Here is a 72,089-nt window from a genome sequence, read left to right as displayed (position 1 = left end):
AATTTCATCGTCGTTAATGTTAATTTTTTCTCCAATCAGTGTTAAACCCTTAATATTATATATAATGGGAAAAACAGAAGGGGTTTTAATAGCTTTCTTTATATTTTGGGAGTTTAATAAAGCTGTTTTCATAGTATCGATGTCATATAGGTGTTGTGAAAAATATAGGTTTAATTGAATAGAAGGCATAAGAATTTTATCGTTTATTACCATAACAAGATTTTTATAGAACTGGGCGCAGAATATAAATTTAGAAATATGATTCGAAAGAGAATAGAATAATTGTTTCATTTCATTTTTGGCAACACTATTCCTACAAAATATTTCTTTTACTTTAATCTGATCGAATGCTAATAACAAATACTTTTTTCGGCACTTCTCTGATAGGTAAGCATCGAGTTCATTAATAATAGTTCTGATAATAGAATTGAACTTTTCTACTAGAGTTTCATCATAGTCTGAAGAAACGTCAATTGTATTAATCATCGACAAATGTATTTTCGATTCTTTTAATTCAGAAGTCATGACTAACATTTTAGAATTCATTTCTTTATTTGTTTGTTTTAATATCGAATTTTCTGATTCCTGCATTTGTTGAATGGCTAATATTTTAGAAGTATCACCATATGATTTGTGAATCACTTGCAAGATAATTACATAAAAGTGTTTTATATTTCGTATGCTAAAATCTTTTTTAAGTTCGTTCTGATAAATTGTATATATAATTGTAATAAAAGTATATACCTTTATAACTTCATAATTTGTTTCTTTGGTATATTTGTATAAATCCGCAAGTTGTTCTATTATCTTTTCTTTAACCAAATCCATAGATGCAAGTTCATCTACTAACATTTTAGCCAAATAATTTGGTTCTTGTAACTGACGCTTTAAAACAACATTTAAATCAACATAAGGCATTAATTCTGTTTTGTGTATTTCTACTATTTCATCAGTAATATTAGTTTTGAAACTATTTAGTATATGATTAAATAACCCTCTTTCTTCCTTGTTAGTAAATAATATATTTGCTATATTTTCAGGTTGTAGATCATTATTATTATAATTACTATTGTTAATAATGTCATTTAACTTAGCCATTCTATTTGTGTGTTCTTGTTGAATATAATTCTTGTGTTCTGTATTAAAATGATCAATAATCTTTATTATTATTTCTTCAATTAGTTTATTTTTTTCACTTGAATAACTATTATTTATAAACAATATATTTAAAAAACATTCAGTTATATCATTATTTGATAATATAGATTTTTTTTTAAATTATTAAATAATGTATTATTAAAATTATTTATTGTGTTTATATTCACCAATAATTCCTTATATTTATTTAGCATTTGGTCCTGAAGTTGTTTATAAGTTTCTTCTTCTTGTCGATGTTTCTCAAGTTCTTTTGTTTTGAGTGATAATAACTCCTCATATTGCCGTTGATGGGCTTGTTTTTGTTTCATATAGGTTTTTTCTAGTTCATGTTTTTCATAGTTACATTTCTCAAGTTCATTTTTGTAAGTTTCTTCTAGTTGATGTTTTTCATTAATATGTCTATGACTTTGAGTTAATTCTTCATTTATTCTATTTATTTCTTGTTTTTGTTCAGATAATTGTGTGGTACATAGTTGTAGGTTTTTATTGAGTTCAACGTTTTTAGATTTTATTTCAGTATTATTTGAATTAATTAGAATATTTAACTGTTTAATTTGATTACCTAATTCTGTTATTTGTTTGTCTTTTTCTGTTAGTTGTTTGTCTTTTTCTATATTTCTATTATCTAATTCTTTTATTTGTTTGTCTTTTTCCTCTATTTTATCTTCACATTATTTTAATTGACCTAAATACAATACTTGGGTTTTCAATTCTTCTTCATATTCATTGTTGTCAATTTCTATTTTGTTTATTATATTTTTTTGTTTTTCTATTTCAGTTGTAAACTTGTCAACTTGTTTATTTAAATCGAGTATTTCGCGTTCTTTTTCTGCTATCGCAGTCTCTAGGAATTTTTTTTCCATATTACACTCATCATATTGTTTATTTAATAAAGCTATGGTTTCCTTTTGTTGATATTGACTTTTAATAAGAGGATATGTTTTAGTTATTAATTTTATGTATCGATCAGATAGATCAAATAAATGAAACAATTTATTTAGTAATATGATTGTTCTTGTTTCATCATCATCTTTAGCAGAAACATTGTTTAAATAAGTTTTTATATTTATACATTCTCTTAAACCTGAGGTCCCATCCTCAGGGAAATGTACCATACTCAAGATTGTTTTAACAATTTCACTCATTTTTTATGGGGTGAGAAAAAAATACCTATTTTGAAGTCCTATGTTAATTTTATCTTATTGAAATGAAATGAAACGCACATTATTTTGAATAGGACATTCAATGTTGATTTTTCAGCATTCAAAATAATTATTTCTTGCATTGAATACAGGATACCATAATTTTACATTCTCTCGAATATTACGTTTCTGGACTCATAATCGGAAACTATATCAGGGAGGAGTCCTGATCTTCCTCCTGTTTCTTGTTCTTCTTCCGAGATTTCCACATAGATATTAAATTTAATGCTAGCAAAGGTTTCTGAGGAATTAATGTTCTTAGCCACCATTTTACATTCCACCTCATTATTACCATCTTGAAGTTCAAGTTTCATTACCACAAATGGTGGTAATGAATTTTCTTTAATTGGAAAATCATACTTAGAGAATCCCTGAATAAATATATCTTGACTTGCCGCATGCGTACATGATATCCACAATTTGTCCATGTCGAATTTTTTTCTTTTATTATGTGATTTGGTCCGTACTGCATTTATATGGTTTTGTAATTTAACATCTTGTATTTCACTTTGATCTGTATAAACATTAGGTTTCAAATCATTAATATTCCAAGGAAATATTAAAATAATTGGATTTTTGGTATAATATCCCTTGTCGTAACTAGAATTTTGCCATACAAAATTTGTGTTATTTGAGACAATATTATTATCTAAATATCTGTGGATTTTATTGTAATTTAAAAGGAAGCTATTGAAAGGCTTAATGATTGTATTCTCACTTTTGATTCTATTCTTAGGATTATACGAAATTGGTGGTTTAGGAATAATTACGAGACCTTTATAGGTATTTATATCTCTGATAATAAACGGGGAGAATAATGATTCCAACTTTGAAATGATTATATTAGATTCTTCAGATGACTCTGTTGTTGTTGTTGTTGTTGAACTGATGGTGGATGGTAATGTTGTTTCTTGAAGTACTTCAGAGGACGTTGTTGTTGTTGTTGGACTGATGGTGGTTTGTAATGTTTCAGAGAATTTTGTTATTGTTGGACTGATGGTGGATTGTAATGTTGTTTCATGAATCGGATCATGTCTGATAGCCTTACTGACATTGATACGTTTTCCGCGTAAATAAATAATTATTATAACGACTATAATTAGGATTATAGCAACTAAAATTCTTATTATCCCCATTGCTACTTTTTTCTTTTTTTCCTATTGTTTTTAAGTTATAATAAATTCATAAAAAAATTTATTTTAACAGAATATCAAACATATGCTGTACATTTGTTTCTTTAAAAAATAGAGGTTTAATAATAATGAAAAATTGCTTTTTATTAGCTTTTAATTATATACAAACTTTTTCTGAATCGAATGGATATGTCCATAAACGACATATCCTATACGAAGCCTCTGCTTCAGTAGTAAATATGGCTAATGGTTATTGTTATGTAGATAAATCGGTCTTTCATTTCCCCTTCAAATGCATTAATAGGTATCTAGATATAAATACAAAAACGAACAAAGATGAAATAACAGATGTAGAATTAAACCAAAATCAAGAAGAATTAAATAACTTAAGCGAATGTCTAGAAACTCTGGTGTCAGAATATGATATAAAATATGTCTGGGTCTATGGAAATAATCAAATCTTATTCCAATTACCTGTTTTACAAAATCTGGCAGTCTTCGATATCCGAAATAAGAACATCCACACATTTAGAGACAAAATAACAATAAATAAATCTTTTAATGAATCTCGAAATGTATTATACCGTCAGGGTAATATTTATACATTTCCACCAGTTTTACATAGTATTACAAATCTTTGTCATTTACTCGCCCAAAATTTGATTAATGGATACCATGATTCCACAAAGAGTATTACCTTCTATAACACAAATAAAAACAGCAATAATGATCTACAGTGTAATTTTCATTTAGAAGGTGAGAGTAGTTCAACTTGTGCTTGTCTGTTGAATGAAATAAACCGCCTTACTCTTATGTTCATATCGGCTAGTCAAGAGCTATATACGACAGAATATAAAGAATACATTAATAGTAATCATAGGGATAAGGAACGAATGTGCCAATATATGGCTGAACGTGAAGTCGAATACAAACTGCAAGCGCTGTTGCTCAGTATGGTTTGGCCCGAGAAAATACATTGGCAATGTAGGAGAAACATAAATGGAATGGATGTAGGCGTAACAATTCGAAACTCTCTTGTTAAAAATAAATATAACTGGATTCAATGGGAGGTTAGGAATTTTAACAAACACATAATGAAGCAAACAAGGGTGAATCATCAAGATTCATATATCATAGCAAATATTCTGATCTTTTTAGGGTATGAAGAAACACATAATATATGTAAACTACCATAACAACAATCCTAAAACATTTCATGCTAAGAAGATAATAAAACTAAATTATTTTCAAATGCATGACTTAGGAAAGAACCTGGGACATTGTTTAGCTTAACAATATGAAAGATGCAAGAATAAGGATTTTTTGTTTTCAATGGTCAAAAAGGGTTGACATGTTTCATTCCATATTAATTCCACTGCAATTTTCATTAAATAAAAGTGTGCATGTTTTTATTTGTTAAAATTTTGCCTTGGTAATTATTATTCAGTGTATTCAGTGTAGGTTATCGAAAGGGCAGGACTGTATGGGACATATGTTGTTTTCGTTGTGTTTGTGAATTGCCTAGATAAGCTAGATAGTAATAAGTACCACATAAAAGTCCCGGTTCTGACTAATAGCTGGTTGCCGGAAGCACTGTGTTAGCTGAGCCACATATATAAATATCCGTGGCCACTCACTACATCCACTAACGGATGGCCATCCAGCCAGCCCACCACACACGCTTTGCTGCCCTTCCAAGAAAAAGTTGTATGAAGATGCTTTCCCAGATTAACCCTAGGCAGAGACAAGTTGAATAAAAACTTGAAAAGAATGGAAACACTCTTGAAGAAGAAAAAGAAAGAGTTGATTTACCTCAAGAACGAGAATAAGATGTTAACACAGAAGAATGTTGTTATCTACCAGAAGTTTCCACCAAACAAGAGAGTGAACTAGAAAATAGAATATATAAGGGAGGAAGAAAAAGAAAGAGTTGTTTTACCTCAAGAACGAGAATAAGATGTTAACACAGAAGAATGAAGTTTCCACCAACCAACAAGAGAGTGAACTAGTACCTCAAGAACGAGCGTAAGATGTTAACACAGAAGATGCCACCAACCAACAAGAGAGTGAACTAGAAAATAGAATATCCACTATTATTAAAGTGTTTATAATAAATAAACATTGTTTATTTGAATGACTTAATGTTTGTTTGTTTGTGTGTGTGTGTGTGTGCCAAATTTAACCTTGTTTGTGTTAATATGCTATAAAGTTTGTGTGAAGATGCTCTGGGAAAATGAAGGAAATCAACCATTCCAATAAATATATTTTTCTAACTACATACATAAATACAATAATTATATTATAAAAAAAAACAGTACCACCCAATTTAATATCATAAAATTGTGTAGTGAGTACAATAGGGCATGAATGATAGATACTACTACTAACCTTAAATATGGCACAAGCCAAATTTAATTAATAAAGCTTAGGTAGGGGAAAATCAACAGAGGTGGTCACAGCAATAATAACAATTGAGTTGGCCCACCCACATCGGGTGGCCCTGGATGAATTATTAAATAATTAATCATCAGTAGGGGGCCATTTCTTGATATATATTTAGTAAAAATGTAAGGTCCTCAATGAAAGCATTATCTAATTGAGACTTACTAATAGACTCTTGGTAGAAGATAGCATCTGCTATGTCTTCATGCCAGCAAAAATAGGCTGCCGAGTGCAAATGATGAGGATAATTTGAAGAATAATGACGTGCTAAATGTAAGTGTTGATTATACCTTTTACTGGGTATCAGGTAAAAAGGACCATTTCGACATTGACAAGCATTACCCAACAGCCCTACATTTGGTCGGTATTTCTTATACACTTCTTCAAAAGTATCATTTGTTACCTGAACTCCTCGTCCAGAAGCCTCTATTAGGATTTGTGACCTTGTCATGGGGCGCACAATTTCTCTGTGTGTTGATAAATATTCCTGCAACCACAAATCCTTTTTATGTTGAACAATTATATTTTCAAACTCCTTGTAAATATTGAGACAATTCTCCTGGTGAACCCGCTGAGTCACTAAAGCTTGGACGTTATCACTAACATTTGAAGTTAGCCGTTCACGAGAGTCTCTATACTGTAGGGCATGTGCAGTATAAATAAACACTTGTGTTCATTAAACATATTGTCAATAACGTCTTCCTTTAGACCAACTTCTTTAGCAAAAATTCGCAATGAAAACCAAGATATATCTCCAGCCAGAAAAACATCCCGTAGCTTCTCTACCTTTTTCATATCCACAGCTATGGGGATCTGTTCAATTAACTTTTCCTTAATATTTTGCATGTCCTCGTCTTTAAAATGTTTTCTGGCTGTCTTCTCAACCTCTTCTAAGGTATAAAAATCCTTAAGGGTTAGGTTTTCTGAGGTCGCAATGTAGTTCTTCACCCATTCTTCTTTAAGCTTTTCATCAACAAGTGTTTTGGCAAAGAAATCAGTGAAGGGTGTGGAATTCTTTTCCTGTTTCTTATATTTAGAAAAGCAATGACCAATGTATTCTAAGAGAATCATCCTCACAACTTTGATAACAACTTTATCCTCTAGAGGAGTCTCATCACTTCGTTGATGTAAGTAAAGTATAAACATAGGTTTAATTAGTGACTCACATTTTATGAGTTTTTCCGACAAATTTCTTTCAAAACTCTCTGTCATGAGTGCTTGGGCCGTGTCATTGATAAGCACTTGCCAATATTTCTTAAAACTTGGTCGGTGGAGATACCCCGATGTTGCTGTTGCTTCTATGTGTGCAATACGCAATCGCACAAACTCGGGCCTAGGCTGAGTTGGGTTTTCAAACAGAATCCTCATCCAGGTCACTCCTAAAGCTGCCATGTGAATGTCAAAATCAATAATGTATGGATTTTTTGTGATTGCATAAGTCGCACACATCGCATAGAGTCTTGTACCCATTAATGGGGCCATAACTTGGGAAGCATCTTGAGAAAAGATCGGGATTATGGCATTAAAGTTATTATCAGATACCAACTCCACTACTTTGCTCTTTTCTATGGCAACCTGGCTCATGATAGTATATGGCCATTTCAGTATACTTCTAACACTATATGACCATGGATTGATTGTTACAGAGTCACTATGTGGAGCATACACGGGAATGCAAGAGATCGTAAACAGTTTTAAAAACTCATATTTATTATTACTATTCAACATCGTGGGGAAATCTCGATCTTGCAAGTCAGATATAGTGGAGGTCATTGTTACTTGACAATAATCATCTGGATCATTTTTAATGCGCATTATCAACTTTTTTTGTTCTTCATAAATCTCCATGAACATTTTACAATCATTTCTATAATCTTCATCTGAATGACCTTTCATCTGAAGACATTTAGTTTCATATTTTCCACCTCTTACTGTTGTACTCAGAATAGTTTCAGCCAGGTCTTTTTCATTTTGGAATTTTTCAGTGGTTAATATTACTCTTATTTTATTAAGCAAGGATCTTAACTCTAATTCATATTTGTTAAATTCTTTTTGTTCTAACCGATCTCGAATAGATCTACTACTGAGTTCCTCACTAGCTTGAATTGATTTCAAAATTCTTTCCATTAAAGGTAATACATCTGAAGGAACTGGTTCTTTCTTATTATTAATTTGAATAATAACAGAATTCCATTGTCGAAATACTTCATTCAACTCAAATAATGATATACGACGAAACTGGGGTGAAATGTGACATCCATTATTACCATATATTAATCTAAGTTGTTTCACTTGTTCTTGTTCACAGGGAAAATATACCCACTCATTCAGGTAGAATTTGTCCTTAGCTATACCCCCTGGCAGTAAGAAACCTTTCACTGACAACTTCAGGATCGGTGAAGTTCCATGAGATATGTATCCACCAATTTTCTTCATCTCTTCCTCTAATTCATCTGACGTTTTTGCCCAGAAAAGTGAAGGCATATTGGTACTACCATTGTGCAAACGCGACCTTATATCCAGACTATACTGAACGGGAAAGTCACATCCCACACCTAACACAAAAACCTCACAAATCTTATTCTCAACCTCATTCATTTTGTCAATAACATGACTTGGCTGAATCAATGTTGTATTATGATGGCCGTCAGTAATAAGAAACACTTTGATATACCTCTCCTTACATTGGTAAACTTCATGTACAATAGTTTGTAGGGCACCAGTCAAATCTGTTTGACCATTAGCAAAATCACTATTTATTAGGTTTGTTTCTGATCGTTTTAATTTAACTTTACTGCCAAACACGAACAGATTCGTTCTCCCTACCAAATGAGGTGCCACATATTCGTTCCACCCTGTCATTACACCATTCCAGTAAATAAACATGGATCCTGACACATCTGCCATGAGAATATTGTAGGTACTTGCTTGATGAGACACATTATTCTTTGGATCCCTCCTGTTAATAATAAATCTGGTACTTTAGCTGGCATCTGGAACACTATGTGAGTCTTCTCTTCACCTTCGACATTCTTCTCTTTAATAATACAGAGTTCCATTTCCAATATCCCAAAATCATTCGTCTCTTGTTCATCATCTTCCTCTATTATAACCATTTCAGGCGGGAGGGGGGGCAACATTAACTGCTGTGTAGATTGTTCTAAAAAAAAAAAAAAAAAAAAAAAAAAACATAAACATATATTAAAATAAGAAAAAAAAGGTATATTGTAAAAAATGTATATAAACATCTATATATTCGTATTATTACCTACCATCCATTGTTTCCTCTTCTAAAAAGGGACTTGGACTTCTAGATTTGGGGTTCGTTTCAGCTTTCTCCAAGTAATTTCCCATTATGTCAGTTTGTCTTTAAGGAGAGGATGCGGAGGGCATCCTGACTGCTAATAAACTGAAGGCTCAGATGATATTCAACTCCTTTTATATAATCATACAACATGCACTTCACTTCTGTTTCATTGTCACTGATGTATCCAAGATGGACTGTATAGTAGGCATAATGTATTGTAAGATTTTTCTAAGGTACCTGATGTTTGAACACATATGATGTTTAAATATTTTTTTTTATGAAGAAGGTTTGAATCTTTTTCTTATTGGATTATCATCATTGTCTTCAACATTTTCCATTAATTCTTCATCATGTTCTTTTAAATTAAAGAATTGATTGGCATCGTATTCTGCCTGAACCTTACCCCGATTATTAATAAATTCTATTATACCACACATAATTAAACTTATTCCAGTTTGAACCAAGGCATGTATTATTATTGTACTAGAAGAAGTTGGTTGATAGTGTTTCATATCTTTCATGTCTAATGAAAGAAGCATTAATAATTTGTCAACATGTTCATTCTTGTTATTTTCAATGCGTTGTAAACTAATTATAATCTGCTTAAAAATCAGGTTTATTGACGATAAATACTGAGGATATTTCTGGAGAGCAATGTCTTTAATTTGTTCAGAAACATTTTTAAATAATTGAAAGAAGTCTTTAACATAAGAGTGATCTGATAATATATTTTGTACCAAAGTTATCATATTTATAATATTTCTCAATTCTTCATCGTCCATATCCTCTAGATTTTGATTACGAAATTCATAAATAAATTTAGACATTTCATCATCATTGTTTTTAGGAGAACATTTTTGTTGAATGTATATTTTCAATAGATATCGTCGTAATTCTTTATTATTCTTTTTCACTTTATAATCAAATACATGACTATATAAACTGCCTCTATCTTTTTTTGGGAAATGTGGTCTAGGAGATGGCAAATCTGTTAGTTCTGGTTGTTTTTGTTGTTCTAGTTTTGATTCTGGTTCCATTTTAGGTTTAGGTCTTGGTTCAAGTTCAAGTATGGGTTCAGGTTCAAGTATGGGTTCGGGTTCAAGTTCAAGTATGGGTTCAGGTTCAAGTATGGGTTCGGGTTCGGGTTGTAAAGAAATTTGTGAAAATAAAGGTAATGACGATATTGAATCTGAAGATAGTATTCTTGAGTAATCATCAGATGATGTAGGTAAATATAAATTACTATTAATAATAGATTCCATTTTTATTTACTAAGGTAATAAATGTACATTATATATTTCATCAAACCCCAAAAATATCATAATATTTTGAATGAAATTAGAATCTCGATGGTTGATTGATTTTTCCGTCATAATAAGCTTAGAAAATTGACTAGTTTGCCATTTAATTAATTTATATTTATCTATATTTTTCCTTGGATAATCTATTAGTTTTACTGACACATAAATCCCATTTTCATTTCTATAACAGTCCCAATGAAATTTTTCGGGATAAATCATACTGAGTAGTAGCGTTTGTAGTTTGAATTCAACTTCACATCCAGCCATGAATTGACAGAAGCGTTCATTGTGATTTGGATTGCATTTAATATATTCTTTGTATTCGGTTAAATATAGATATTGACTGGCGGATAAAAACATGAGAATGAGGCGATTTATTTCATTTAATAAACATGCACACGTTGAATTGCTCTTGGTGGCTTTGAAATGTAAAGAACAATGTAAATGTCCACAATCTGGGTTCTTTTTACTATCTGCATAAAAATTAATAGTCTTCAAAGAATCTTGATATCCTCTAATTAAATTTTTGGAGCGCATTTGACAAAGATTAGTTATACTATGTGAAGGTCGTGGAAAATTATTACGTTTATTATAAACTTGTATAGGTCTTGGTATGGAATACTCATCTAATTTAATTTCTTCTCCAAATTTATAGATAGTTGAACTCCTTATATTAAAGACAGTAAGATACTGCAATACCGGTAATTTAAAAAGGATTTGATTAATTCCATAAACCCAAGCATATTTTACATTAAACTTGGTTACTAACAATTCTAGGCACTTATTCAAATCATCATCGTCATCATCACTAATCATTTCATCTTCATCTGCCTTTAAATGTAGAGATGTATAAATATTTTTAAGAGGGAAATGAAAAGCTGATTTATCTACATTACAAAAACCATTAGACATATTTACTACTAAAACAGAAGCTTCATAAAGAATATGATTTTTATAAAGACGGGGATTATAGTAACTATCATTTGGTTCATAAGATGTTTTTTGAATGTAGTTGAAAGCTAACAATAAACAATTATTGTCCATTTTATATATATATATATATATATATATATATATATATATATATATATATATATATATATATATATATATATATATATATATATATATATATATATATATATATATATTATAAATGTTAGAAGATTGCATGTTATATATAGTATAATATATATTTAATTATTTATTTACATATTTTTTTTATTTATATATAAACGATTCGATTATTATTATTATTATTATCATCATTATTATTATTATTAATAATATTATTATTAATATTATTAACTGCAGCATTAGTCGTAGCAGTATCAATAGTAATAGTTGTACCAATATTATCAATAGGGTTATTTGTAATTGTATTAGTAAGTATATTATTATTATTATTATTATTATTAGATATTGATGGAGAATTATTATTTATGGTTGGTGAAGCTTCTTTAGATGCCAATGGGTAAATGTGATCTTCCAAATTAGAGATTGTATTTACATTCATATGACGATAACGGTGTCGTAGGGCCATTCGTGCATTGCTACCCCAGTGAATACTTTCATCATTTGTAAGCAATTGGTTAACTTCACCAACGCCACCCTCAGCACTAAATTCTTCATCTTCTTCATTTCCACCTTCCATTATTATTTCACCTTGATTAATATAACTTTTTAAAAATTCCTTAACGTTTGAATGTCCTAAAATTTCACTAATAATTTTAAAAGGTAAAATATGATTCTTACCTAATTGTCTTGAAAGACTGTTAAAAGTACGTGTAGCAAAATCAGCTCGGAGTGAATGGAGACCTGCCCCTTTTATATCTTCTTGAACACTATATTCTTCATTAGGAGATAATTTCTGATTTCTTTCTTTAGCAACTTTCCAAAGATAACTTTTAAAAACTTTATGTGTACTCTGGTAACTAGAATCAAAAATAGGTTTATCCAAATGATCAGCTATATTTGTCCCAGGATATTTCAGTAGAGTTAATCGTAACATCTTCTTATTTGCATAGGGAATGAGGTATTGAATAAAAAAAGTGGAAGCCCCTCCTTTTAATAAGGGAATGTTGCGATCCTTACCGTGTTTACTGTATACTACTGGCAAAACGACAGTCTGAGTGGCTGGGTAATATGCATCTACAACGTTACGATAAGTTACATTGTTGGCTTCTTTGGCTCGAAGACCTGTATGGTATATAAGTAAAATTTTGTAAGCATGTTCAGACTGAGAAAAATTCCATATTCTAGCAACCGTCTGAGAGATCAAACGGCTATCTAAAATAGGCTTATTGTTACGGCGTAAATTAACCGATGTACGAGGAAGACGCATTTCTTGTCCAAGAATGGGACCTACGATGTACTTGTTTAGTGTTCGAACGTTGGTTAGACGCGTCATATATTTTAAATTGGCATCCCGATTTAAATATACATTATATATATTTATCAAATCTGGTGTAACCGGTGACTTGCTGAAGCTTAAAACGGCCAAATTTTTCAAACATACACTTGTAATTCTTCAAACTAGATGGGTTAAGTAATAAACGTTTTTTGCGCCTTTGTAGTGTGGATATAGGAGGAGAAGATTGTTGTTTATTGGTTTCTTCATCTTCATTTTCGACATATGTTATAATTTCTCATTGCGTACGTGGATTAAAAATAGGACGATTGAATTCCTGTTTTATACATTCCAAATCACTTTGGTTTAGGTATTTACTAAATATTTGATCAATAACATGTTCATCCATTTTTTTATATATTTACCAAAAATTTTATATTAGAGGGGATAAGTATATGTGTATTAGAGGAATAGTAATGAATAGGAATATATATGTGCTGAAGCACAATATAATACTTGTATAATTTACATAAGTTAAGCTTACAGGCACAGAAAACATTTCACCCATATATTTTGTATAATTATTTGTTATAATTTCTTTCATTTGAGCAATTTTATCTAAACAAGAAAGACTAGGATTATTATTATTATTATTATTATTATTATTGTTAATATTACTAATTTTGTTATTAATGTTCCCTGCAGTTATCTCATGTTGAAAATTCCGAATTTGTCGTATATCTTTGCTTATATTATCATAAATAAACTTTTCTAAATCAGGAATAATATAGAGATAATATACAGATACAATTTGTTGAAGTTTTTCTTTACGCAAATCAATACTAAACATGCTATTTAATGATATACCGACTAAACTAAAAATTAAACTATAATTTTGTGATGGTAATAAAATAGATAAAAATATAGAGGCTATATTAAATATATTCATAATTTTAGAACATAACGAATATAATCGAGATATTGAACAAAAATTTTCATAATTTTTATAAATTTTATCAATTTCATCAATATATTGTTCAATTATTAAATTATCTAATTCTAAAAGTATGTTATTTTCATGTTGTAAGCCGTTATTACTATTCATTGTAGTTATTTTTTGTATTATTTAAAAAATATAATGTTGGATATATCTAATACAAAAATTTACTATTGTTTACAATGTTCAGGATTTTTCTGTTGGATTCTTAATATTTCCATTGAGTATAAATATTGCCCCAAGTGTTTTTCAACAACCACAATTAATGTCTACATTCAAGATGCCAAGTTCATATTGGATGCGTCAATTACTAATGAAATTTGCGAGCTAGGAAATACTAATAAAGAATTCAAACTTCATGAATGTACTAAACACTCAGATTATACCTCATTTATGGAAAAAAGTTCCCAATCTGGAAGAAGAATGTTTTCTCTTATTCTCATTCCCCCCTGTAGCACCTGAGGGTAGATTAAAATTTCAACAGAATGTGGTAACACAACCAAATTTATCCTCATTACAAACAATATCTGTAATCTATTTAAATAAAAGTGATACAAATATATTGAGTATCACCAGTAACGGTATTTTAAAAATAAATGTTTCTCAGGAAATTGGAGAAATTTTATTAGTAGCTATACTATTTATTAAATCAATTGGAAAAACATATGTTTTTATATCGGTCGAAGATAATAGTATTAGTGTAGTATGTATTTTAAAAAATCATATTAAAAGAGGAAAATTTTTTAATCAACAACTTTCCCAATTTCGTAAAAGCTATATCTATACCAACTTTTCAGTATACAGCCACTTGGAAATATTTAAACAATTATTGAGAGGAACCAATACCCTTTAAAACTTGTGGATTATTACATCGACATATGGCACAAAATAACTTGTCAAAGTTATCCATCTGGTAACAAGAAATACATATAACATGCCCACAATGTAACATTATAAGATTTTTATCGCTATTTTCATTTAAACAAATTGGACAAGTAAAGCGGACATATTTGGAATATATGGCTAAAGCTTCTGGAAGATTTTGCTGTTGGAGATAACAGTCTTCCTGGTCTTCATTTTTTATAGTGATGTGATCATAATTCCATAAAATATATACTTCAGCTTCTACGAAGTTTTTATTATCAACATAACAATTATTGATGTTAGATAATTCATGGAATTTACTGTACATTTGTAATGATCTTTTTTTATCCTTATTACGTTTTTTTCTTTTTCGTTTTCGTTTAAGATAATGTTGATTTCTTTTGGGATCTTGTAAATAAAGTAAATAAATATTTTCTCCTTTAGTTATCATTTTTTATTAATTTTATACGTCCTGTGAGTGCGAGATGATGGAGAAGTTTTAGTGGATTTTTTAAATGGTGTGTCTGTAAACGATGTCATTAGTGTATATATGTTACTTTTTAAATACTCAAGAGGTCGGCGACACATTTTGTTTTTTTGGGGAATAGTTAAAGAAGTAGTTGACTCTTCCACAGAAAAAACATATGCTATTTCAGGAAATTCTGATAATGTACAACATATATTAATCTTTGGGGGGGAAGTAGGATGGTAGATGAGTTGGCCTTGTTCTACGAAAAAATGATAATTTTGAGGCATAATATGAACAAAAACATTTTCACGTTCATTTTTAGTATTTTTATTATTATGTTTATATACAGCCATAGAGTATGGTATGAGTGGTAAAGATTCTTTTTCTATTGTCTTTCTTTTATTGTTTAGTATCAGATTTTTACTTACTTCAATCTGATTTGGTGAAAAATATATAATTAAATAAAACCAAATAATAATACTAAGAATAACGAAAAATAAAATATCATAATACATACACATCTTTTGTATAATTAAATATTTAGTCTAGTGACTATTCTTCGCGATGGTAAATCTGGAGAGGTAAGACTTTTTAAAAATAATTAATAAAATATATTATCATTATCATTAGCATTACATGATGATATATCTGATAATACCATTTGAGCTTCTTGTGGAGTTAACTGTAATCCCTCTTTTTTTTCTCCATTCTCTCTCTCATGTGTAGGACAATTGTTTTTATTCATAGCACATCTCACACTCTCTATATCCCATTGCACTGTACTAGGTGACTAATAATACGGACGTGTTCCAACGAAGTTTGAATCATAGTTGTAGATAAATGTTCAATACCCTCCTTTATTTTCAATTCATTATCTTGGAAAAGTTTTTCAAATATTTTAGTTATATTTTCATCATGTTTTGTAATTTTTTAAAACTTCTTTGGATTCCCTAATATCGACTGTGAGGTGGTGAGATTAGATGACCCAAAGGCTGGAGGAGGTGGTAACATTTTCATATTTCAAATATAAAAATAATAAGATCAAATAAGACAATGATCAGTTTATCAAAGTGTGATATTTTAAAATTACATGAGGCACAGAAACATCAAAATGTCAATACCCATTTGTTACATTTATACAATCCCCAAAATATTGGAAATAAAAAAAATAGGGATTTGGAAGAATTTCCGTTAGTTTATGATTCAAAGTTATATAAGTTTATCACATATGTATAAGAATACAAATCTAAATTAGGAAGTAATGTAGCTATTATTGAAAAATTTGATAATAATTTTTTATCTTGCTCGCCTCAGTATGTATTAGGACATTACCTCATGGGTGATACAGGTGTTAACAGATATTATCAAGAGTTTCCAAAAAAATTAGGTGATATTAGCCATATATCGGGAAGTTTTGCCCTAGGTAACATGTTAACTCCAAATTTGGATTATACAATGTGGATTAGGTCTGAAGATTTACAGCTCAATCGTATATTTGTTGGTCAAGTATTTCTGACAGTTTCACAAATGCGTCAACTAATAAGTCAGTCTCCATACAGAAAACATCAAATACTAGGTTTCAGTGATGTTACTACACCTTCGAATTTTGAAAAATTGGTTAACGAAGAAAATGCTGCTCAGTTCTTTGATTTTATTCCATTTCTTCGTAACCATTCAAAAACAGTTCTTGAAAAAGATATGGTATATATTACTGAAAAAATTGTATATTGTAAAACTTAAAGTAATGTAATTTCAAATAAAAAATGAATAAACAGGAAGCAACTAAAATTATTAATACCTTGGATCAATTATTATTGCTTCCTATAGGTAAATTATATGGACAAATTCAAGATATAAATGATACAGCTATTATAAAGAAGATTTTAGATGATTTTAATGATATTATTATTAAAGGAGATGAAAATATTCAAAAAATCATTGATCCAAATCTCTTAGCATTTTCTAACAAAACTAATATTCAAAATTTCAAAGCAAATATAGAAGCACTTCTTTGTGGTGACCTTTATTTTTTAAGAAAATTAACATTTATATATGGAACAAAAGTACGAGAAATGTTCCGGATACATATTCAGACTAAATATACATATTATATTTATTGTAATTATTTACAAGATGTAAATATGTTGCTTACGTGTCTTAATGATTGTGAAATATATGATGAAAAATCTCTATGTACAATATTTAATGATGATAATATATATAATAATATCCAGGCAATTCTAATTTGGACAAGATTTAAAGAGTGGTTTAAAATTTATCCATACTGTTCCATTCTAAAACAAATTTCCAAATTAGAAACAAGTGAGAGTTTTATAGAATTTATGCGTTTACATAATAAAATTAATACTGGATGTTTTCGATATAGTCTTGTAAATTTTGGAGATCGAATTTTTCTCATAAGAGACAAATATAAACAAAGATTTTGTAATGAAAGTTTAGTAGACAATGAAAAAAAAAATATTATAGAAGATGCTTCCCATCCTTTAGCTACCGTTCCAGATGAGCAGTTATATTGGAACTGTAGTAATTCAATGGATATTGAAAGTTTATTGGAAACTTCATCTTTTGAGAAAGCAGTTTTTAATAAAGGATGTAAAGCTCTATGTAATCCACATAATTATAATTTAGCTAAAACCTACTTATATCCTAATTCAAAAATACATCCCATTGACCCAAATTTTAATAAAAAATTTATTTATGTTTGTGAAACTGGCTCGATTTTGAGGTTAATATCATTGGAACTTCAAGAACATTCTCTTAGACTTTACACCGTTATACATCCCACAAATATATTTAATTACCATAATACTATTATACTTTTGTTATTTATCATAATAATAATATTAATTGTTTACTTTTATTTATACATATATAAAAATATATAATGACTATAGTTATTATAGAAACTATTACCCCCAGCAACGACCCTAACCCCAGCAACACCCCTAATCCTAACCCCAACAACACCCCTAACCCTAACCTCAGCAACACCCCTAACCCTAACCCCAGCAACACCCCTAACCCTAACCTCAGCAACAACCCTAACCCCAGCAACAACCCTAACCCTAACCTCAGCAACATCCCTAACCCCAGCAACAACCCTAACCCTAACCCCAGCAACAACCCTAACCCTAACCTCAGCAACAACCCTAACCCTAACCCCAGCAACGACCCTAACCCCAGCAACGACCCTAACCCCAACAACACCCCTAACCCTAATTCTAGCAACAACCCTAATAATTCAAGTGACAACCCTAATAATTCCAGCAACAACTCTAATCCCAGCAACACCAACCCGATCTCAAGTCCTACCTCCAACTCCACCAACCTTAACCAACCTAATAATCAAAATTCAAATAACATTATAAATAATCGCCAAACAAAAGTTATATTAAAACTAATTACAATTACACTTATGACATCTGTTTTTGGTACAGTTTTATATATTCTTGGAGATAATATGGTAAATAGAAAAATTTATGAATGCATAACCCCTTATTTGTTATCTCATATACAAAATAATTTGAATAATTATTCGATAATTTCTAATTAAAAACATACAGAGTCAGTACCTGATGTGAATTCAATTTTAATATTTAAAATAATTTTAAACACTTATAATTTCTAATAAAAAAAAAAAAAAACGTGTGTCATACTTCTCAAATTTAGGTAGGCTATGATATAAAAACAGCATTTATTACACATTTTTACACATCCAAAGTATAATAACAGCATTAAACTTCTAGTTAAAAACTAATCCTTAATAATATAGTCTATTAGAACAGTTTGATCAATTTGTTGGTTTCCTGATATAGAAGTGAATTTTGGATAATGTAATTCCACTATTCACCTTTTCAAAATTTTCCTCTAGATAATGGGAAAAAAGAGCATTACACTCACAACAAAACATTTTATCTCCAACATAAGTGAACTTGTTTCCCTTAAACTCTTTAATAGCATATAAGGCATCACTATAATATTCATACTTTAAAGGTTCTCTTTCACTTAGGTTGAGTTCATCTATCATTTCATAATATCCTGAAGTGCTCATATAAAAACTACCCTCAGCCATTGCACTTGGGATTGAACTCTTTTTTTCTAGTGGCCACGTCATTAAAAGAACATCTGGATGATATTTATTATTAATTGCCTCAGAGATATTTATATTATCAACCTCCATCCATGATATAGAATTTATGTTTGAGTAATTATCAGTAGCTTTCACGTCCACATTTCTTAATCTCAATAGATTTTCAATGAATGCAGTGCCAGCAAAAACACTTACAAGAGAACCTTCACCTGTGAATTTAATAATTGCATCTATTTCTATTTCTAGTGGCAAATAATGATCAAATACTCCTCGTAGCATTCTACACAAATCAGGAAAAATATGAAGACAGTTAATTATATACAAAATTTCTCCTTCCAATGGGTAAATTGAAGAAAACTTCTTGGATATTTTATTCCTTTTTACATCTAGTGAGAAATCCATCTGTTTCTCCAACTGCCTTTTTTCTTCATCTGGTTTTATTATTGTGTATATCTTCTTTTCATCTGCATTCAAGATAAAATTCCACCACTCTGCAGCGTTCGAAGATGATATTTTATCTTTGAATTTTCTTATAAATAACTTTGGTAACTTTCCACCACGAGTGGGAATTTCATCAAATTCTGAAAAAAAACTATCAAAAAGGACTTTTCGACAGCCTCTGTTCAATAAAACTGTCCCACACACATGGCACGGTATTTCATATGCATGTTGTGTGTTGAAATGTATTACTAAGTAGTACATTGCAAAGAACTTTTTCTGGCAAATATCACAGGCAAAACATTTTCTTGTCAAAATTTTGGACAGATAATTACCATTGCAGATTTCTCTCTCACACCGATCACATTTTGTATGGGTCAGGTAAGACTGATGATAAAAAAAAAAAATAACTTTATCACCCTTGTATGTTGAAATATTCTTAAAAAAACTTTTAGGAGATGTCATTATCAGCACTTGATTATAACAGTCAGTTCCACCACTAGTAATCTCTTCACCATTCACAAAGGCTTCACCTCTCCATTCCAATTGACGTAGTTCTTGTTCAAGTTGAGTCCAACCAATAGAGGGTGATGATATGAGTAGTCGAACATTTTGATCCATAATAAATTTTTGAATGGTTGAACCCATCTCATATTCTGGTTTTGTGTCTGGTCTCACTATATATTTTTTTTGTTCATAAGTCAGATTTCGCCACATAATCTTTGCAACCGGACTTTCCCATATTTTGCTAGTGTCTGTTATTTGGGTTATAATACCATTGCCTAGTGGCCTAAACTGATGATTTTCATTTTCAATAAACTTGTTAAAAACAGAAATTACTTTTCTCCATATGTTGGTGCCAGTCATAATGTTCAATCCAATCTACCACCTGTAAAATCAAATGTATGATAGGGTAAATTTTTACAGACATATTGTGCAAATTAATGTTTATATATATTTCATATTTCAATCAGAGGAAAAAAAAATGATAAGCCTTATCATTTTGTGCTGAAGGTCGGTTATTTTAATAGTTTATTTACATTGTTTATGTATCAACTTTTGTGGTAAGATATGATTAATTCCAAAAGATTTCATTCCTACCACATTAGAAAACATTTTCACTGATTATGACCATTATTGTAATTTTTTATTAAAAAAAAATTGTTAATTATTAGTAAAAAATCATATGATTACAACAAGATTCAGAACAGAATAATTAATTAAAAAAAAAATAATAATGTATTTCTTGGACCAATCTTCTGAAGGCTTTGTTGTACTGTTGTAGCTAGTTAATATAAAGCTTCCATATAGAAGTCATCGTCCAATGTTCATTTTCTCCATCTTCATCTTGTTTTACCTCAGTGCAACATCCTTTATAATCAGGGTTGTAGAGAGCTGTAAACTCATTCTGTAAATAAACTTTCTGATTGAGAAATCTCAAATGTTCAGGTAAGCTTAAATCCACTCCTGCATATTTTTTGGCAATCTCTGCCATTACCTTAACCCATTCTATAACACTTTGAATTTTACTGTAGCATACTTCTATTCTTCCCAAACCGAGGTGAACAGGCGTTATGATCTGTGACTCCAAACGGAAGTTATCATATAACATTTCTACTGCTCGTATTTTCATCATTCTTTCAACTAAATTATTGCAGTTTCTTTTTTTTGGATTTGTAGCCTCATACTGCTGCTTTTCAATCTCCACTAAGCTCCTTATGCGTGCAATAAAGTTGGGGATATCTTCATAATCCACTACACAATGCCCAATGGCGATAGTCACAATCACATCATTAACAGAGGCTGGATAAAAAGAGTCATCCAGCACCTGTGGCCGGTATATCCTGTCCTCACTTGATGGCGCCACTGTCCATTTGGAGGGGGGGGTTTCGGGAGAATCCTTACTTGATGGCGCCGCTGTCCATTTGGAGGGAGGGGGGGGGGGGTTCATGAGAATCCTTACTTGATGGAGCTGCTGTCAATTTGGAGGGGGGTGGGTTTCAGGAGAATCCTTACTTGATGGCGCCGCTGTCCATTTGGAGGTGGGGGGTTCAGGAGAATCCTTACTTGATGGCGCCGCTTTCCATTTGGAGGGGGGGGGGGGGGGTTCAAGAGAATCCTTACTTGATGGAGCCGCTGTCCATTTGGAGGGGGGGGGGTTTCGGGAGAATCCTTACTTGATGGCGCCGCTGTCCATTTGGAGGGGGGTGGGTTTCGGGAGAATCCTTACTTGATGGCGCCGCTGCTGTCCACTTGGAGGGGGAAGTTTCGGGATAATCCTCACTTGATGGTGGTGCTGCTGCTGCTGTCCATTTGGAGGGGGAAGTTTCGGGAGAATCCTCACTTGATGGTGGTGCTGCTGCTGTCCATTTGGAGGGGGAAGTTTCGGGAGAATCCTCACTTGATGGTGGTGGTGCTGCTGTCCATTTGGAGGGGGAAGTTTCGGGAGAATCCTCACTTGATGGTGGTGGTGCTGCTGTCCATTTGGAGGGGGGGTGGGTTTCGGGAGAATCCTCACTTGATGGTGGTGGTGCTGCTGCTGTCCATTTGGAGGGGGAAGTTTCGGGAGAATCCTAACTTGATGGTGGTGCTGCTGCTGCTGTCCATTTGGAGGGGGATGTTTCGGGAGAATCCTCACTTGATGGTAGTGCTGCTGCTGTCCATTTGGAGGGGGAAGTTTCGGGAGAATCCTCACTTGATGGTGGTGGTGCTGCTGTCCATTTGGAGGGGGAGGGTTCGGGAGCAGACTCACAGATAGTGTTGTCATCACTAATCTGTGCCATTCCTGACTGAAGAAGGAGTGATTTACAATTACACTGTTTATTATTATTATTATTATTATTATTATTTTATTTATTTTATCTCACAATGCTACCCACCATCCATCTGTCCTCGTTTAGTTCCATAGTGAGAATGAGCTTAGAGTTTTTTTTATCCCACTTAAGTACACATTCGAGAGTTGCGCCAGCATGTTTCTCTACACTTTGGTGGCCAATTTAAATCTGGTCCCCCCCCCCCCAACAAAAAAAGCAGCTCCCAACCACCTCGGTGAGATCACTCTAATTTATCATTGTGGGTCGGTTGTTTAATCTAGGAAAGTCTCTTAAGAAAGCAACTGGTGAAAGTGGCAAGTATCACTAATTTCCCATTCTTCAGACATCAGTTGTTCTTTGGGAGACTATTTCCATTATGAACTTATAATTATTTAAATACATAATGCTTTTAAATCTTCCACAGCTCTCTTCCAGAATCCAATCATTAGATGTTCTAGACCTTCATTAAGTATGAATTGTTTAAGGTGTAAATGGGAAATTTGGATGGTGGTATCTATCTTTTCATGCAATGTGGCTACATTCCAACATTCTGTTTCAGTATCCGAAACCAAACTTTTTACAATCTTCCGAGTGCATTGGGCTACTAAACTACAATTTTTCCTCATCTGAGATGATAATAAACCCTCATCTTTCAAGATAAAACTACAAATTTTATCTTTTTCCCCAGTTTGAATTATATTTATAAAGAGTTTGGGATTACGGGTTACAAAAATTATACATTCTCTCTTATAATAAGAGTAATAGATGATAATCATTTCGATAAAAAATGATCCATATTCTTTCACCCCTAAGCGAGCAATTAGTGCATTATATTTTTTAGTTTTTTCCACATGATAAACTCTGTCAATGCTTTTGAAGTCATTACAAAATTTTAAGTCAATGATGTATATATTGTCACAGTCTTCATCACCATCACTAAAAATGCGACAAGAATAGTTTTCATACTTAAACCATCTGTCATTAATTTCATTAACCAAAGTTTCATATAAATTTTTCATGTATGGTTCCATATATTTTATGGTCTGACATTTTTTGGTTTTACATAAACTATATTGGTTGATTTGATACCAGGAATTATCAACCTCTTTTTCAAAACATTTCACCCATTTTTCATAAACATCATATTGTCCAGTTGATTTCCAATTAATGTGTTCAAACATCAGGTACCTAAAATAAAAATCACGCTTGAAATAGTTTTTTGTTAACAGAATTTCTTCTTCATCACATTTGTAGTATGTTGACCAAAGTGGAATTGATATTCCATCGATTCGCATCATCTCTCTTAAAGTTGCTTTTTCCTCTTCTGAAGCTTGAACCATCTTTAGAAATGTAAGAGGGTCCTTGGCAAAGGATTTATATCCATTGTTATTGCTTCTTATATTAAAATTTTCGTCATAAACACATAATATTGTATATCTTTCATCTATATTTGAAATAAGTTCGATGAAGAATCCTTCGTTTTCTATTTGACATCGTAGTATAAATTGAAATTGTGATGCTAGTGGTTTCCCTTCCTCGTTAGATCCCATCCATATTTTCAAGGAATAAAGAGTTTGTATTTCTGTTTCAAACAAAAAATTTGATGGTAATTTTAAATCTCGTTCTAATGTAATATTTAGTCCACAATTATAAAAGTATTGAATATAGTTAGACAATTGTAAACTTGATGTAATTGAAGGTACAAGATTTGATATTCTCACATTCCGTAGTAAACATCATCTTGTCGAAAGGATTCATTATGCAAAAAAAAAAAAAAAAAAAAAAAATCTCTAATAAAATGTCAATTTACCCCTAAATGGCCTCTCTGGCAAAAGAATGTTGAAAATTATCTCAAATTTTTTTGGTTAAAGCTGTGTATGTGGATATTGGTATCCCAGATGGTTTTTCTCCTCCTCTATTACTTTTGATTCTTTCCCGCAACATCCTGGATTGCTATGGGAGAGTGTTACGAACCCGGATCCAGCATCCGAGCAAGGAGCAGTAACAACTACGCCATCTGTGGGTCGGCTCCCGAAACCCCCGCCAAACGAACGACGACACCGGATGAGGACGCCGAATATCGGCCACAAGGGCCAGTTTCCAGTCCAGTGCAGCTCACAACACAGCCGCTCCTGACCTCTGGTGAGGTGGTGCTCCGACGACAGCGCCATCTATGGACAGGATACGTCAGGTGTTTGTGTCTGGGCATGTAAGTGTGTTGTATTAGTGTCCCGGTTATTGATGACGTGTCTGCTTACAGAGCCGACCTGGGACCGCTGTGTTGAGAGTGGAGTCAGTCTACCCGAGGCAGCCAGTCTCCATACTGTGAAGTTTGCTGCAGCTGTTGCGACGTCGTCCCCCCGGAAGAACACTGTGGTGTGTTAAGCCTGCCAGTGGAGTGGCAGTGAAAGGATTTACCCGGGACCGACGGTTGGAGACGATAAACCACTGGGGTATTGAGGACAGGAGGGTGATTGGTGATATCACACGAGACTCCTGTCTAGGGCGTACCCCTTTTATCGTTCGTGGAGTGGCCGTACCAGCCTTGGTGGCTCAGTACCTGCCAGCAGACCTGCTGGACGTGTGGTTGACGGCCTCCACGACGGTGCCCCCAGTGGACCTGTGTTGTGGCTGACCTGTGGCCAGGGTAGGCTCGGCGTTCTCAGAGGACACGTCTTGAGGCCACGAAGAAAGCACCGCGGACTCAGCACCTGGCTTCTTGATCAAGGGTCTTCAGCAGAAGACTAGATTGTGCACGATCCCCTTGTAAAGTGTTAATACCCCTCCCCCTTGTGTACTCTTTTATTCTATATATTTAAACGGTGATGGTGAACATTATATTATATTAAGTTCTTAGCTTTCTTTCTCTACTCCCTTTAAGTTACTTGCGTCACGGATCTCATCCCTTGATAGCCACTACTGGCTTGGGAACGGATACATATATCTTCCTCTAACAACATCAGAGTGAGAACCCCGTTGCGTCCCGAGAGGGCCGTAACATAATTGGCATCCCCAGCGGGATCCGTCCCCTTGTTAAGTATGTTTGACAGGGGTGGTGAAGTGGCGTAATCCCTGTATATAATTCCCCCTGTGTGACGATTGTGACGTTATACGTCCTGTGCGGTGCTCAGTGACTAAGTGCGATATTGTGCAGTGCGGTGCTCGCTGTGATTAAGCGATTAAGTGCAATATTGACTAGTGCGGTGCTCAGTGATTTAGTGCAATATTGTAGAGCGAAGTGTTCGCTTGGACTCAGTGCAATATTGGGTAGTGCGGTGCCCGGAGTGATTACGTGCAATATTGGCAAGTGCAGTGTTTGGTGCAATATTGGCGTAGAACAGTGTTCGGTGTGTTAAGTGCTAACGTGTAAGCAGTGTGTTAAGTGCAAAGTGTTCCATCTGTGACAATGGCAGACAAAGCTACCATCGATGATCTGGACGATGTTCAGGCTTTTCTGAACAGAGTGGACTGTCTTGCCAGATTAAAGTATCTGAGCAAACCGGAACTTGTACTAGTGAGCGCCTACCTGGAGATCAAGATCCGTGCCAGTGATTCCCGTGTGGAGATCTTGTCCAAGGTTCACCGGCACCTGAAGGCAGAAGAGAAACAGGAAGGCGAGACTCCTAGTACAAGGGAAGGTGAGGAAATAGCTTCCACAGAAAAGGAAGATAAGGGCAGTGACATTGACAGTGATGCAGGTGAGCTTAATATCAGCTTCCTAACAGTCAAAATGCGTGCCCTAGAGATCAATCGCGAGATAGAGTGGAAGAAGTTAGAAGATGAACGAGAATTAAAAGATAAAGAAGTGGAGATGAAAAATAAAGAAATGGAGATGAAAGAAAAGGAATTGGCGATAAGGCGTCTAGAATTAGAAGAGAAACGAGAGAGAGAAGCACGAGAAAGAGAAGAGAGACGAGAGAGAGAAGAACGAGAAAGAGAAGAAAAAGAAAGACAGAGACAACATGAACTAGAAGTATTACGACTAGGCGCTGGACAGAGACAAACTGGAGTAAGCGGTTTCGATCCGGTAAGGAATATCAAAATGGTCCCCAAATTCAACGAGAGAGAAGTTTCGAAGTTCTTCGCAGCCTTCGAGAAAGTCGCTGCCTCTTTGGAGTGGCCAAGGGAGAATTGGGCCATCATGATACAGTCAGTTTTGACTGGGAAGGCCCAAATCGCCTACTCTACGTTATCCCTTGACGACTCCGGCGATTACGATATGGTGAAGAAAGTGGTGCTCATGGCGTACCAATTGGTACCTGAGGCATATAGGCAAAAGTTCCGAAACCTGAAGAAGACCTCAGAGCACACTTTCACCGAATTCGCCACCATCAAGGAGCGACTTTTTCAAGAATGGTGTGCCTCTCGGAAGGTGGAGACCAAGGAAGACCTCGAGCAGCTGATTCTGCTCGAGGACTTCAAGGATTGTTTGTCTGGAGACCTGAAGACGTACTTAGAGGAACAGCAGGTAGAGACCTTGAGTGCAGCAGCCACCATGGCTGAAGAGTACATCCTGACTCATAGGCCGTCTGCTAAGTACGTCCCAAGGAATTACCAGCGCCGGTTTGACAGACCTCAGGACGATGAAGAGACTCCCGTCCCACGAAGCGATAAGAACACGCCCCCAAGTAGCCCCCGAAGAACAAGTCCTAGTAGTCCGAAACACCGTAGTCCAAGGAGGAATATGGTGTGCTGGACTTGTGGGCAGAAAGGGCACGTAGCTGCTAGGTGCCGAGGCAGAAGAGGTGGCAGCGCACGAAGGGAGGTGATGTTGATGAGCTGTGTTACACCACCAGCAGGAAACCAGTCTACGACGACGCAGGAAGGACCAAGTTTGTTGGCCCCTCACACTTCAACCGGGTATGTAACGAGTGATCATACTGGTAGATCAGTTGTAGTGCTCAGAGATAGTGGAGCAGCCCAGTCCCTGATCGTGAAGAGCTCGTTACCCAAGGGAGTAAGTGTGGACGGGAGACAAGAGGTTGTCCTGGTTGGGTTTCCAAGGACGCAGTACATCGCCCCCTTAGTGCCAGTACATCTCGACTCGCCTTATTTCAGCGGCACATGTGCGTTGGCAGTAGTCGATACCCTCCCTGTGGCTGGGATTGACGTGGTACTAGCCAACGACTTGGTGACCGATTGGAGCACCAATCATCCCAAGATAGCGGACGAGTCTACCGGAGCAGCAAGGTCTGAGGTAACAGGCAATGGTAATGTCCAGGTAAAGACAGACCCGGATGTAACTATGTTTAATTTGTCCTCTCGCCTACAGATTGAGAACGTTCTAGCAGTGTCTCCTGATTCTCTCGACAAGGAACATGAGGTTACGATGGAAGAAGTACCTGAGCTTGAAGAGAGGCCTTGTGTGCAGGCACCCACGGATACCAACGAGTCTGGAGCGAAGGCGGATGTGTGCTTGCGGTATGGCAAGTTACAGCATGTAGTGAACCAGCCCGAGTTTCCCCAGACGTCAGAGGTATGTGACGTGTGTTCAAAAGGTCTAGTGCCCTCTTCGGTCCAAGCCAGGCTTATGGATGTTGCCGGCTATGGACATGACAAGTTCAGGAAGCTTATCCCTCAGATGACCAAACGTTTCCTAGCAGTATTTTGTTTTATTCTCGTTTGTGTTCTCAATAAGGATCAGTGGACGACCCGAAGAATGATGGCTCCCGTGAACATCGTGAAGAGGTCCCAGGGATTGGAGATTTGTACTGCAGGTGTTGCAGTTGAAGAAGGGACCTGGAAAAAGATGGTTGATACAGGAGGTACGACAAGTGATAATATGAGTGACTGTTTCCGACAGGTTGACACCCCCCGCGTGATTGCTGAGCCTCAATACAGCGTTATACGGAACGTTGGTCGACCTGACGGGGGCAGAGCGAATGCCATCTTCAGTGAGCAAGCAGCCCTGTTGGAACTAGGTGTGGGCCTAGTAGAGGAGTGTATAGTAAGTACTGACTTGCCCATTGTCGCTGTCACTCTGAATTATCAGACCCCTGTATTCCAGGTGCCCGACTCCCTGAAGGACCACCGGACCGGTGTTAGAAATACCGTCTGGGATCAGCCATCATCGGTGCCACGACGCAGGGAAGTGTCGAGTCACCCCAGATCGTGTCTACACCGATCCTTCCTGGAGAGATGTGAGATGATGCCCCTGCTTGCCATCGCAGTGGAGACGTGGAAGACGTGGAAGATTACGCCAGGCAGGACATCGCCTTCAATCTGCAAGTTCCCATTGTGCCGGAATTGCCCAGTAGGACAATTCTGTAGACGAGACAGCCTCGCAATTCCAGATCATAAAGTATGCGTGTCCATTTGGAGTTGTGTCGTCGTACTAATTTGGTTTGTGTTTCTTTTTATAGAACCCCAAACCAAATTCCTTTTGGTGGGGAGGTGTTACGAACCCGGATCCAGCATCCGAGCAAGGAGCAGTAACAACTACGCCATCTGTGGGTCGGCTCCCGAAACCCCCGCCAAACAAACGACGACACCGGATGAGGACGCCGAATATCGGCCACAAGGGCCAGTTTCCAGTCCAGTGCAGCTCACAACACAGCCGCTCCTGACCTCTGGTGGGGTGGTGCTCCGACGACAGCGTCATCTATGGACAGGATACGTCAGGTGTTTGTGTCTGGGCATGTAAGTGTGGTGTATTAGTGTCCCGGTTATTGATGACGTGTCTGCTTACAGAGCCGACCTGGGACCGCTGTGTTGAGAGTGGAGTCAGTCTACCCGAGGCAGCCAGTCTCCATACTGTGAAGTTTGCTGCAGCTGTTGCGACGTCGTCCCCCCGGAAGAACACTGTGGTGTGTTAAGCCTGCCAGTGGAGTGGCAGTGAAAGGATTTACCCGGGACCGACGGTTGGAGACGATAATCCACTGGGGTATTGAGGACAGGAGGGTGATTGGTGATGTCACACGAGACTCCTGTCTAGGGCGTACCCCTTTTATCGTTCGTGGAGTGGCCGTACCAGCCTTGGTGGCTCAGTACCTGCCAGCAGACCTGCTGGACGTGTGGTTGACGGCCTCCACGACGGTGCCCCCAGTGGACCTGTGTTGTGGCTGACCTGTGGCCAGGGTAGGCTCGGCGTTCTCAGAGGACACGTCTTGAGGCCACGAAGAAAGCACCGCGGACTCAGCACCTGGCTTCTTGATCAAGGGTCTTCAGCAGAAGACTAGATTGTGCACGATCCCCTTGTAAAGTGTTAATACCCCTCCCCCTTGTGTACTCTTTTATTCTATATATTTAAACGGTGATGGTGAACATTATATTATATTAAGTTCTTAGCTTTCTTTCCCTACTCCCTTTAAGTTACTTGCGTCACGGATCTCATCCCTTGATAGCCACTACTGGCTTGGGAACGGATACATATATCTTCCTCTAACAACATCAGAGTGAGAACCCCGTTGCGTCCCGAGAGGGCCGTAACAGAGAGGAATCCACAAGAAACTTAACAACTCTTCCTTAGTTGGTTAGTATCCTCACAGCTCTCTTACATCTCGGCCTGTCACAGTCTGTTAAAAAAAATCCGTTATAGTAGAAGAAATAAGGAGACTGACCTAGTTGTGTGAGAACCATGAGCAAACAATAGTCACTCTCCCTTTTTCAATATAATTCCAGATATGACAGCCACACCATCAGGAGATCCACCCCCCCCCTCACAAATGAAATGAGAACACTGACCTGCTCGTGTGAATGGAGAGCAACTATGAAGCAAGAGAGGGCGACTCTGTCTTATATTGACAGGAAACAGGAAACTTTCTTAAAAAAAAAAAAAAAAAAAAAAGTCACTTCTCGCACGTTGAGTCCTCCTTATTTCAATCAACATTTTTCATACAGTTTTGAGATTAATTTTTAAAAATTAAATGTTGTAAATGAATTGGAATGGTGGTATCCATTTTTTCATGTCTTGTTCCATATATGTTATAGTCGGACAATTTTTTTTTCACATAAAGAAAAAGAGGATGATCATCCCTGGTATCAATTGTCCAGTGGAATTCCAATGAATGGGTTCAAACATCAAATAACTAAAATATTTATCTCTCCCAAAATAGCTTTGTGCTTCTCTTAACAAAAGTTCTTCTTCATAATAACTTTTGTAGTATGTCGACAAAGGTGGAATCGATATTCCGTCGATTTGCACTAAAGCTTCTTTTTCCTCTTCTGAAGCTTGAACCATCTTTAGAAATAGGATAGGGTCTTTGATAAAGGATTTATATCCACTTTTATTGCTTGTTATTTCCAATTTTCGATCAAAATTATAATCACATAATATTGTATATCTTTCATCTAAGTTTGAAATAATATTGTGATACTACCTCTTTGGTCTGCTTGAGCTGCCAACACATCTCCTAAAAATACATTAAAAATCACTAACCTGGTCACGTGGATAGAGAGCAACTGAGCAAGTATGAAGCTGCTCTTGTCTTATATATAGCCTGACAAAATTATCCTCTTTAAAAATAAATGTTCTATCATACCTCCCACTCATTTGACAAGGGAGAACTCTGTGGTCTCCATTTTCTCATGATCACAAGATTTTCAACGCTTTATCCAAATGGGATAAACAGGCAGGAACTGTGACTCTTGTACAACAATAGTATAATTAACATATATCTATATCAAATGCCTTAAATATTTGTGGTGAAAATAAATTTTGGTTTCCTTCTTTTAGTAACTGATGTGATAAAATATTTTCATTATCCCATTCTATTACAATATGTGGAATTTGATAGATGAGTTTGATAAAAGATGGCATCAAGAAAGGTAGTGAATGCCCCAAAACAGAAGTTAACATGGATGATATACATGTTTCTAAGGATGGGAGTTTTCCTTTTCCTTTTTCTATATTAATTCTGAATAATAAAGTAGAAGCTACACTCACTAATTGTTGAAATTTAACCTGGTCAATAGGAACATAATATTTGTGTAAGTACCAAATTATAATATATTGTAAATGAGGCAAAACAATTTTATACTGTTGTTGTTGTTGTTGTTGTTGTTGTTGTTTGTGTTTATGGGCATTATTAAAATTTACAGTTTCATAATCAATGTTAAATGAATTTATTGGAATGACATAGGCTATAGTTTTATATTTCATTTTATTTTGTGTTATATACAAGTTAGTAGATGAGTTTAAGAGTTTATTGGAATAAACATAAATCGTCATTTTTTAATACAGTCATCACAAAAGTGATGAGATTCGATTGACTCATCTGCAAGTCTTCGTAATGTTGGTATTTGGAGGAGGTGTAGTGGTTTATTTGACTGGTGACATTTATAACAACATGCTACATTCTTACTTTTTTCCAGTTGACGCCATTTTTCAACTCTCTGGTATATTGATAAATTCGGATGGACTGTTTTTAAAAGGTGTTCTGGAGAAATGTACTTTAAGAGAGGTTCCATAAAAGTATCAAAATTATGTAATTCCATATTATTGAAATCAAAATTGGCATTCATTTTTTATCTAAAGGGTTAGGTTTTCAACGATGTTTGAGGTTTTAAGCAATTCTATAATATTTTTTTGTATCTCTTGACTTTTATAGACATCATTCAAAATCAATGTTGGATTATATGAGTGAATAATTTTTCTTAAAATGTGGCGTACTTTATCTTGTCTTTCACAACCCCACATTAACATCACACACATTGTCACGGTTACAATGATACCATACATAGTAGGAATGACACTGTATTTATCTCGTTTAGGCAAACGTGTAAAATATCGGTTAGAAAGATATTGAACATATCTTTTATAATTGAGTTTTGATTTAGATATTTGTTTAGAAAAGACATCACAGATATTTTCGGAATGAAATACTGGCATCCGTTCTGTGATTATAGAATATATATTTAAAGAAGGAAGAAAAAGGCCTCCGTAATCAATTAATTTAATTCGATGAATGTCATCATTGGATACAAATACATTTTGAGGATTAATATCGTAATAAGTACCTGATATATATTTGTCAGTAGTATTATATAAGACTAATTGAACATCAATAAGCTGTCTAAGAACTGTAGTAAGCAATTGTTGACGACAATACTGATCATTTTTCAATAAGTCGACTTTTTTCCTTAGTAGGATCCAATCGCGTGGGTTTAAGTATTCCATTTCGATAAAGTAGTCTATAGATTTAGATTTGAAAGGACATTTATACTCAATATTATTCAAAGAATGAGGAACTTTTGTAGGTTGTGATTACTCTAGAAATTTACCTTGTGGACAGTGTATTACATTATAGGCAGTTTCGACCATAAACACACGATACACTTGAACAAAGAATGCCTTTCTGATATTTTCATCAAGACGTGCAATGTTTTCAATCTCCATTAAAAAATCCCTTTTCCGGCGAAAACTCTTTCGAGCCACAAATGTTTGTAGATACTTTTTTCCTCGTTTGTGCTTCTTCTTAGAAGATTTAAAAAGTTTGGAAGCCGTGTGTGGGTAAATATTTTGAAACATGTATTTGATGTGGTAATCTAGGATCAAGAAGTTCAATAGTAGGTACTTGAACAAGATCAACTTTACCATAATCACCTTTCCCTAAATAACGTTTGTGGGTATTAAATGTAAAACGAATATGATTAGATATTCTATTATTTAGTGTTTCACATTCATCAGGCTTAGTCAATTTGTTTTTCCCCTTAATGACTTCCATTTTTTAATTATTTATGATATAATCCCAACTTGAAAATGGATACCAAACCCAACTCTTATAAGTCTTATGAAATTTTGATAGAAGGTATAAAAAAAGAAAAACGTATATATATAACTATATATAATACAACAGTTTTTGTTTTTCATATATTATAATATAAACACGGTCATGACAAATACAACTAAAAATATTTGAAGTAATTCACAAACTATTGGACTGAAATGGAGGAATTTATCAAGAAAGGTAATCAAACATATCCTAATCTCTTAAAAATATATTCTTTGGCAACATATATTAGAAGATAATTATGGACTGTAATGGTATAACCAATGTTTCTTTCTTCTTTGTAGATAACTTGGAGTTTATTAATGGAGACATTACTGACCCTGTATATAGAAGCCCCAATATAGCGCTTGTACAAATACTCAACTGTGTAGCTGTTAAATCTCATGGACTTTCTCAGATTCTTGCTGAGATATATCCATACTGTGGTTCTTATACACGACGCCGGGCAATAGGCACTTTAAACCGTGCTATGCTTGAAGATAGACCTCAACCAGGAAAAATTGAGATTTGTCATCCTAACACTGTAACAAAGGGACCAGTAGTTATAAATGTTTTTGGGCAGTTTTATATGGGGAAGGAGAAAATCAAAACCTTTATACTAAAAGACTCATACAGCAGTCGTGTACTGTTGATGTTGGACCTAAAGGAAGAAATCCTAGACATTTAGAACCTTTCGATCATCAACTTTTATCTGGCCTTTTAAAAGATACATCCCAAAACAGGATTTATTGGTTTAATGAAGGTCTAAATAAATTAGCAGTGCAAGTATCTAATGGAAAATACAGTTTGGTAATTTTTCCATCGTTAATTGGGTGTGGATTGGCTGGTGGAAACTGGGAAAGAGCCTACTTACCAGCAATTATAAAATTTTCTAGACAGGTCTACCCCTTTGGTGTCAGAGTTAAAATTATAAACAAAATTATGTCAAAGACATCATAACAATGAAAAGAATAGTTAAACCTCCTAATTTATATATATATTTTTTTCATAGGTTCCCCCCTTTATGACCAAAAAAAAACAAAAAAACAGGACAGTGTCATTAACATAAATAAGACAGACCCCCACCCTCCCTGGTCAATTGTTGTTGTGTGATGATTTAATCCTGACAACAGAATGAACCAGTCAGTGGGTTTAGATATGTTCCCTAAAACTTTATGAACTGATTGAGGTGAGAGAGACCACAGTTACTAATTGAAGAAATTTTATCTCTACCCTTCTACCACTACTGCTACTACTACTTCCATCCTTCTCTTATTTACCCTATCACTTTTCAGACATCTTTCTACACACCAAACCCGAGAAAAGTGCTGTTTTTTTTGTTTATTTTTTTTTAGAATAGTTAACTATGGAATAAAGAGCTTTTTTCCCCTTCCTTACAACTCCATTTCTTCCCCTTTTTTTTTTAATTAATATTAATGTTATCTTTCATATTTCTTCTAGGTTAAATATGGAATTATTCCTGGGGAAATGTCCAAAGAGAAGACATTTAAAAAAAAATATATATACAAAATATCAAATTAAAAAAACTCAAGAGGTTGCCAACTTTTTTTGACTTGTAAGATTTCTCCTACAAGGTCAAGATTACAGCAGAATATCAAAGTGAGAAACATCATAGAAATTATGACAGAAGCAGAAAAGGCATCATTAACTATTATATTTAATTGTTCACCAAATATCAGATCAATTGATACTGATATAAATCTGTTTGAAAATGAACATGATTTTAGACAAGACGAGTGTTTTGAAACTAAGAATAATTCTACAGTCCTGGTTAAAATACCATTTTTGAAAAAATATCAAACAAACCTGGTGTCCAACCGACTCTGGGGACCTGATAATAAGGACGTTGTCATTGATATATCAATTAAACACGGTTCCCTTAAAACTATCAAGAAAAATGTCATTCGTCATCAAATTGTATCTTGCCCCATTTGTTTAGATATGAATGGGTCAGGTGACATGGTTTTTATGTTTGATGATTATATGGTTGGATGTGGTCACAGTATTTGTCCTCAATGTATGTTTACATTATCAGCCAAAATTTTGTTGGGTAAAAAATCTACAGGGAAATTTGATTATAATAATTATGGCTGCCTTAGATATATGAATAATTCTTATGGGATGTACTCTTTTTTATCAAATATTATCTACAAAGATGAAATATTGTGTCCACTTTGTAAGCAAATAGTAAAAAGTGTGTTTGTGTTGAATATGCATCATCTAAAATGTAGCATTAGGGAATTTTCTCGTAAGTATGCCCAAATCTTATTTTGGGGTAATCAAACTGACAGGCTGTTTTTAGAAGCCGCAACTAGTTTTATATATGGAGTGGAGCAATTGGCAGTCACTGATTTGTATATAGAAAGATATATTATGGAAAACAGTTGGATTTTTGACGAATATGTGACACCAGTTACCCTATACCTTAACTTTAATGAAACACTTTCAGAGATGAAACTTGTTTTTAAGAGTTTACAGCCATATTTATTAAAACTAGCCTCAAAAAATTATAATGATCCATCAAATAGAAAATACTTATTATTCTTTAACCAACTTTGTCATAGAAAGGGGGGTGAACCAATCCTGAGACCAACATTCATTAAATAAAACAATTAAAAAAAATGTTTTTTTGTAAATAAATGTATATGTATGTGTTATTTGTACCTCTGTTTGGGTTTCAATCAGAGGGCATCAATTTCTCAGGCAGCAACAGGTACCACCTAGCGTTCATATTCATATGACAACCCAAGGCCAGCCATCACCACTTCAGTTGCAAGGTCCACCGCAGGTACAGACACAGTTGCCACCCCAGGGCCCACCTCAGGGCCCAGCTCAGGCACCAATGCTGTAAAAACTCTAGTCCGAAAAGTTAAAATGTCATCCTTACCACATTTCCATATCATATTTTTATTCATTTTATATATATATATTTTTTCTTTTTTTTTGGATAATGATGATGATGATGCTGATGAGGAGGAGGAGGGTGTAATTATTTATTTCTTATGTTTTCTCATTTGAAACTGTGTTTGGTTGAAGTTGTAGCTGGTTAGATACATTATCCAAATCTGTATCTACAGTATTTTTTAGTCCATCTGTGAGCGTGTTTTGACTCAAGGTTGTGCAGTGTGCTCTTTTTGTAAGTATATGAAACATATAAATAAATAAATAAATAAATAGCATACACCTTAACCTTTTAAGTTAATGTGTTTTTTTTTTTTCAGAAGATGGGTGAGAGGGAAAAAGGTAAGAAGATCTTTATGCAGAGGTGTGCACAGTGTCACACTGTTGAATTAAACGGCAAGCACAAAACTGGACCCAATCTAAATGGCCTCTTCGGCCGCCAAACTGGTCAGGCTTCTGGCTATATTTACACTTATGCCAACAAGGCCAAGAGTATCACATGGGACAAAGATAATCTGGATATCTACTTGACCAACCCCAAAAAATTTATTCCAGGCACAAAGATGGTGTTCGTTGGTCTTAAGAAGAAGAATGAGCATGCAGACTTGATTGCTTACCTGGAAACCTCCACCAAGTAGAGCAAGCATTAATATTTTTGTGGTCTCACCACTTTAAATCAATAAATCATCCTGCTATCAAAATTTACTAAAAAAAAAAAAAAAAAAAAAAAAGAAGGGCAGTAAAAATTACAAAACGTTGCTCAAAGAGTGGAGGAGACAGCTGGTTGCCCGTAGTAGATGGTAGCAGTATCAGCTGAATTATATAAATATCAAGTAGTCGCAGGCTACTCTCACATTTTACATCCACTGACGGCCAACCAACACACGCTTCGCTACTCTTCCATCCAATAGAAATTTAGTAGCCACATTCTTACTAATATTTGGAATATTCAGGTGTACAAAGTGTGATGATATATGTTGTATTAGGCTAGAAAACCTTGACCGAATTTATCATTTAAATTCGGCGAAGAGCGAATTAATTGCTCGAATAGTGGCGAAAGAATACGGATCATTTTATGTAGAAAAGGTAAACCGCGTACTTTTCATAACCCGAAATCCCCATCTCTTTATGGACCTCATTCAAACGGGAGAAAAGGAAGAAATCTGTCATTTTATTATAGAAGACGAAGGTTTATCATCATCACCACCACCACCACCATGTAAAAGCACCTACAACCCAAATACTTTGCAGGCAATGTGCGTCAATCAATTTGTGAATTCCTTTTTGAATATTACTAGAATAGGATATTGGACCATGGCCTGCTTACGTAGAGCAATCAACACCAACCGTAATATTCCTCATTTATTTAAACTCCAATTAATCAACGAAGTTCAACGGAATCGAATGATTAGATCGTGGGAAAGAGCAGTGGCAGATGAATTGAATCAAAACAATTTTTCAAAAAAAATCACCAGGCCTTAGAGAGAATATCATTAGGATGTTATGATTGGTTGTAACGGAATAAAAATCTGGAGAGGATTGAACAAACTGAAAAACCATTAAAAAATATCTCTCATCATTATTTCATGATAATTAAATTTAATGTGGGAATCATTAATATTATCATTTATTAACTTATATAACTTATAAGCTATAAATAATTATCTTATTAGATTATGTCTCAGGGGTAAATAATATAATCCAGGAATTTTTTTTATGTTAAATTTTTCATTATTTATATGTTCGATATCTTTATTAATGAAAAGTTCCTCTTTTTTGTTCACATTTTTTTAAATCCTTTAAATATTCAATTCTAATACTTTCTCGAAATGATCTGCCCTAGCAACAAATAGGGAATTAATTATTGGCTAAGATTTATTGTCATATGAATTTTTTATTATATATTTGTGATAGAATTTAATCAAATAAATCCCAATAACATATGGTCTTTGTTTCAAGGTTATCTGACCATGGCATAGACAAACAAAGACTACTTTTTTTTCCGTGGCATAACGTGTCGATGTTAATGTACTATTAGATCAAAGATCAAAGTGACTGACTGAACTCTGGCCGATGGTAGATTTAACCAGTTCAGTTATCATTTTCTGCACTTCAGAAGATTTCATCATTTGAATAAAAGGTTACTAAAATATGTTCTCGTTTTTGGTAAATGAATGGATGGATAGTTAGTGAAATTCTAAATTTTTATTGTCAATTTGTTTTTCCTAATTTGTGATAATATTTGCTGAAAACTTTGTTCTGGTTGAATCTATGCTTAAATTTTTTTCACACTCATTGTACATAAAGGGATTTAATCCTACTAACATTCGGAATACTCATTTGCACAAAGCTTTTAAAACCATGGTATCCATGTTTCCCTTTAAATCTTTTACATCTTCGATTACATCAAGTTCCCAAATAAAAAAATATGTAGACAAATATTTTTCAATTGGTTTAAATATTACTTTAGAACCATCTATAAGTAAATTAATACAATTTAACCCCCAAATTGTAAATGTTTATGCTATTAAAATATGGATGGGATCTACTCAAGAAGGATATCCTGCGGCATCCCAATTGCAATTTATACTGCGAGTCTTATTTAATGAGGCTGAAAATTATTGTTCTTATATGTTTGTAGAATTCTTCTCTAACATTGACCAAAGAAGCATCATGTTCTGTGAACATAATTTCAAGTACCCCCATGATCCGGATTACTTAATAGTGCCTATCAAGGGATATAGGTCCTACGCCAAAGATCCTTCCATATTTCTGATGATGATACAAGCTTCCAATCAGGAACGAGAAGCTCTGAGAGAGATGATGATAGCAGACGGAATATCGATTCCATCGTCATGTAGCAAAGTTGATCAGGCAGCGCTGAAAAAGCTTATGTCTATAAAACAATATTTGAATCGGCATTATTATTTCATGCACATGATGTTTAAAAATATACGTTGGAAATTAACCCGAGATGTGAGAGCTTACGAAGCATGGTTTAAAAATAAAAAATGGGTTAAATACGTTAATCGCAGGATGATTCGACATAAGCCATATTGTTTACATGATGGGTTTGCATATTATCATCACAAGCCTCGTCAAGATATAATTTATAGGGACCCCAACTATAAACGTTGTTATCCTTATGGGGTACCCGAATATTGTAATAAATGGTCTGAAAATTATACATTTCGGGTTTTCAGTGATGGTGATAAAAAGTGTGATGATATATGTTGTATTAACATAGGAAAGCTTGACAGAATTTATCATTTAAATTCTGTGAAGAGAGAATTAATTGCTCGAATAGTGGCGAAAGACTATGGATCCTTTTATGTAGAAAGGGTAAACCGCGTACTTTTCATAACCCGAAATCCCCATCTCTTTATGGACCTCATTCAAACGGGAGAAAAGGAAGAAATCTGTCGTTTTATTATAGAAGACGAAGGTTTATCATCATCATCATCACCACCTCCATGTAAAAACACCTACAAGCCAAATAGTTTGCAGGCAATGTGCGTCAATCAATTTGTGAATTCCTTTTTGGATATTAATAGAATAGGATATTGGACCGTGGCCTGCTTACGTAGAACAATCAACACCAACCCTAATATTCCTCATTTTTTAAAACGCCAATTAATCAATGAAGTTCAACGGAATCTAATGATTAGATCATGGGAAAGAGCAGTAGCAGATGAAACAACTACTGAACTTTTATTTCAAACACACCACAGACCCCGAGATGAGAAACATTGGCAAATTGGATAGCGATCACTATTCATACATTTTGTATGGTTTAGTGACGGTGATGACCACTGCCATTTAATGAAACTCGTTCACATGTCCAAAACAGTAGTGACATATTTATTGGGATTGTGTAAGAGACACAAAGCACTGTGTAGTATTTTAAGTTATTTTACTGAATTGATTATGTTATAAAATATTTGTTTATTATTCTTATAATAAATAAATCTTGAAGTTAGGAGCAAATGCTAAAAGTATAAATAAAAACCATTGATGAATCTTATAATATACTATAACATAATAATGCCAAACCAATTAATTCACATATTTCTTTACATTACAAAGGAAACTTAAGTAACTGAATGGACTCTAGCCGAAATCAAGGCCTTTAAAAATGTACTTGTCTTTCGTTTTGTATAGATCCTGTTGATCATTTCATTTACTGACGACGTCATTATACTTGGCTTCAATGCCCCCACCATCATTATTACCACCTCCTCTCATATTATTTGAGATAACTAAAATTAAGTCAAATGGTATAAAAAGGGGAACTAATCATTATTAAAAGTACAAGTTTTCAACAACTATTGTCACTAATTAGAAATTAAATTTTTGTAAGAAGTGTATAAAAGTAATAAAAATTTAGAATTTCACTTAACTATTACATTCATTTGCCCAAAACGAGCACAGAAATAATAAGTATAATGACGTCGTCAGTAAACGAAATGATCAACTATATTTTATTCTTTAGAAAAGAGTATGATGCTGCAAAACTTAAACATATCTTAGTAACCTTTTATTCAAATGATGAACTCCTAGCTACCAAAAAAATTTTGGTATCATGTAATAATGGTAAGTGGTGGCCATTGGGAGTAGAAGAATTTAATTATCCACATAAGATGGATTACAATGATCTATACAAAACAAAAGACGAAAACGTTACTTCTATTTTTAAAGGCCTTGATTACCTGGAAACCGAAGGTAGATTACCGAAACCTTCAATAAATTTGAGTAAATATCCCCAATATGAATTAACCACCCATATAACTGTTATTGAGGTGCTAACTAAATTGTCGAGGCTTCAAGATAATGTGGATCATTTACAAAATGTTGCCTTGCGACTAACGGAAGAAGTACGTAACTCTGAAATACAGAAAATGATAACTGAACTGGTTAAATCTACCATCGCCCAGAGTCCAGTCAGTCACTTAAGTTCCCTTTCTAATGTAAAGAATGATATGTGAATTAATTGGTTGGACATTATTACATTATAGTATAGTATAAGATTCATTATGTGTAGGGGGGTGAGGGGGGTAGGATTTAGAGTCTTTGATCCAATAGTACATTAACATCGACACGTTATGCCACTGAAAAAAAGTAGTCTTTGTTTGTCTATGCCATGGTCAGATAACCTTGAAACAAAGACCATATGTTATTGGGATTTATTTGATTAAATTCTATCACAAATATATAATAAAAAATTCATATGACAATAAATCTTAGCCAATAATTAATTCCCTATTTGTTGCTAGGGCAGATCATTTCGAGAAAGTATTAGAATTGAATATTTAAAGGATTTAAAAAAATATGAACAAAAAAGAGGAACTTTTCATTAATATAGATATCGAACATATAAATAATGAAAAATTTAACACCAAAAAAATTCCTGGATTACATTATTTACCCCTGAGACATAATCTAATAAGATACTTATTTATAGCTTATAAGTTATATAAGTTAATAAATGATAATATTAATGATTCCCACATTAAATTTAATTATCCGCCCAATCTTAGCAGAAGACAGTTAATTTATTTGAAAATTTACGATATGTCAGGATTAACAGCTGATAATAAATTTATCTGGTATGAAATTTTTTTTAAACAATTTCACAATCAGGATATTGTAATTGACGAAGATTTTGGGGTATATTCCCCATTTAAAATTGAAGAGGCCAAAATGATAATATATATTAACACTGTGGTAGATTTATGGTTTTTTCTTTTAGATGGGGTAAGAAATGTTGAACAAAGTTTAAGTGAGTATATTATTAGAAATTGTTTAACTTATGAACAAACATTTGAAGTAAACAAAAAATCAATTACAAATATTGATATGTACATTAAAATCGATGAAGTCGTGAGATATGATGAGAATATAATTGAGCATCTTATTAGTAATTATGAAAAAAATAATAATTGGTCAAAACTAAGAAATATATCACTATCTACAGCGTGGGACATGCATTGTGATTTATTAGAACAATTTACTAGTATTATTAATAAAATTAAAAATCCAATAGAAACAATACCAAGAGATGCCAAATTTTATTCTTATCTTTCCCCTGATTATGTAGTAACTAAAATGGTGGCTTACCTCTCACAAAAAAGGGAAAATATTACTATTTGGAAAAATCAGTACCAAAACTACTCCATAAAAAAGAATGGAATTATAAAAAAGATGAGAAATCGGGGGGTGTTGAAAGATCAAGTTGTAGAAAGGGAGGTAGAAGAAGAAGAAGAAGACAAAGATTACATTTGTACAACATAGCAATGATGAAATAATGATGAAAGATATTTGTAATGGTTATGTCAGTTTGTTCAATCTTCTCCAGATTTTTATTCCGTTACAACTTTCCAATCATAACATCTTGATGACAAAACTAAACCTTTAATAATGAATGATGACAAAACTAAACATTTAATAATGAATAATTCAAATAGATAATCACTTTTGAGCCTTGAATTAGAAAAACAAACTAAAAGTTGTAAAGAAGGAAGAGCTTTAGTCAAAAACTAATCTGGTATTAGGGAGACAGGGGAAACCTGGCAAGGATAACCTTGGAAAGGACGTTATATAAAGAGACTCCGACAACTTGGCGGTCCACATTCTAGAACTAACTAAGTACAGTAGTCACAACCAAAAAGTGCAGTATAGGATTTGCCCATTAGAGTCATTAGTCAATTATGAACCAACAACCCCATCTTCATCCTGTAGCCGATTGCTTGATGGAATATTCCAGAACTATGTCTGGTTGTAGCAACATAGATCCTATTCGCCTACTAAATATTTGGAACAGCCTCAGGGTCGATAACAACCTTCGCCCAATAAATATAACACCGGACACTCTGAACATAATTGACCCAAACTGGTTTCCTATCAACAACCCAACTTTACATGCTCTTGAGACATCCAATCCCCCCCTCCCATTATCTTGTTCACCAATCCAAAGTCCCCCAATTACTCCAGCTGAACTCTGTAACAATCACCTCATCAACTAATGATCTAACCCACCCTCTAAGAGAACATAGAAAATCGATTAGATCAGCAGAAATAACAAGGTCCAACAGTGACAATGATTCATCTGAAAATTCATCTGAAAAATCGTCCAAAAGTGGAGTGGACTCATAGGATGAAAAATCTCCAGATCAAGTAAGTAATTATCAAAAGGTATCAAAGCCGAGGAAGAAAAAAATATTGTTTAAAATAGGTGGTAAAAGAACTGTAAATTATCTGAACATAGCAAAAATCAAAGTGTTGATTTTAAACATTACTGGACAATGTTGATGATTTAGTAGTTGGGGTGTTGATAACCAGTGGTGATGATGGTGATGGTGGCTAAAGTCGAGGGGTGCTTGGGATATATATAGCTGAGCGGAAAGGGTTTAAATATTTGGGAGAGAGAGAGAGAGAGAGAGAGAGAGGTGACATCATATTTTAAAGGATGTGGTAACGTCAGATGATAACAAAACTTGTCCAGAGTATATAAACAGATGACTGTTACAGCTTAACCAGCACTACACAACAAGCCTTTGACTGACTATAAAGCTTATCCATCTTTACAACTGAAGAGTTGCTCACTTGAAACATAAAGTATGTTTTTTTTTTTATTTTATTTTTTATTTAATTTTGTCATTGTTTATTGTTTGAGTCTTTATTTGGTTCATTTTGAAACATAAGGTATATTTTAAAAACTTTTTGTTTAATTTTTTGTATCACTATTTAATTCTTTAGAAAGGATTGTTTTAATAATTCTAGGCTTTGGTTCTGTATCAGACGTTTTTGTTAATTAATTTTATAAATATTTAGGATAACGATTTAACTGATTTTGTTTTTTCGTAGATGAAAGAAGTCTCTCAACATCGCTGTCGTCGTTCACGTCGATCGAAGAATGATAAATATCTTCTACCCCAGAAAATAAAAAGAGAGGATGCCCAGAGGTATGGACAACTTGGTAACAAAAATTGTGGCCCACATATGAACCCCTATAGATGGATGGTTGGTTTTAATACTGAAGAAAAGAAAGGAAGGATCTTAAGGAGCAAACCATGTTCTCATATATGCACCTTATTTATCACATTCGATCCATTTAATCCACATGAAGATGGACTATTAGACTGGGATATTAACATTGAGATAGAACGTAATTTAAATACATCCTGCCTTGAAATTCAATTTGAAGGCAAGGATTCAGAATGTGATTTTGTGGATCTGAGAGGACATTTTGGACTAACTGATCTCAAGGAGATATTTAAAAGAATAATATATATTCTCCCAGAAGTCGAGCTATCCAAAATATTCAAAATAATCCCATCCTTTAAAGATGAAAAGGTTTTAAAGCATACTGAAAAGATTAAAAGTCTTTTCACCATTGAAAAGTATAGGTGTAGATTTTCAAATTTTTTTAGTGTTCTATTCAAACCTGTCATTGTTACTAAATTGGAGTATTTGCTGGGTAAATAACAGTGTATGTAATTTGGTACTAAGTTGGATTTGTGCTGATTGATTGATGAGGTATGGGGGCAAGAGTTGTTTGTCACCTAATTCATATATGTTATAGGATCTAAGTTGGATTTGTGATGACAGGAAAATATTTATTATTTGTTTGTCGAACTTAATTAAGCTTTGTTTATTAGACAAATCAGGTCTCGCATAGTAGGCAGAGTACTGCGTTCTAGCTAGTATGCAAGGCCCGATTTACCACATCGTCAGTGGGATTTTCGTTATTAAGAAGATGAAAATATTACATAATATATAATTAATGAATAATGAATAGTTCATTCCCTTTTTTGAAAGGAGAGGGAGTATTCCAAAGTGTAATTTATTTTATGTTTGCCGTACAAATTAATTAAATGTTTAAATGGTGGTGAAAGAATATTCATTTTTCTGAAACATATTCTTCATAGACCTCTCTCATTCAAACGAAGGAAAGGGAAACTAAAGTCACTGTTTAATTTAACACAACAAAACATTTATCTTCATCATCAGCATGTCAAAAAAAAAATGACAAGAGCAAGGTAATAGTAGTATATAAGACAAAGAACGCAATGAGTTTGTGATTTAAATTTTACATTGAACGACAATTACATTATTACAATGTGTACTACAATATTGACCTACTTTATGTTAAATGTGGTTAAGAACTTATTACTGTGTCTTTGATGCTATACAAAAATAATAAAAATATCTCGAGCATAAACATTGATATAAAAATTAAATAATAATTTATATTTATAAGAAATAATGTCTGTCTACGATGACATAACCATGGCACAACTAGCCAGATTAAGAAGACCATGGAGAACTTTTATATCTTCGATTAAATACGACGATGAACTAACAAGAATGATATATCTATATTATGCCGATAGACTTGATATTACTCTGGAATTACATTGCAATGTACCACCACCAATGGTACATCGTGTGCATAAAACATACAGTGTATCAATAACGCCAGTAACTCTTTATTCGATAAAATTTTGGATGGGAACGAATAAAAAAGGGTATCCCGTGGCATCACAATTGCAATTTATAATGCGAGTTATGGTAACTGACAGGAAAACGGGAAAATATTATTATTTGTTTGTAGAACTTATCGCTAACCGCGACGAACAGCGTACAATGTTCTGTAAATTCAATTTAAATAAATCTTCTTTGTATGACCAAAATGAAAGACTCAAATGCCAAACTCATTTAAATGGATATCGATCCTATGCTAAAGATCCGCTTGTATTTCTGACGATGATACAAGCGTCTAACGCTTGTAGACAAGAATAAACTATTCAACACTAGTGGTATGCGAACAAGTGGACACAGGTGGAAACTGAGTACCCAAATGTGCCACAGGGACGTTAGAAAGATTTTTTTCAGTGTCAGAGTAGTTAACAGGTGGAATGCATTAGGCAATGATGTGGTGGAGGCTGACTCCATACATAGTTTTAAATGAAGATATGATAGAGGCCAGTAGGCTCAGGAATCTGTACATCAGTTAACTGACGGATGAGAGGCGGGACCAAAGAGCCAAAGCTCCACCCCCGCAAGCACAATTAGGTGAGTACTAGCTCTGGTGCCCTTGGGAGGTGGTGATATTTGGGGGGGGGGGTAAAATACCCCGAAATTTCCATCACTTTTAAGGGTCTGGGTTGGTGTAGAGGGTTAATGGTGTACCAGCTATGCCAGTTGCTGTGAAGCATCTGTGATGGCTAGGTTTCGAGTCTCCTGGTGGGAAAGTGTTCTAAAGTTCTATAACTTCACTTCCGAGATTTGGCAAGTTAGTGCATATATAAATATGTATACATAAGCATAACATATAACATGATTAAGCAAAACTACATTTTCGAATTTTCTTTGTACTCTATCAAATGTTTATAATGAACTTCTGCGTTCAAATACATATCGATCCGCATTCTGCGTACCATTTCACAACCGATTTTCCAGTTTTTGTAAATAATTGACTGCTTAAAATGGAATGAGTAGGAGTTGTAGAGGCACAAACAACTGACCTTATTGATAGGACATATATATATATCTGCAATAGAACAGAGAATATGTTAAAAATTATTGTAACGTTTAATTCCCTAATAATTTTTCCTCTATGACGACGTAATTTTGTTGCGCTCTGTATACATGGCAGGGGGATATTTATGTTTGAACTTTGCCTGCTTTCTTGCGCTGCCTGCAGGTCTACCTGCTTGCTTGCCTGCTTGTCTGATGCATGCCGGCCTAATCGCCCCCTCCCTCTCTTCCTTCCTCCTGCAAGAGTCAGCCAGAAACTGGCTTGGAAATGAACTGTATTATGAAAATCTGGTTATGAGACCCGGGAACCTTCACGAATGCTGATAATTACTGTGCCACTGATTGTGAGAGATGAGCAGAGGAGATGCACCCTTAGAGTGGAAGAGAGAGAAAGAGAGAGAGAGAGTAAACAGAGAGAAAGAATGAGAAAGGATAGAAAGAGAAAGATAGAGAGAGCATCGTGAAGTTTGCTTGCTTCCAGGCGAGGCCAGAAGAAAATTCAGACTTCGGTGTTTCTTATTCTCTAGTAAAACCTTAACAATTTTGAAAATAACCACGAAGGCACAAAGTCGCTAAGGGAAGACAACGGAATCAAAGGACGTTGAAATCAAGTTAAGCTCCTCACCATTTTCACTGCCCTTCACCAGCTCCCTTGCCCTTCACCACCTCCCCTGCCCTTCACCACCTCCCCTGCCCTTCACCACTTTGCCTGTCCTTCACTACCTCCCCTGCCCTTAACCACCTTCCCTGCCCCCTCACCACCTTTCCTGCCCCCTCACCACCTACCCTATGCTTCACCACCTTCCCTACCCTTCACCACCTTCCCTGTCCTTCACCACCTTCCCTGCTCCCTTCACCTCCTTCCCTGCCCCTCACCAACTTCCCTGCCCTTCACCACCTTCCCTGCCCTTCACCACTCTCCCTGCCCTTCACCACCCTCTCTGCCCTACTCCACCTTCCCTGCCTTTCACCACCTTCCCTGCCCTTCACCACCTTCCCTGCCCCATTACCACCTTCGTCATCTTTCATACTTTTCACCACCTCTTCTTCCCTTAACCACCGTCTAAAATCCCTCACATCATTCCCTCCCTACACCATCTTCTCTACCTTTCACAGTTTTTAATAAGCTTCACCACCTTCCTTACTCTTCATCACCTTTTCTGCTTCTCGCCAGTGTCCCTTGCTCACTATACCTATCTTCAGTACACATTGTTTTCATCAATACATGAACTAGGTATGACAAAAATTAATTAAGAAAACTACATGATTAATGAATTTTAGTTAGGATGGAGTGTAGTGTTTAGCCAGATTGCAAATTAGTGTTATTGGCCATTTTATCACCAACCCATGATCATCCTGCCCCAGCTGTCAGTTATCCTGCAAAGTTCGGTGAGTCTAGCTAAATGCCTCTATCCTTCAACCCATATATGAATAGACATATATTTTCTCTAACTGACATTGATGTACCCACTTTCGAAAACACTTGGTTAGTAAACACAAACACAAAACTAATCACTCATATTTATATATATAAACACACAATTACACACACACACACAAAACTCCCCCTTGAGTTTTGAAGAGATGGTTGATCAGGGCTGTGAAGATTTCAGAGACTACATAACAGGTACCAGGGTACCAAAGTACCAAGGGAGCCGGTCGGCCGAGCGGACAGCACGCTGGACTTGTGATCCTGTGGTCCCGGGTTCGATCCCGGGCGCCGGCGAGAAACAATGGGCAGAGTTTCTTACACCCTATGTCCCTGTTACCCAGCAGTAAAATAGGTACCTGGGTGTTAGTCAGCTGTCACGGGCTGCTTCCTGGGGGTGGAGGCCTGGTCGAGGACCGCGCCGCAGGGACACTAAAGCCCCGACATCATCTCAAGATAACCTCAAGATATACCATAGCAATTGGAGGACAAAAAATTATATTAGTTGTCATATATAACCCCCAACCAAACGACAGAAGACCCAGACAGGAACATGATAGAAACAACATGGCCACCATCAATATAATAGAGAGAGCAGCTTCTGTAGCTAGTAGGAATGGATCCAGACTACTAATCACGGGAGACTTCATCCATAGGAAGATAGATTGGCAGAACAGAGACCCAGATGGAGGACCGGACACATGGAGAGCTAAACTGCTGGACGTAGCAACAAGAAACTTTCTAAGCCAATACATCAAGGGACCGACAACAATGAGAGGAGAGGATGAACCAGCTATGCTTGATCTGATATTTACCCTAAATGAGTCGGATATAAGGAAAGTTAAGTTGGAGGCCCCATTGTGAATGAGTGATCACAGTGTATTGATCGTTGAGTACCTGGTAGAGCTAGGAATTATCTCCCCAAAAAAGAACTGGGAAATAAAGGGCTGGCGTATCGAAAGGGAAATTGTGAGGAAATGAGAAAATTCCTAGGGGATTTACCATGGGGGACAGAACTCACAACTAAGTCCGCACCAGACATATTGGACTATGTCACCAAAAGTGTCAGGAGGCAGTAAACAAGTTTATCCCGGACCGATAGGAAAAACCGAGAAGCAAAAGAAGAATCCTTGGTTTAATAGGGCATGTATGAATGCAAAGGAACTGAACAAAAGGGAGTCGAGGAACTTCTGAAATAACAGAACACCAGACAGTAGAGAGAGATACCAGAGAACCAGGTACGAGTATGTAAGTGTGAGAAGAGGAGCAGAGAAAAGGTATGAAAATTATATAACTAATAAAGCCAAGACCGAACCAAAGCTATTACACCGTCACATCAGGAGGAAAACAACAGTGAAGAAACAGGTGATGAAACTTAGAACGGGTGACGACAGGTACACAGAGAAAGACAAAGAGGTGTGTGAAGAACTCAACAAGAGGTTCCAGGTCGTCACAATAGAACAATGAGAGGTCATTGCACTAGGAGAGGTGGCAGTAAACCAGGCGGCCTTGAAAGGGTTCGAAATTACAAGAGATGAGGTCAAGAGGCATCTGTTGGATTTGGACGTGAGAAAGGTTGGTGGCCCGGACGGAATCTCACCATGGGTATTGAAAGAGTGTGCAGTAGCACCGTGCTTGCCATTCTCCATAGTGTGTAGTAGGTTACTGGAAACAGGAGACCTGCCAGAAATATGGAAGACGACTAATGTAGTCAGAATATACACAGAGGGTGACAGACAAGAGGCACTGAACTACAGGCCAGTGTCCTAAACTAGTATATCATGCAAAGTGATGGAGAAGATCGTGGGGACAGTTAGAGGGGACATGATCACCACATACAAGATTCTCAAAGGAATTGATAGGATAGATAAAAACAGACAATTTACCACAAAGGGCACACGCACTAGGGGACACAGGGCGATATTGAGTTCCCAAATGAGCCATAGAGACGTTAGAGAGAATGTTTTCAGAGTCAGAGTAGTTGACAAATGGAATGCATTAGGAAGTGATGTGGTGGAGGCGGACTCCATACACAGCTTCAAGTGTAGATATGATAGAGCCTAGTAGGCTCAGGAACCTGTACACCAGTTGATTGACAGTTGAGAGGCGGGACCAAAGAGCCAGAGCTCAACCCCGCAAGCACAATTAGTTAAGTACACACACACACACAGACTGGCCTGTGGGGCCGGTCTATATGGGTCCGGCCGGCCGAGCGGACAGCACCCTGACATGTAATCTTGTGGTCCCGGGTTCGATCCCGGGAGCCGGTGAGAAAGATTGGGCAGAGTTTCCTTCACCCTATGCCCCTGTTACCTAGCAGAAAATAGGTACCTGGGAGTTAGTCAGCTGTCACGTGAGAGAAACTCTGCCTACTTGTTTCTGCCTCCACAGGGGATCGAACCCGGAACCTCAGGACTACGAATCCGAAGCGCTGTCCATTCAGCTGTCAGGCCCCCTTTCAGGCCCCCTCCCCCCTTCCGTCACCGCATCATAAAGGTGACGTTCCGTCACCGCTTTATTGGTTGTTCACTACATTTTTTGTTTTTGTTTTTTTGTCATAGTTTTGGATGACAATCTTATTACGGTTTATTTGTTCTTTTGTGAAGTGCGACTCAAGTCCGCCATTTTCCACGGTAAGACAAATTATGAATGTCGCATAATTTTGGGGGTCTTTCTTTTTGGCAGCTTTTTTGCTCCTAATTATTTAGGTTTTGACGTCGTAATGGCTTTGTGTTTTGTCCTGTTTATTGATTGTGTCGACGCACAGTTCCTCCCCTGTGGAGAGGGCACACACCACATGGCCGGCGGTCTCACGCGGCGGTCCCACTATAGCCCGTGCTACATGGTCATGCCGTTCTATGTAGCTGAATTTAAAACAACAACTGCTGTTGGAAAAGGAGTGTTGCGTGGTTGGATACTTGATAAACTATTGAGGGAATCAGGTAAAGGATATGAATCTCTTTGAATTCAGCCATACACTATGTATTAGCAATGGTTTGTACAATTTAGATCATTTTTTTTAATTGACTAATTTAAAAACGATTTAAGTAAGATCGTTAATACACAATTATATCAAAAGCATTGTTGCTGTCAGGAACTCACAAGAAATGTTAATGGGACTTGCGCAGCTTCCTCTTTTTCTTATGTTACACAGATTGTTGTTCACATCACATGTATCCTTCTAGTCTATATATACCTGTTACGAACCCGGATCCAGCATCCAAGCAAGGAGCAGTAACCACTACGCCATCTGTGGGTCAGCTCCCGAAACCCCCGCCAAACGAACGACGACACCTAGTGAGGACAGCGTGTACTGGCCTCGAGGACCAGTTTCCAGTCTGGTTCAGCGCTCAACACCGCCGCTCCTGACCTCTGGTGAGGTGGTGCTCCGAAGACAGCGCCATCTATGGAGTGGATATGTCGGGCGTTTGTATCTGAGCCTGTGAGTGTGGTGTATTAGTGTCCCGGTTATTAATGACGTGTCTGCTTACAGAGCCGACCTGGGACCACTGTGTTGAAGGTGTAGTCAGTCTACCCGAGGCAGCCAGTCTCCATACAGTGAAGTTTGCTGCAGCTGTCGTGACGTCGTCCCCCCGGAAGAACACTGTGGTGTGTTAAGCCTGCCAGTGGAGTGGCAGTGGAAGGATTTACCCGGGACTGACGGTTGGAGACGATAATCCACTGGGGTATTGAGGACAGGAGGGTGATTGGTGATATCACACGAGACTCCTGTCTAGGGCGTACCCCTTATATCGTTCGTGGAGTGGCCGTACCAGTCTTGGTGGCTCAGTACCTGCCAGCAGACCTGCTGGACGTGTGGTTGACGGCCTCCACGACGGTGCCCCCAGTGGACCTGTGTTGTGGCTGACCTGTGGCCAGGGTAGACTCGGCGTTCTCGGAGGACACGTCTTGAGGCCACGAAGAAAGCACCGCGGACTCAGCACCTAGCTTCAAGGATCCATAGTCTCCAGCAGAAGACTACAGTGTTGATCCCCTTTGTAAAGTGTTAATACCCCTCCCCCTTGTGTACGTTTTATTTCTATATATTTAAATGGTGATGGTGAAAATTATACTATATTAAGTTCTTACCTTTCTTTCCCTACTCCCTTTAAGTTACTTGCGTCACGGATCGCATCCCTTGATAGCCTCTACTGGCTTGGGGCCGGATATATATCTTCCTCTAACTACATCAGAGTAAGAACCCCGTTGCGTCCCGAGAGGGCCGTAACATAATTGGCATCCCCAGCGGGATCCGTCCCCTTGTTAAGTATGTTTGACAGGGGTGGTGAAGTGGCGTAATCCCTGTATATAATTCCCCCTGTGTGACGATTGTGACGTTATACGTCCTGTGCGGTGCTCAGTGACTAAGTGCGATATTGTGCAGTGCGGTGCTCGCTGTGATTAAGCGATTAAGTGCAATATTGACTAGTGCGGTGCTCAGTGATTCAGTGCAATATTGTAGAGCGAAGTGTTCGCTTGGACTCAGTGCAATATTGGGTAGTGTGGAGCCCGAAGTGATTACGTGCAATATTGGCAAGTGCAGTGTTTGGTGCGATAAAGTGCAGTATTGGCGTAGAACAGTGCTCGGTGTGTTAAGTGCTAGGTGAGTGTTCCATCTGTGACAATGGCAGAAAAGGCTACCATCGATGATCTGGACGATGTTCAGGCTTTTCTGAATAGAGTGGACTGTCTTGCCAGAGCTTGTACTAGTGAGCGCCTACCTGGAGATCAAGATCCGTGCCAGTGATTCCCGTGTGGAGATCTTGTCCAAGGTTCACCGGCACCTGAAGGCAGAAGAGAAACAGGAAGGCGAAACTCCTAGTACAAGGGAAGGTGAGGAGATAGCTTCCATGGAAAAGGAAGATAAGGGCAGCGACGTTGACAGTGATGCAGGTGAGCTGAATATAAGCTTGCTAACTGTCAAAATGCGTGCCTTGGAAATTAATCGAGAAATAGAGTGGAAGAAATTAGAAATGGAAAGAGAAAGACAAGATAAAGAATTGGCGATGAGGCGTTTAGAATTAGAACGCGAAAGAGAGAGAGAAGACCGAGAAAGAGAAGAGAGACGAGAGAGAGAAGAACGAGAAAGAGAGAGAGAAGAACGAGAAAGAGAGAGAGAAGAAAGACAGAGACAACATGAACTAGAAGTATTACGATTAGGCGCTGGACAGAGACAAACTGGAGTAAGCGGTTTCGATCCGGTAAGGAATATCAAAATGGTCCCCAAATTCAACGAGAGAGAAGTTTCGAAGTTCTTCGCAGCCTTCGAGAAAGTCGCTGCCTCTTTGGAGTGGCCAAGGGAGAATTGGGCCATCATGATACAGTCAGTCTTGACTGGGAAGGCCCAAATCGCCTACTCTACGTTATCCCTTGACGACTCCGGCGATTACGATAAGGTGAAGAAAGTGGTGCTCATGGCGTACCAATTGGTACCTGAGGCATATAGGCAAAAGTTCAGAAACCTGAAGAAGACCTCAGAGCACACTTTCACCGAATTCGCCACCATCAAGGAGCGACTTTTTCAAGAATGGTGTGCCTCTCGGAAGGTGGAGACCAAGGAAGACCTCGAGCAGCTGATTCTGCTCGAGGACTTCAAGGATTGTTTGTCTGGAGACCTGAAGACGTACCTAGAGGAACAGCAGGTAGAGACCTTGAGTGCGGCAGCCACCATGGCGGAAGAGTATATCCTGACTCACAGGCCGTCTGCTAAGTACGTCCCGAGGAATTACCAGCACCGGTTTGACAGACCTCACGACGAAGAAGAAAGACCCGTCCCACAAAGCGCTAAGAAGACGCCCCCAAGTAGCCCTCGAAGAACAAGTCCTAGCAGTCCGAAACACCGGAGCCCGAGGAGGAATATGGTGTGCTGGACTTGTGGGCAGAAGGGACATATAGCTGCTAGGTGCCGAGGCAGAAGAGGTGGCAGCGCACGAAGGGAGGTGATGTTGATCAGCTGTGGAACATCACCAGCAGGAAGCCAGTCGACGACGACGCAGGAAGGACCAAGTTTGTTGGCCCCTCACACTTCAACCGGGTATGTAACGAGTGATCATACTGGTAGATCAATTGTAGTGCTCAGAGATAGTGGAGCAGCCCAGTCCCTGATCGTGAAGAGCTCGTTACCCGAGGGAGTAAGCGTGGATGGGCGACAAAAGGTTGTCCTAGTCGGGTTTCCTAGGACGCAGTATATCGCCCCCTTAGTGCCAGTACATCTCGACTCGCCTTATTTCAGCGGCACATGTGCGTTGGCAGTAGTCGATACCCTCCCTGTGGCTGGGATTGACGTGGTACTAGCCAACGACCTGGTGACCGATTGGAGCACCAATCATCCCAAGATAGCGGACGAGTCTGCCAGAACATCAAGGTCTGAGGTAACAGGCAATGGTAATGTCCAGGTAAAGACAGACCCGGATGTAACTATGTTTAATTTGTCCTCTCGCCTACAGATTGAGAACGATCTAGCAGTGTCTCCTGATTCTCTCGACGAGGAACATGAAGTTAAGAAGGCAGAGGTACCTGAGCAAGAAGAGAGGCCTTGTGTGCGGGCACCCACGGATACCAACGAGTCTGGAGCGAAGGCGGATGTGTGCTTGCGGTATGGCAAGTTACAGCATGTAGTGAACCAGCCAGAGATTCCCCAGACGTCAGAGGTAGGTGCGGTGTGTTCAAAAGGTCTAGTGCCCTCTTCGGTCCAAGCCAGGCGTGTGGATGTGGCCGGCTATGGACATGACAAGCTCAGGAAACTTATCCCTCAATTGGCCTCATGTTTCTTAGCGATATTTTGTTTTATTCTCCTATGTATTCTCTGTGTTCTCAGTAAGGATCAGTGGACGACCCGACGAATGATGGCTCCCATGAACATCGCGAAGAGGTCCCAGGGATTGGAGAGTTGTACTGCAAGTGTTGCAGTTGAAGAAGGGACCTGGGAGGTAATAGATGATACAGGAGGTACGACATGTGATAATGTGAGTGACTGTTTCCGACAGGTTGACACCCCCCGCGTGACTGCTGAGCCTCAACACAGCGTTATGCGGAACGTTGGTCGACCTGACGGTGGCAGAGTGAATGCCATCTGCGACATACAAACAGCCCCGTTGAGACTAGGAGTGGACCTAGTAGGGTATGCCGTAAGTATTGACTTACCCACTGTCGCTATCACTCTGAATTATCAGACCCCTGTATTCCAGGTTCCTGTCTCCCTGAAGGACCATCGGACCGGCACCAGAAATGCCGTCTGTGGTCAGCCATCATCGGTGCCACGACATAGGAAAGTGTCGAGTCACCCCAGATCATGTCGAAACCAATCCGTACTCGAGAGATGTGAGATGACGCCCCTGCTTGACATCGCAGTGGAGACGTGGAAGATTACGTCAGGCAGATCATTGCCTTCCATTTTCAAGCTCCCTTTGTGCCAGGGTTTCTCAGTAAAAAAGTTCTGTGGACAAGACAGCCTCATCACTCCAGTTCATAGTATAAGTAAGTCCATTTGGAGTTGTGTCGCCCCGCTAATTTGGTTTGTGTTTTTTATAGAACCCCAAACCAAATTCTTTTTGGTGGGGAGGTGTTACGAACCCGGATCCAGCATCCAAGCAAGGAGCAGTAACCACTACGCCATCTGTGGGTCAGCTCCCGAAACCCCCGCCAAACGAACGACGACACCTAGTGAGGACAGCGTGTACTGGCCTCGAGGACCAGTTTCCAGTCTGGTTCAGCGCTCAACACCGCCGCTCCTGACCTCTGGTGAGGTGGTGCTCCGAAGACAGCGCCATCTATGGAGTGGATATGTCGGGCGTTTGTATCTGAGCCTGTGAGTGTGGTGTATTAGTGTCCCGGTTATTAATGACGTGTCTGCTTACAGAGCCGACCTGGGACCACTGTGTTGAAGGTGTAGTCAGTCTACCCGAGGCAGCCAGTCTCCATACAGTGAAGTTTGCTGCAGCTGTCGTGACGTCGTCCCCCCGGAAGAACACTGTGGTGTGTTAAGCCTGCCAGTGGAGTGGCAGTGGAAGGATTTACCCGGGACTGACGGTTGGAGACGATAATCCACTGGGGTATTGAGGACAGGAGGGTGATTGGTGATATCACACGAGACTCCTGTCTAGGGCGTACCCCTTATATCGTTCGTGGAGTGGCCGTACCAGCCTTGGTGGCTCAGTACCTGCCAGCAGACCTGCTGGACGTGTGGTTGACGGCCTCCACGACGGTGCCCCCAGTGGACCTGTGTTGTGGCTGACCTGTGGCCAGGGTAGACTCGGCGTTCTCGGAGGACACGTCTTGAGGCCACGAAGAAAGCACCGCGGACTCAGCACCTAGCTTCAAGGATCCATAGTCTCCAGCAGAAGACTACAGTGTTGATCCCCTTTGTAAAGTGTTAATACCCCTCCCCCTTGTGTACGTTTTATTTCTATATATTTAAATGGTGATGGTGAAAATTATACTATATTAAGTTCTTACCTTTCTTTCCCTACTCCCTTTAAGTTACTTGCGTCACGGATCGCATCCCTTGATAGCCTCTACTGGCTTGGGGCCGGATATATATCTTCCTCTAACTACATCAGAGTAAGAACCCCGTTGCGTCCCGAGAGGGCCGTAACAATACCCTCCACCAGATGGGGGGCATATAGGTAGAGAGAGAGGGAGGGATCCCTTATATATATATATATAGGTTAGGTTAGGTTATAGGTTAGGTTAGGTAGCCGAAAAAGTTAGGTTAGGTTAGGTTAGGTAGGTTAGGTAGTCGAAAAGCAATTAATTCATGAAAACTTGGCTTATTAGGCAAATCGGGCCTTGCATAGTAGGCTCAGAAGTGAGTTCTGGCTACTAGGTACGACATATATATATATATATATATATATATATATATGTCGTACCTAGTAGCCAGAACGCACTTTTTGGCCTACTATTCATGGCCCGATTTGCCTAATAAGCCAAGTTTTCCTGAATTAATATATTTTCTCTAATTTTTTTCTTATGAAATGATAAATCTACCCTTTTCATTATGTATGAGGTCAATTTTTCTTTATTGGAGTTAAAATTAACGTAGATATATGACCGAACCTAACCAACCCTACCTAACCTAACCTAACCTATCTTTATAGGTTAGGTTAGGTTAGGTAGCCGAAAAAGTTAGGTTAGGTTAGGTTAGGTAGGTTAGGTAGTCGAAAAACAATTAATTCATGAAAACTTGGCTTATTAGGCAAATCGGGCCTTGCATTGTAGGCTGAGAAGTGCGTTCTGGCTACTAGGTACGACATATATATATATATATATATATATATATATATATATATTAGTATATTTTGGTAGCAGTCTTTCCTGTAGACATATATTATTAAATATGACCGAAAAAGTAAGATTAATATTTCTAACACGAATTTTCTCAATCTCTCGTACATTTCTTTTCACTGTTGGAGGTAATTCAAAAATCAATTCTCCAAATTTCATTTTTATTTCTAGTCTGACGCGACACTTGAACGCTTTTCGTAAAACTTATTACATTTTCAAAGATTTTAGTTAACACATACACAACTGAATAGAACTTACACATCTCCGATTTTGTTTATATCTACATTTGAGTTACGTGGATGGGGTGAGGTGGTATTTAATAAGGTATTAATTTCATCAACACAAGCCAGAACATGAAACAATGGGTATTGAATAGAAGTGATTGCAGAAAGCCTATTGGTCCATATTTCTTGATGCTTCTATATTGGAGCGGAGTCTTGAGGTGGGTAGAATATAGTTGTGCATTAATTGGCTGTTGATTGCTGGTGTTGACTTCTTGATGTGTAATGCCTCGCAAACGTCAAGCCGTCTGCTATCGCTGTATCTATCGATGATTTCTGTGTTGTTTACTAGGATTTCTCTGGCGATGGTTTGGTTGTGGGAAGAGATTATATGTTCCTTAATGGAGCCCTGTTGCTTATGCATCGTTAAACGCCAAGAAAGAGATGTTGTTGTCTTGCCTATATACTGGGTTTTTTGGAGCTTACAGTCCCCAAGAGGGCATTTGAAGGCATAGACGACGTTAGTCTCTTTTAAAGCGTTCTGTTTTGTGTCTGGAGAGTTTCTCATGAGTAGGCTGGCCGTTTTTCTGGTTTTATAGTAAATCGTCAGTTGTATCCTCTGATTTTTGTCTGTAGGGATAACGTTTCTATTAACAATATCTTTCAGGACCCTTTCCTCCGTTTTATGAGCTGTGGAAAAGAAATTCCTGTAAAATAGTCTAATAGGGGGTATAGGTGTTGTGTTCGTTGTCTCTTCAGAGGTTGCATGGCGTTTCACTTTCCTTCTTATGATGTCTTCGACGAAACCATTGGAGAAGCCGTTGTTGACTAGGACCTGCCTTACCCTACAGAGTTCTTCGTCGACTTGCTTCCATTCTGAGCTGTGGCTGAGAGCACGGTCGACATATGCGTTAACAACACTCCTCTTGTACCTATCTGGGCAGTCGCTTTTGGCATTTAGGCACATTCCTATGTTCGTTTCCTTAGTGTAGACTGCAGTGTGGAAACCTCCGCTCTTTTCCATGACTGTTACATCTAAAAAGGGCAGCTTCCCATCCTTTTCCATCTCGTAAGTGAAACGCAGCACGGAACTCCGCTCAAATGCCTCCTTCAACTCCTGCAGATGTCTGACATCAGGTACCTGTGTAAAAATGTCGTCAACATACCTGCAGTATATGGCCGGTTTCATGTTCATGTCGACTAAGACTTTTTGCTCGATGGTACCCATGTAGAAGTTTGCAAACAGGACACGTAGGGGAGAACCCATGGCGACCCCATCTACTTGCTTATACATGTGCCCATCCGGGCTCAAGAAGGGTGCCTCTTTAGTACAAGCTTGGAGTAGTTTCCTTAGGATATTTTCTGGTATGTCAAGAGGAGTACAGGCTGGATCACGATACACTCTGTCGGCTATCATCCCGATTGTCTCGTCCACTGGTACGTTAGTGAACAGCGATTCCACGTCCAACGAGGCTCTTATTCCTGTGGCCCGTGTGCCCCGCAGTAAGTCAACAAATTCCTTTGGCGACTTCAGGCTGAAGGCGCAAGGGACATAAGGAGTCAGCAGGCCGTTGAGTCGCTTCCCTAGTCTGTACGTGGGTGTGGGTATCTGGCTAATGATTGGCCGAAGTGGGTTTCCAGGCTTGTGTGTCTTGACATTTCCATACGCATATCCAGGTTTATATTCCCCAATAATCTTTGGCAGGTGGAGTCCTGATTTCTTGGCGTTCACAGTTTCGATTAGTCTGTTGACCTTTGCTTTCAATTCGGCTGTAGTATCCTTCGTTACCCTTTGGAATTTAGTTTGGTCAGAGCGTATGAGGTTCATTTTCGCCAGATATTCGTCTTTTTTAAGAATGACGTATATTGGCGACTTGTCACCTCTCCTTACAACTATCTCCTTGTTCTCACGAAAGCTTTTAGCTGCCGCTTTGAGCTCGGGGGACAGTATAGTGCTTCTGTAATTGCTCGATTCTTTCCTCCTTCCGCAATAAGTTCTGCTTGTAAGGTATCTTTGGTAGTGACCTTCTTTTGTTTCTCGAGGTCGAATATGTCGTCCAACAGAATTTCCAACTCCACTTTCCGGGCCATCTCACTCGGTCTGGACATAACGTGACAAGTTTATGCCCAGATTTAGGAGAGTGACTTGGTCCTCAGTGAGGTTAATTCCTGCAAGGTTCAGGAAGCCATCTCTTGGTCGTGGAATTGCCATAGGTCCTCCATATAACGTTGTTAGTTTCTTATTAATCCTTGTTTCAGTGCTGAGGTGATGTCGGTCTGTCAGAATGTCGAGGTGTTGTTCAAAGCGGGTACGGAAACTACTCCAAGCTTGTACTAAAGAGGCACCCTTCTTGAGCCCGGATGGGCACATGTATAAGCAAGTAGATGGGGTCGCCATGGGTTCTCCCCTAGGTGTCCTGTTTGCAATCTTCTACATGTGTACCATCGAGCAAAAAGTCTTAGTCGACATGAACATGAAACCGGCCATATACTGCAGGTATGTTGACGACATTTTTACACAGGTACCTGATGTCAGACATCTGCAGGAGTTGAAGGAGACATTTGAGCGGAGTTCCGTGCTGCGTTTCACTTACGAGATGGAAAAGGATGGGAAGCTGCCCTTTCTAGATGTAACAGTCATGGAAAAGAGCGGAGGTTTCCACACTGCAGTCTACACTAAGGAAACGAACATAGGAATGTGCCTAAATGCCAAAAGCGACTGCCCAGATAGGTACAAGAGGAGTGTTGTTAACGCATATGTCGACCGTGCTCTCAGCCACAGCTCAGAATGGAAGCAAGTCGACGAAGAACTCTGTAGGGTAAGGCAGGTCCTAGTCAACAACGGCTTCTCCAATGGTTTCATCGAAGACATCATAAGGAAAGTGAAACGCCATGCAACCTCTGAAGAGACAACCAACACAACACCTATACCCCCTATTAGACTATTTTACAGGAATTTCTTTTCCACAGCTCATAAAACGGAGGAAAGGGTCCTGAAAGATATTGTTAATAGAAACGTTATCCCTACAGACAAAAATCAGAGGATACAACTGACGATTTACTATAAAACCAGAAAAACGGCCAGCCTACTCATGAGAAACTCTCCAGACACAAAACAGAACGCTTTAAAAGAGACTAACGTCGTCTATGCCTTCAAATGCGCTCTTGGGGACTGTAAGCTCCAAAAAACCCAGTATATAGGCAAGACAACAACATCTCTTTCTAGGCGTTTAACGATGCATAAGCAACAGGGCTCCATTAAGGAACATATAATCTCTTCCCACAACCAAACCATCGCCAGAGAAATCCTAGTAAACAACACAGAAATCATCGATAGATACAGCGATAGCAGGCGGCCTGACGTTTGCGAGGCATTACACATCAAGAAGTCATCACCAGCAATCAACAGCCAATTAATGCACAACTATATTCTACCCACCTCAAGACTCCGCTCCAATATAGAAGCATCAAGAAATATGGACCAATAGGCTTTCTGCAATCACTTCTATTCAATACCCATTGTTTCATGTTCTGGCTTGTGTTGATGAAATTAATACCTTATTAAATACCACCTCACCCCATCCACGTCACTCAAATGTAGATATAAACAAAATCGGAGATGTGTAAGTTCTATTCAGTTGTGTATGTGTTAACTAAAGGATTTGAAAATGTAATAAGTTTTACGAAACGCGCTCAAGTGTCGCATCAGACTAGAAATAAAAATGAATTTTGGAGAATTGATTTTTGAATTACCTCCAACAGTGAAAAGAAATGTATGAAAGATTGAGAAAATTCGTGTTAGAATTATTAATCTTACTTTTTCGGTCATATTTAATAATATATATATATATATATATATATATATATATATATATATATATATATATATATATATATATATATATATATATATATATATATAATATATATATATATATATATATGTCGTACCTAGTAGCCAGAACGCACTTCTCAGCCTACTATGCAAGGCCCGATTTGCCTAATAAGCCAAGTTTTCATGAATTAATTGTTTTTCGACTACCTAACCTACCTAACCTGACCTAACCTAACTTTTTCGGCTACCTAACCAAACCTAACCTATAAAGATAGGTTAGGTTAGGTTAGGTAGGGTTGGTTAGGTTCGGTCATATATCTACGTTAATTTTAACTCCAATAAAATAAAATTGACCTCATACATAATGAAATAGGTAGCTTTATCATTTCATAAGAAAAAAATTAGAAAAAATATATTAATTAAGGAAAAATTGGCTTATTAGGCAAATCGGGCCTTGAATAGTAGGCCAAAAAGTGAGTTCTGGCTACTAGGTACGACATATATATATATATATATGTCGTACCTAGTAGACAGAACGCACTTCTCAGCCTACTGTGCAAGGCCTGATTTGCCTAATAAGCCAAGTTTTCATGAATTAATGTTTTTTCGGCACCTAACCTACCTAACCTAACTTAACCTTTTCTGCTACCAAACCGAACCTAACCTATAAAGATAGGTTAGGTAGGGTTGGTTAGGTTTGGTCATATATCTACGTTAATTTTAACTCCAATAAAAAAAAAATTACCTCATACATAATGAAATGGGTAGCTTTATCATTTCATAAGAAAAAAATTAGAGAAAATATATTAATTCAAGAAAACTTGGCTTATTAGGCAAATCAGGCCTTGCATAGTAGGCTGAGAAGTGCGTTCTGGCTACTAGGTACGACATATATATATATATATATATATATATATATATATATGTCGTACCTAGTAGCCAGAACGCACTTCTCAGCCTACTATGCAAGGCCCGATTTGCCTAATAAGCCAAGTTTTCCTGAATTAATATATTTTCTCTAATTTTTTTCTTATGAAATGATAGAGCTACCCATTTCATTATGTATGAGGTCAATTTTATTTTAAGGGAGTTAAAATTAACGTAGATATATGACCGAACCTAACCAACCCTACCTAACCTAACCTAACCTATCTTTATAGGTTAGGTTAGGTTAGGTAGCAGAAAAAGTTAGGTTAGGTTAGGTTAGGTAGGTTAGGTAGTCGAAAAAACAATAATTCATGAAAACTTGGCTTATTAGGCAAATCGGGCCTTGCATAGTAGGCTGAGAAGTGCGTTCTGGCTACTAGGTACGACATATATATATATATATATATATATATATATATATATATATATATATATATATATATATATATATATATATATATATATATATATAATATATATATATATATGTTGTACAAGATTCTGAATGATTCCTTACACAGGTTCCTGAACGCTGTTCTGATGTTAGCCAGCCTCGCATATGCCGCAGACGTTATTCTTTTTATGTGGGCTTCAGGAGACAGGTTTGGTGTGATATCAACTCCTAGACCTTTTTCTGTCCATTTCATTAAGTACTTTATCTCCTATTCTGTATCCTGTTTCTGGCCTCCTGTTTCCACTGCCTAGTTTCATTACTTTGCATTTACTCGGGTTGAGCTTCAACAGCCATTTGTTGGTCAATTCACTCAGTGTGTGTGTGTGTGTGTATTCGTGTGTGTTTACCAATCTATACTTACCGATCAATGACTTCTGGGAAGTGAGGTCTAAATATTTATGCCTATTAGTCTTGTTGTACCTGTTGTGTTATAGCTTAACTATTCTGACGTTTAAAATTTTTGTCGAATTTGTTCTTTTAAGCTGTGGGTAGAGGTGGCTTCCACAACTTCTCTCAGGGCATTACACTTCTTCACCACTATACAGGGTACCAGTGTTTCCTTAAATTTCCTCGACTCATTTGTGTTTCCAGCTCCTACTTGTGCCCTCTTGTCCCGCTTTTTTCTCAACTTCAGGAGGCTGTCCTTGTCTATCTTGTCTATTCCTCTCAGTATCTTGTATGTTATGAGCATATCTCCTTTATTTCTTCTATCCTGCAAGGTCCTGAGGTCACGTTCCTTCAGCCTGTCCTCATAGCTTACCTCTCTAACACTAATCTAGTTGCATTTTTTCGATGTTCGTTTAATGCTTCACAAAATGTATTTTAGGCCGTTGCTGCATATTCCAAAATACTTCTAACACACTTTTTGTAGATTGTCTTGAATGCGTCCTGATTTACGTTTCAAACGACGTTTCATTGAACAATACAACCTCTCAAAAAGTAAACGTGGTATACCAATTTACATGACACAATGTAGGTGGCCACCTTCGATCTACTTATATTGGTATGGCCATCACAAAACTTTCGAGAAGACTGAACTGCCAACTACAAGCTGGTGTTCCTAGAAACCATATGCATAGTGAACATAACACAACACTCATTAAGAACATGCTAGTAAATAATCAAATAAATCCTAGAAACTACTACTGACAAAAGAGAATTTCAAATTCTGGAAACCATACTTTAAAAAAGACCCACGTTATTTATACAGAATAATGACTTTCCTTCCTTGCCTGTATTCAGCCTCAGAGCTCACCACACATCCCTGGATAATGACGACGTTTCTACCGAGGTCTCCACTCCCACCGTGAGTACCAGAGTAGAAAGCTTACATAGAGAGATCAACAATGCTAACAATATGGTCATTTTTAACCAGATGTGTTTAAAAGAATTCCCGCTCCCCAAGTATTCGTATCAATGGTATATATTAAGTCCAAACTAGCACAAGACAAATTTAACACCAATTCTGAACGCTTCAGAAGATTAACATATCACCGAATGAACAAATCTACACAGGCCGTGATGAGGGTTCGAACCAACGTCTGGGATAATCCCAGACTCGACCTAATCGACTGTGCCACGACATAGTAAAAAATAGTTGACACCGGGAGTGCTACTGCCCTCACACGGATCCTGCAGCCTCTCCGAGACAACAGGGTTCGACGTAGGTTCGAACCCTCATCACGGACCTTGTGGATTTGTTCATTTGATGCATCAAGCTATTGTGATTTCTGTGTGAATATCACCGAATGTGTGTGTGTGTGTGTGTTAAAGCATGTCCGTATTGCAGTGTTACAGTGTACACTGTGATCGGTCCGTAGTTGGTGAGGGAGGGGAAGCAAACGTGAGCACGAGCTCTGTGAAAAACAATATATATCTCGGGATATTTCAGTAATACAGGAACTAAACACAGTCAGATAACTCATAAAGTGCATCTCAACCTATTAAACAATATACCATAGTGATTGCCATCCGACGTTTGTGTTTTAAGGAAATAACAAGTGAATTTTGTGTGGAGTCCACCTCGTGGTGCCAGAACCCGCCCCATAGACCCACGTCCCGTGTGCCCACCGTGTGTGTGTGTGGGTGTGCTTACTAGCAAATTGGTTTCCAACAAGTGTAATAGGGGAATGTGGATCGAGAAATTAGTAATAGAGAAGTGAATATTATTGCAAGTCGGAAATAAAGCAGAAAATCCCTTATTGTAATACAGGCGAATTAATATATCAGTGTTATAACCCAAGTAACTGGCAACTGAGGGCCTCCAGCCGCGGCCTGGGACAACAGCGTGTCAACTGTACAGCCTCTGGAATCCTCACCCTCGACCGTGCGATAAGTACTGACCATACAGTAGAACAAATAAACATATATATTGTTACAAATATACGGTATACATATAATATTATAAATATATAGATATATACATCAAAACAAGGCAAAATGGGAGTAAATAAACAAATTTGTGGCCACAGTAACAACTCCTTAAAGTCGAAGGCGACGGGAATTGAATGTTACATCTGTAAGAATAGATTTCATTCGGCTTGTACAGGAGTGAGTAACACTACGGCACTGAGACCTGGTCACTTGCTCTGGGTGTGTAAAAATGACCTGCCAGCTTGGAATATCCTAAAAAACCTTCTAGATAACATGACGCATGAACGGAAAACATCATTCATTGGAAGCCTACCAGCCATCCAGAAGGAGTGGGAAAGGAACAACAATAATTCTAATATACCAGGGGCGGAGGCTATAGTCAGAGATGAAACTGAGGCTGAAACTCAGGAAGTTGTAAACTCTAACTCAGTAGGACCGGATGTAGATGACAGTAAACTAGAAAGTGTAACAGACAGCACAGACAGCTCGATAGGTACAGACACTACGACGGTTCCCGATAGAGCAAATCAGAACAGAAGGACAAACTTATGCAAATTTTATGCAAAGGGCATATGCAGACATACATATGCTGGTAATAAGAAAGGATTAAAATGCACTTACCAACATCCCAAATTTTTTTTAAATATGCTTAGGAAAGGTGAGTGTCGATTTGGATCAATATGTAGGTTTTTCCATTCTGACATGTGCCAAACCTCACTGGAGGACAGAAAATGCTATGACCTCAGCTGCCCATACTTTCACGTGAAAGGCACGGAACGCTACATAAAGAGTGGCATGCAGGATAATGAATTTAGAGGAAACTCTATTAATTTTTTATACCGGACCGAAAGAGAATTCAAAAGGAGGAGCATGGAGAGTGTATGGAACTGGAAGCCAGATCCACTTGCACTCCAGATTTACAGATACAATTACACACCGAAAGGGAACTTCAACTACGACATGCAACTGCCCTACAACAATTAGTACTGGTCAGAACAAACTCATTATGTCCACGCATAATAGGCTTGCCGAAAAAGTCACCTAGTCAAACTATCACTAATAGAGTAACCTCATTCATCTTTGCCAACATATAAGGACTGAAAACAAGAACAAACAACAAAGTACAGTTCATAAATGGCCTCCTCACGGAGTCAAATGCAGTATTTGGAGCTTTCACAGAAACCCATGTAGGGGAATTCTTAGACAGTGAGATCTGATTCCAGGATATAACCTATACAGGTGTGATAGGAAAATTAGGTCACATGGAGGAGTGGGTCTGTATATTAGGGAAGACCTTGTATGCTCGGAGCTTCTAAACGTTACAAATGAGGTGGTAGAGGTACTAGGATTAAGAATAGAGAAAATAAATTTAGTGATTATTCTAATATACAAACCGCCAGATGCAACGGCCGAGGAATTCACAGAACAGATAAACAAAATTGAGAATAGCTTTGATAATTTGGAGAACCCGATACCTGATATTATCTTTCTAGGTGATTTCAACTTGCCTAGTCTCAGGTGGAGAATAGCAAACAATAATATTATACCAGGAAATCTATCAGGACCTAACCAACCACAGATTACAGAACTACTTAGATTCTGTGACAAATTTTCACTCAATCAGCAGATATCGGAGCCAACGAGAAATGAAAGCATTCTAGATCTGGTCTTTACAAATAATGAAGACATTATCAGAGACATTACGATATCATACTCAGATCACAAGCTCATTGAAGTGCAAACGACCATCAATACTCAGAATAGACCTAAAACGTTGATAAAGCGAGAGGGGCTATTCAGTAAATTCAATTTTAATAATAAAAGGAAAGACTGATAGATAATAAACAGGGAACTTACAAACATTCCATGGGAAACTGTTCTAAGTAATACAAGTCCTACAGAAGGAATAGAAAAACTGACTTCGGAAGCGTATGAAGTCTGTCTGAAACATGTTCCTTTGAGGAAAGCCAGAAAGAGATCCAACGTAGAAAGAGAACGCAGACAACACTATAATCGCAGGAAAAAAATAACAGAACTGCTTATGCAGACACGAATTTCCCGTCAAAGAAGGAATAATTTAAATAGGGAGATTGAAGAAATCGAGCGGAAATTGAAACACTGATATTAAACTGAAGAAAGACAGTTAGAACAGAAAGCAATTCAGGAAACAAAGAAAAATACAAAATATTTCTTCACATATGCGAAATCAAAAGCAAAAACCGCTGCCAGTATTGGACCTATTCGTACAAGTGAAGGTTCATACATGGAGGATGACAAAGAAATTAGTGAAATCCTAAAAAAGCAGTATGAGGACATGTTTAGCACTCCAATAAACAACATGAAAGTGGAAGATCCAGACAATTCCTTTATGCGGGATATTCAAACCCCTGTAAATATAACTGATATCAACACGAGCGCACTAAATTTTGAAAGAGAAATTGAAAACATGCCCATGCACTCGGCCCCAGGTCAAGTCTCATGGAATTCAATATTTATAAAGAAATGCAAAGTGCCGGTAGCAAAGGCACTCAGTATAGTGTGGAGGAAGAGCTTGGACACGGGGGAGATACCAGATGCACTTAAAGTAGCAGACATAGCGCCTCTACACAAGGGACGGAGCAAAGCATTGGCAAAGAATTATAGACCAGTTGCACTAACATCGCACATCATAAAAGTATTTGAGAGAGTGATTAGGGGTCAGGTCACCAATTTCATGGAGACCAATGACCTTCACAACCCAGGCCAACATGGATTTCGAGTGGGAAGATCGTGCCTCTCACAGCTACTTGAGCACTACGACAAAGTCACTGAGGCATTAGAAGAAAAACAGAATGCTGATGTGATATACACGGACTTTGCAAAGGCTTTCGATAAATGTGACCATGGCGTGATAGCACACAAAATGAAGTCAATGGGAATAACCGGTAAAGTAGGACGCTGGATACTCAGTTTTCTGTCAAACAGGACTCAGCGAGTAACGGTCAACCATATAAAATCTAGTCCAAGTGCAGTTAAAAGCTCTGTACCTCAGGGTACAGTCCTTGCACCGCTGCTTTTCCTTATTCTCATATCAGATATAGACAAAAATACAAGTCACAGCTTCGTATCATACTTTGCAGATGACACAAAAATCAGTATGCAAATTATCTCGGCTCAAGACATTGAAAAACTTCAAGCTGATATTAATAAAGTTTTCGACTGGGCATCAGAAAATAACATGATGTTTAACAGTGATAAATTCCAGGTACTCAGGTACGGTAAAAAGGAGGACCTTAAACATAATACAGAGTACAAAACAAATGTACAAATGTTTTCCTACTATGGGTACAATCAAATGTACCCATAGTAGGAAAACAGCATGTGAAGGATTTGGGAATAATGTCTGACGACCTAACGTTTAAGGAGCATAACCAAGCAAATATTGCGACAGCGAGAAAAATGATAGTATGGATTACGAGAACTTTCAAATCCAGGGATCCCATCACAATGGGTGTACTCTTCAAGTCACTTGTGTTGTCCCGTCTTGAGTACTGTTCAGTACTCACTTCCCCCTTCAGAGCAGGAGAGATTGCTGAAATAGAGGGGACACAGAAAACATACACGGCACGCATAGACGCGATAAAGCACCTAAATTATTGGGATCGTCTCAAAGCCCTCCAAATGTACTCACTAGAAAGAAGACGAGAGAGATATCAAATAAAATACACCTGGAAGATACTGGAGGGCCAAGTATCAAATCTACACAGTAAAATATCAACGTACTGGAGTGAACGATATGGAAGCAAATGCAGAATAGAACCAGTGAAGAGCAGGGGTGCCATAGGCACAATCAGAGAACACTGAATAAACATCAGAGGTCCCCGGTTGTTCAACACCCTCCCAGCAAGCATAAGAAATATTGCCGGAACAACCGTGGACATTTTCAAGAGGAAACTAGATTTATTCCTCCAAGGAGTGCCAGACCAAGTGGGCTGTGGTGGGTATGTGGCCCTGCGGGTCGATCCAAGCAACAGCCTAGTGGACCAAACTCTCACAAGTCAAGCCTGGCCTCGGGCCGGGCTTGGGGAGTAGAAGAACTCCCAGAACCCCATCAACCAGGTACACATTGCATCTTAATTAAAATATATGACTGTTTCTAAAGCTGTCACTCGTCTTCCTTGGGAGCTCCTCCTGAGAGGGCTTTAGCAGACTGCTCTAAAAGTCGGAAGCAAAGGCACTCATCCAAGGCTGCTTCACTTTTCCTATCAGGTATATTTAATATTTCGGTTCGTCTGCTGAATATCCAAGAATACTATATTTATAGTTCATTAACTTATGCCTATTTAACATGAAGCCTACATTTAACAACTGTTATTCATACCTCTTCCAGAATGATAGATGAAGCCCCTTCAAATGACAGAATTGTGTTGAGGCAATGGAAACTGGCTTTATTGTTCAGTATGTCATCTATGAATGGTGTGCTTCAACGAAAGTGTGACAGGAAGACTTCCTGAGATCATTGCAGTGAACGGATGACTTACACGTTCTTGCCGGAAGGAACGTCTAACCTCTTGATTACACCTCATCGGTATATAGGAAGAAAATAATTAGAATGAAGTGGGAGACGTAGAAACGCGGAGCGTTTCTTCCAATCGCTTGACGTCTCCTCATATTCTTCCTCTCTTCCTTCATCTCTCCTTCTCCTCCTCCTGATATTTTTATCTCACAAGACGGACGATGGAGTAAGGAATGACGCTTCTTGAAAGAATCCTCTGCTTCAATAGACCGCTTCCATCCCGCTTCATGAGAAACAAGACGATTGACGAATTTATCCTGTTTATTTGCACTCAAAGAGTAATGGTGTTGACGTTCTCTTCCCCGGCGGTAAATGTGTGGGTGTTAATGTTGGTCCCGTCCAGTGTTTGTGTTGATGTTGGTCCCGTCCAGTGTTTGTGTTGATGTTGGTCCCGTCCAGTGTTTGTGTTGATGTTGGTCCCGTGCAGTGTTTGTGTTGATGTTGGTCCCGTCCTGTGTTTGTGTTGATGTTGGTCCCGTCCTGTGTTTGTGTTGATGTTGGTCCCGTCCAGTGTTTGTGTTGATGTTGGTCCCGTCCAGTGTTTGTGTTGATGTTGGTCCCATCCTGTGTTTGTGTTGATGTTGGTCCCGTCCAGTGTTTGTGTTGATGTTGGTCACGTCCTGTGTTTGTGTTGATGTTGGTCCCGTCCTGTGTTTGTGTTGATGTTGGTCCCGTCCTGTGTTTGTGTTGATGTTGGTCCCATCCTGTGTTTGTGTTGATGTTGGTCCCGTCCAGTGTTTGTGTTGATGTTGGTCACGTCCTGTGTTTGTGTTGATGTTGGTCCCGTCCTGTGTTTGTGTTGATGTTGGTCCCGTCCTGTGTTTGTGTTGATGTTGGTCCCGTCCTGTGTTTGTGTTGATGTTGGTCCCGTCCTGTGTTTGTGCTGATGATGGTCCCGTCCAGTGTTTGTGTTGATGTTGGTCCCATCCTGTGTTTGTGTTGATGTTGGTCCCGTCCAGTGTTTGTGTTGATGTTAGTCCCGTCCTGTGTTTGTGTTGATGTTGGTCCCGTCCAGTGTTTGTGTTGATGTTGGTCCCGTCCAGTGTTTGTGTTGATGTTGGTCCCGTCCTGTGTTTGTGTTGATGTTGGTCCCGTCCAGTGTTTGTGTTGATGTTGGTCCCGTCCTGTGTTTGTGTTGATGTTAGTCCCGTCCAGTGTTTGTGCTGATGTTGGTCCCGTCCTGTGTTTGTGTTGATGTTGGTCCCGTCCAGTGTTTGTGTTGATGTTGGTCCTGTCATGTGTTTGTGTTGATGTTGGTCCCGTCCTGTGTTTGTGTTGATGTTGGTCCCGTCCAGTGTTTGTGTTGATGTTGGTCCCGTCCAGTGTTTGTGTTGATGTTGGTCCCGTCCAGTGTTTGTGTTGATGTTGGTCCCGTCCAGTGTTTGTGTTGGTCCCGTCCAGTGTATGTGCTGATGTTGGTCCTGTCCTGTGTTTGTGTTGATGTTGGTCCCGTCCTGTGTTTGTGTTGATGTTAGTCCCGTCCAGTGTTTGTGTTGATGTTGGTCCCGTCCAGTGTTTGTGTTGATGTTGGTCATGGACATAACGGACGATAAGTCACCATACCGAGGCTGAAGATGTGATGACCAAACCACACGTCAGAAAATGCAGGAGTGATGACCTTTCGGTCGTTCCTGGACCTTAACGTCGTCGCTTCTCTATTATCTGGTGTGAGGTGCTGTCACCATTGACATAATATATAGGTGTTCGTGCTCTAGTGCCAGACACTGGACCATGTAGCTTTGATCGGGATGAAAGCTTTGTGTTGTATAGATCTGAAACGTTGAAATTAAAAGCTTCAAATCCAAATTTTTTCATTTCAAACTTTCGGGAACATTTAGGAAACCATCTGTAAATCGTGTCATGAACGTAGCGGTAAACCGTTGTTTTGTCGAACCTTAAACGTTGTGGTAACACTTCATCATATTAACCTTTAGGGAAATATTAACATCACGAGTTATAAAGCCACTTCATCTCCATCACTGATTCCATGGAACCGATAGTCTAGATGTTCAATTAATTTTCTTTTCTGTTTAACAATTTTATAAATAATACGGATCTCTTTAAATCCGGACTTTCTGTAATACGCCTTTATTATCGAGATTTAAACATATATTCAATAAAATATTTGGATGAGCTGATATATATTAAAAATATTATTGATCTGAGGATATGACATGAATTATTGATCAGAGAAACTGGTAAACAATTTTAGGGTACCGGTGATACAGTCAGGTTCGTTCTTGAATCACAATCTA

The sequence above is a fragment of the Procambarus clarkii genome, chromosome 42, assembly GCF_040958095.1.
Source record: "Procambarus clarkii isolate CNS0578487 chromosome 42, FALCON_Pclarkii_2.0, whole genome shotgun sequence".
Lineage (NCBI taxonomy): Eukaryota > Metazoa > Arthropoda > Malacostraca > Decapoda > Cambaridae > Procambarus > Procambarus clarkii.
This window is presented reverse-complemented; position numbering follows the sequence as displayed.